The sequence below is a fragment of the Triticum aestivum genome, chromosome 7B, assembly GCF_018294505.1.
Source record: "Triticum aestivum cultivar Chinese Spring chromosome 7B, IWGSC CS RefSeq v2.1, whole genome shotgun sequence".
NCBI classification, from domain to species: domain Eukaryota; kingdom Viridiplantae; phylum Streptophyta; class Magnoliopsida; order Poales; family Poaceae; genus Triticum; species Triticum aestivum.
The window spans coordinates 304010826-304082914 of NC_057813.1; the positions used below are offsets into that span (position 1 = coordinate 304010826).

Below are 72089 nucleotides of genomic sequence, written 5' to 3' on the forward strand. Positions count from 1 at the left end.
ATTTATCTGATTGGGCGTCTGCTCCGGGCTGTGTTCGGCATGACCTGGTTTGTCCTGCTCCATCGCTGGGTCCCTATGGTCGTTGTTGTCTTCGGAATCAACCGGAGTGTCATCCTGCTTTGGGTTGTTATCGCTATTTTTACTGTGACTGGACCTGTGGCGGCGCTTACGCCGTTGTTTTTGCTTTGGCCCGGGGGGTTTATCCTCCGTTGTGTCCTTTTTTTCACCATTGTCTCCTTTGGGGGTGTCCACCATGTAGACGTCGTATGATGAAGTGGCTGTCCAGCGCCCCGTGGGCGGTGGTTCCAGATCGTCCCCTACATCGACGTCCATACCGTCGATGTTATTGGGGTCGGAGTCAAGCATGTCTGTTAGGTCATCGACAGTGGCTATAAAGTGGGTGGTGGGTGGGTTGCAATTTTCTTCGTCTTCCCTATCCCACACGGGCCGGACATAGTTCGGCCAGGAGTCTTCTGACAGAGAGAGAGAGACCTTAATGAATTTAGCACGTATCCGAAGGGTGAGTGCTGAAAGATATATGCGGCGTCGAATTCCATAATCGGAGCCCAGCTAGATTCAATGGGCTCAGATGCGCGCGGTCCGGAATACACGACCGGAGGCGAGTCCGGGGGTCCGGAGATACAGATCCCTTTAGGAGAGGAGTCTGTGTTCGACTCTAAAGCTGATGAGTGTGCGGTCTTCGGGGCGGGGTCCATCCACCCGTCCTCAGAAGGCACGGCCTGCTCTGGAGCAAAGTCCGGAGCTGTGGCAGGTGCGATGTCCCGAATACTGTCCGACTGCAGATCTAGGTCATGCTCGTCGTGATTGTTCAGCGCTCCTGACACGGGTCCGAATCCGTCGAAGATCAAGTCTCCGCGGATGTCGGCAGTGTAGTTTAGGTTTCCAAACCTGACCTGATGGCCGGGGGCGTAGCTATCGATCTGCTCCAGATGGCCAAGCGAGTTGGCCCGCAGTGCGAAGCCGCCGAACATGAAGATCTGTCCGGGGAGAAAAGTCTCACCCGGGGCAGCATGGTTGAAGGTTGGAGAAGCCATCTAGCCTTGCAGTGACGACACGTAGGAACTCTCAATGAAAGCACCAATGTCGGTGTCAAAACCGGCGGATCTCGGGTAGGGGGTCCCGAACTGTGCGTCTAAGACTAATGGTAACAGGAGGTTGGGGACATGATGTTTACCCAGGTTCGGGCCCTCTCGATGGAGGTAAAACTCTACTTCCTGCTTGATTGATCTTGATGATATGAGTATTACAAGAGTTGATCTACCACGAGATCAGATAGGCTAAACCCTAGAAGCTAGCCTATGGTATGATTGTTGTTGTCCTATAGACTAAACCCTCTGGTCTATATAGACACCGGAGAGGGCTAGGGTTACACAGAGTCGGTTTACAGAGGAGGAGATCTACATCCGAATCGCCAAGCTTGCCTTTCACGCCAAGGAGAGTCTCATCCGGACACGGGACAAAGTCTTCTGTCTTATATCTTAATAGTCCAACAGTCCGGCCAAAGTATATAGTCCGGCTGTCCGGATACCCCCTTATCCAGGACTCCCTTAGTGGGCGTTGGAGAGTTCCCACACGCCCGTAGCACGCAGTTTGGCAGCCGCACTGTGTGGGCGAACTAGTTTCTGCCCACACAGCCAACACCTAGTCCACGTGCGTGTGGGCGAACTAATTTCGCCCACACGACACCCGTACGTTGTTGGATGGCAAATGCAGTACGCGTACGTGGCAACTAGGTAAACACACATGGCAACTATGATTTGTTGCAAGACGGCAACTGCAGTTGTGTGTACGTGGTAAACAGATAAACACACATGGCAACTGTGATTAACCATACATGACAATTATGGTTGGACCACACGTGACAACTAGGTAAACACACATGGCAACTACTGTTTGACCATATGTGACAAATAGTTAATCACACACGACAACTATGGTTTGATTACACGTGGCAAACCATAAATTAGACACGGCAACTATAGTTAACCAAAACAGATAGAGTTGCCATGCTTTTACAACTACATTTGCCATCCCCGGATAACTACATCTACCATCCCGGATGGCAACTAAATCGTCATCCCGCGGGAGTACCTAACGTAGCTGCGCCAGGATGTGTGAGCATTTTTTGCTTCATGCCACACGCGAGGGAGTGGAGATGAGTAGTACTTTGTTGGACGCGTGGCACGAAGTAGCTTTGCCCACACGTGTGGACAATTCTAATGTTCACCCACACACAACCCGTGTGGCTGCCTCCTGCTTACTCCATACACGATGTGTGGGCGGATTGCTAGTAGGGAAACGTTGTATACCGGCGGACCGACCGAAGCTTCGGCCGGTTGCGCATAGACCGCTCGATCTATTGGCCATCGAAGCCCCTGGTTTAGCCACACCATCGCACACGAGGATTAAACGCGTGGATATTGGGGGCCCAGGCACTGCCCGCGACCCACAACCCGCTACATCTCTTCCTTATCTATTCGTTTAGCTGCGTCTTCATCCCCGCTTGTCGCCCTTGGTCTGCTGGATGCACCACTATCCATGGCCGCCCGTAGCCATGGGGGCGCTCGTCTCGTTGTCCGCCGCCCGCAACCATGGGGCGCTCGTCTCCTTTGTCCGTCACCTACAGCCATGGACGCGCTCGTCTCCTTGTCCGCGACAGCTGATTGCACGCCCTCTCCATGGCCACCGCAGCTAGGTTTGTTGTCGCCATGGACAAGCTGCAATCGGCCACGGCAGCGGTGAGTCTGTGCTGGAACCAGGTTTTTTGTTTGCTGGATCCACTCATTTGTTTTGCTACAAGCCCTTTCTTTTTTGCTTCCATCCCCATTCGATTTTTGTTGAACTTCTTTGTTTTTTGCTGGAACCGTGCCCTGGTTTGCTGGAATTAGCTGATGGATGTGCTACATCCCGTGCCCACAGATGCTACAACCAAACATTTTTTTTGCTGGAACCAATCACTGAAGTTCGTTGTTGATTTTTGTTTGCTGGAAGCAGCATTTGGTTTTGCTACCACCGACGACTTCATTTGCTACTACTGGCGACACATGTTTTTTCCTAAACCATTCATGAAGATGATGTAACTCTGATGACGGGCGACAATGTTCTTTTTTGCTGGAAACGACACAATATTTTGCTTCCTCCGGCGACATTTTTGACTACCACCACATGTTGATGTGATCACCATCGTCTTTTTTTTGCTATAATCGTGTCGTTTTTGTTTTTGCTGCAAGCGGCAACCACAAAAGCTACAACCGGTGAGCATTTTTGCTATGATGGCGAAGGAGTGTCGGCACCAGCAAGCTTTTTTTTTAGTGTTGAAACTGGATTTTTTTTTTGCTACGACGACCGCCTTTTTTGCCGCAACCGGCAACCCGAGGGAAGTACAATTTTTTGCGAGCTCGTTGTTGGAAGTGCTGTGACCGTCGACCGTGGTCGCCGGAGCTGCGCCGTCATCATGGGGAGTTGTAACCACGGGGGGAGGGGGTGGGGACACGTTTGCTGCATTCGTGAAGCCGATGAGAAATACAGGAAACGAGGCGGCGACCGGTGGCGATGGCGGCGACCGGCGACGAGGGTGGTGCTTTAAGATCGGGCCGCGTGCTAATCCCTGGCGGCGTGATGGTGGTTGCTTTCTCAGAGAAGAAGAAAAACAGGAAAGGAGGAAGGAGATCGCACGGCTAAGAAACGCTAGAACGTACGCTGCTGGTGCGACCGGCCCAAATTTAGGCCGGTGCGCTGGCGCGTATTACTGCCCATATGCCACATGTGTGGCAGTTAGCCGCCTAAAAAAAAAAAGCTTTTACAGGGACGATATTTGCGCAGTTGGGTTGCAGGCGCTCTAACGTCGACTACGCCTTCGGCTCATCCCCGCGCCTCTATACCTCTCTTACTCCTCCTGACCTGTCCACCGTAGCCGCCGCCAGCCATCGGAAAGAGCCGTGAGGCTCACTAACGCCCATGAAGGGCTCCCACTCGCAGTCCCAGGCGGCAAGCCGTCGGCGGCGCTGTGGGTGGCTGCTCCCGCTTCTCGTTGGTGCTGCTTTTGTCGGCGAGATCGCGTTCCTCGGTCGCCTCGACATGTCGAAGAACGTTGCGGCGGTCGAGAGCTGGACCACCTCCTTCTACCGCCTCTCTTCGACCTGGGGCGCGGACGCACCTCCGGGTAGCGGGGACGACGGCGACGACTGCGAGGAGCGGCTCGAGAGGGAGGACGCCGTGCCCTACGACCGCGATTTTGAAAGGGATCCCGTACTTGTCGGCGGTGCTGCTAAGGCATGTTCCTTCCTTGCAATTTGGTATCGACGTTGACGGACTTGCCGGATCTGCTGCTTAATTCGTTCAACGCTTCATTGGGGGTAACATTAGCAGGTGTATAAGTTCCAGTGATCTCTCCCGAAAAAAATCTAGATAATCTTGCTAGACAATCGTCATATGAACTTTTGGGAGGTTAGAGTTCCTAGATCGGCATTTTAATCAACCAAATAGGAGTTATATGCGACAACAAAGTATTGCAATTGAATTATTATTCGCAAGTACTAGTTTCTTATGGTATATTTTTTATGACATATAACTTGTATTCCATTGGTCAAATTGCTGATCTAGAAATATGTGTGGATCTTAATAACCAGAAGGGAGGGACTAGATATTTTGACAGAAGCTTGTAGAGCTCCTGAGGGTGGAACATAGACCTAGTGCCATACTTGGTGAAACACAATGCCAGTTTGGACTTGCTATTTGAACTGTAAGTTCGTAATTGTAAATTTAATGCAGTGTCTTGTAATAGTTGGAACTTCGAAAACTATCAGAAGAAGCTCTTTGGAGCATGGTTAATAGTATAGCCAATAACCGACTATTTGAAGTTGCCACGTCACCTAGAGTCAACCTAATAGCCCACTCATATAGTAGTTAGTCATACTTTTTTTACTGAACGTGCAAGAGAATTGCGCGTCATTTCATTAAGGATGGAAGAAAGGTTTTGTAACAGCCGTCCTGCACGAGTGCAGGCAAGCACAACAAGAGAAAAACAAAAGTTCGTCCTGCACGAGTTAGTCATACTTGTATATTGTGTTATTACTATGTGGCCCACCTTCCTCTCTCGGACCAGTCCGAAGCCACAGCGGAACGACAAGGCCTACAAATATTGGGAGGCAGCTACGCACAACTCGGCTTGGATGGATCGGGTGACTTTGGCCAAGGCATGGCACTGGCTCAGGATAGGCACTGTTGAATTAGTAGTTGGTTGCTAACATTTGCCATCAGAGCTGTTCGACCCCCCTTCCCCCCAATTTTCCACAAAATCCCCACCAAATTTCTTCTTCCACCACCACTATGACTTTGATGCGAGCCATGATTGAAGAGCGCCCGAGGATGAAGGCGCTACATGCCTTCCTCGTGGCAAACCCGTGTGATTCCGACCAGAAGTGAGATGAGTATGTCGCCCTCGCCCCTGCCCTCGCCGGCTTCCTCGACCCCAAGCGGGACTCCACAAAGGTGTCGTCGGCCTCATCAACAATGCTCTCACAGTGAGCGTTTGACACAACATCGTCATCACCAACCCAACCCATACCTCTGCTTTGGACGTCTTGCTCGCTTCCTCCGTGTCGGCTTCGTCAACATCGAACTCGACTGCGGCTACACCTGCAAGGAGCGATGTTGAGGAGGCTCTCGTGGATCTTGTCCCGCAACTGGTGGGTTCTGCACCATAACGCACACCACTTGTTCGACCTCGGGTTTGATCCCCATCAACATCGCCATCCAAGTTGCCGAGCTGCATTGCCGATCCGCCTCTGCTCGTGGTGATCGTGCCTCGAACGATCCGGTGCGTGTGGAATCGTCGCCTCCCGTGAACCGGTCATTCCTCGCCCCTGGCCATGACATCGGCAAGGCTTTGCCCAAGTCTATATCAGGCTAGATTGTCCGTTATTTGACCTTGGGTTTGATCCCCATCAACCATCCAAGTCGCCGAGCCGCATCGCCGAGCCGCCTGATGTCGAGCCGCCTCTGCTCGTGGCGATCTTGCCTCGAACGATCTGGTGCGTGTGGAATCGTCGTCTCCCGTGAACCGGTCATTCCTCGCCCCTGGCCATGACATCGGCAAGGCTTTGCCCAAGTCTATATCAGGCTAGATCGGCTGTTGCAGCGGGATGCGTGGATCGCCCGGTTCAATGTCGAGTTCAATAGGAGCTCTACTGATTTGTTGGCAGCCATAACGGAGACGGACTCGCCGGCCTTGCTCGAGCTCGTGTCCACTTCGGAGCATCCTTGCAACACAGGCGCATGTGCCACTGTGGTGGAAATAGATGACCTCAACCTTGCAGCGTATATCTTTGACGATGGGTCAAAACCTCGTCACTCTCTCATTGGTGCTCACATTCACTCCTGCATTGGACATCATTGATATGGCCATGACCGAGCAACAGGACAACTCTGAGGAGAAGGGTAAATCTGTTCAGAAGATGGACATCTCCTCAGTGCAGCATGCCATCGCAGTTCATGAGTTCCTTCCATTTCATGCCCACCAGTTTTTTCCCTGTGAATTGCCCTAAACTACTGCTGCATTCATTGATCCGCCCTTTACTGCAATGGGATGACAAGCCTGTGTGGCGAATTTGCCTATTGCCGCTCCATTGGATAGGAAGCTCAGTGACCATACTGCCATGGGCTGCAACTTTCTGTACAATCTTTCTATTCTGCGCTGGTTCATCTGAAGGTGTTCTCGTAATTGTTTCTGAACAATTCCAACTGGCAATTGCCTGGGTAATCCAGTTAGAATGTTTGGAGTCGTGGGACTTCCATTCTTCAACAACCCTGCAACCGACTGTTTTTCATGGCTATTGCAACAAATGTAGTGCCTATTCAAGCTTCGGAATGGTGGTAACAGACAACTGTACTTTGCTATATAACTGTGGGCTGCTCCAGTGGGAGATTGCTTGGTTTTTCAGGATGGGCACTTTCCAACTTGAACTCTTGTTATGCATTCTCGGGCAGGAAATTACTGAGAAGGGTTGTTTGCATATGACATGGAATTCTGGTGGTTTGGCATCTGCTATTCTTGGAATTCTGTTTACTTCCTAATGTCTCAATTGGCACACCAAGTCCAAGGGCATGTTCTGTAGCAAAAAGCAGAGATACTACCACTGCCTCCACAAATGAGAGGAACTTGTCTCAAGAAACTGATGGAAGATCTAGACCCTCCAATGGTTATATTGCCTCACTCCGGGTCTCACAAGCAGCTGCATACCATGGTGGATCTGCTACAGAGGGACCTGAAGTCACCCCTGTTATGATTTCTCCATCACAACCAGAAGACCATGCTTGTGAGAAAAACCGGAACATCTTCCTTTACAACAAGACAGGAACAAGACAGCCTGCTTGACCAACTTAAAGCTCGAACCACCAATGGACCATCTTTAGGGAACAAAAAAGTTTACATGTCACCTTTTTCTGATAATGTTAAACACCTGATCTGCTGAACTGTCAAATAGCTAGCTATGCACAGAGTCAGATTCTGATAGCTCACAAATAATGGAGATAAGGCCTGCTACCCGCACCTTTAGTCACAAGAAAGCACCAGAACCTCCAAGCAGCAGAATAAGAGCCATAGCATTCAAATCATGGTCTGCTCAGTTCACATGGTCTTCTATATCACTCAGTGCTGCAGCAAACTCTGTGTTGGTACAGTATCTGCACTGTAAGGGACCTCAAGTCACCAGCACGGCTAATTACGTGGCCTCAAATATTGGGTGGTTTGTGGTCCAATTGTATGTCCAAATCTACCTTCCCCACGGTCTGGAATGATGGTAAATTTTCCTTCAGGACCTGATGATGGGCAGGAAAGTTATATGCTTCAGATTATGGAATTCTGTTCCGAAGGAGTGATCCCGTGGAATTATGCGATACCCCAGAGCTACTGCTTCACTAATGATCATAATCGATGGGATCCTGAATTAATGCAATGGAAGATTCCATGGTTACATCCACTACTGGAGGGTTGGTCTCAATTTTGTCCTGCTGGAAAAACTTCCTTCCATGGGTACGATTATTCAGATCGTCCGTGGGAGATTGCATGGCAAACTGCGACATTGGCAATACTTTATTTCTTACGGGGTATGCACCCACACCTTACCTTGGAGTGCTTCACTGTGACCTGCTACTTAGTGATTGGGATCAAATGCTCGGATGTTCGTTCTATCTATGTGCTGCACTTGCCCTCGAACCCTGGTGGTCTTACTCGACATCGGTTTGGGATCAAGCCAAAATTCATGGAATTTGCTCGGTGGGTGCAAGGAGGGCAGATGTTTGTGGCGCTGACGTTCTGCTGTGACCACTCCTTCGACGGTTTGACCACGCGCTCTCCTTCGACCAAGTCCGTGCCAACCAAGACTGCCACCTCAATGCATTTTTCGACCTAGTCCCCATCGACCACAACGACTAAATTGACCTCGTACAAGGAATTACAAATACCATGAGATTTTGGCTTGAAGGCAAGCCGGATTTTATGGAGGGGTAATTGTGAGCCACCTGGGCCTTGCCGGCTTTGAACAATTACCCGGCCCAGCCCAAAGCCACGAAGGAAGGACACCGTTTACAAATATTGGGATGCAGCTACACAGAACCTGGCTTGGACGGATTAGGCGGCTTCGGCCGAGGCATGGTGTTGGCTTAGGATAGGCACTGTTCATCTTCTTTCTCTGATCTCCACCTTCCTCTCAAATCCTCCTCTGTAATTCCAGAGTTGCAACCAAATTCATGTCAATCAAGTGAATTAGTAGTTTGGTTGCTAACATACAGGATAATGGGGGGAAAATACAGCTTGTGGAATTCTGAGTGGGTCATGTCATGTCCGTATCACTAGTTCTCTACATGCACGTAATATTTAGGCTGACCTCCGATCCATCTCACGTAACTGGTCGTTCACTTTATGCACATGATTCTTGATTGGTTATGAAGCAACTAATACTTTGGTAGGCCCATTAATTAGCCTGACCCAGTTCACTTGCATGCCTAATTTATAGTTGTACTGCAAAATTTGGAAATTGTGTAACACGACTTGGTAATTGTCATTGGCATCATTGATCATAGTATTGAAGAAGCTCCTGGGAATCAGGATTGTTTACATGTTGCTAATAGATTCGAACGCACATGGTGCCATGCTGATGCAATCATATAAACAGGCGGGGGTAGTGCACTAGTGTGTTAATCAAGGAACACTTTCTTAGCACAAAGTGCTACTCTCTCCGTTCCTAAATATTTGTCTTTTTAGAGATTTCAAATGGACTACCACATACGGACGTATATAGACATATTTTAGAGTGTAGATTCGCTCATTTTGCTCCGAATGTAGTCACTTGTTAAAATCTCTAGAAAGACAAATATTTAGGAACGGAGGGAGTAGTATATTAAATGTTCCCCTTTAGAATGCTTTGGGCGTACTTTGTTCATTACAATGCTTTGGGCGTTTTATTGTTTGTACCATTGTCCACGTGACCATATTTGATGCATCATATCTATGGCATTAATGTTCCTCTCCCTTTTTTCTTTTGCTTTATTTTCTGTTTCCACCTATATGCTCATGCATTTCCCCCCTCTCAGGATTGGAATAGATGTTCTGTAGGATGTGAATTCGGGTTTCCAGCTAGTAAGACACCTGATGCTACTTTCGGAATCGCTCCAGATCCTTCCGTAGAGAGTATCCTCAGATCAATGGAATCGTCTCAATATTATTCCGAGAACAATATTAATGCGGCTCGAGGGTGGGTAAGATGTTTCCAGTTACTTTGTTTGCCTGTTTGAAATGACATGTCAAAAATTATGTACTGTGCTCTCTGCTCAGAGTAAATAATAGTGTTGATGAACCAGAAACTCATGATTGTCATATGCTTCCATATATACAACATAATCCGTCACTCCTTCCCTGGCTCCTAGCTCCTTATGATATCTATATTAAGTGCATTATTTGCTGCGCTAATTTGTTTGTAGGTTCCATCATTGTTTAAACTTTCAAAATAGCATAAGAAAGTATGGTGGTAACTATTTGGCTATTGGATCAGTTATCACTTCAAAGGAAATCTAAAAATGAACACTGCTTTTGTCTTATATTATACTCACTCATTACCATATTATTTCATGTATGTCCAGCTGTTGAACCATCCATTGTCTGTGGTCCTTGTAGGCTTTGTTCATTCTGATAATTATAATTCTAATATATTGGGTGATTCTAATCCTTTCTGTCACAGAAGAGGGTACCAAATTGTGATGACAACCAGCCTTTCCTCAGATGTGCCGGTTGGCTACTTTTCATGGGCTGAATATGATATCATGGCACCTGTGCCTCCAAAGACTGAAGAAGCCCTAGCTGCAGCCTTTATTTCCAACTGCGGTGCACGCAACTTCCGTTTGCAAGCCCTTGAGATGCTTGAAAGCTTAGATGTAAAAATTGATTCTTATGGTAGCTGTCATCGTAATCGTGATGGCAAAGGTACACTTTTCTCTCGGTACTTTGCTAGACATATACTTATATTATTAAATATTATAGCTTATAAGCAAATGCTAGATATGCTCTGTTATGCTTAGAAGACTATCTAGTGACCAGCTTCTGGAAATTTGGTATGATGGTATTAGTTGCAATGCAAGTGATAACAATACTGGATACTGAATATAGCAGTTGTGGTGCTGTCAGTGTGAATTTTTAATTGAGATGAATTACTTATCGAATCTTACTTTCTATGGCATGACGAAGACAGATAGGACAAACACAGTCACAGAGAGGAGAGTTTTGCAACGCGTAATCTCTGCGTCTTTTCTGTTTTCCCTTTGTTCGGAGATAACCAGCTTACCGGACTTGTACCAAGGTAGAGGATGACTCCATTTGTACTCTTCCTGTCATCTACGTCACCCCAAAGCTGCTGTCACTACAACCGAGCAGTTTCTTCACTTCTCCCATAGAAACAGCCCAGCTTTAGTGTTCCCTTCACGCATGATGAGGACCGAACCTCGTGGCAAGATCTGATATGTTGTTGCGGCCCGACCTTTAACAACACACCACCTTCAGTAGCAGCAACCTCTCACCTGCGCACGCGATGTACACGAAGTAGAGGGTTTGAACCTTGCGCTCCAGCACGAGAGAACCAATCTCGACGAAGGAACTCACACGCAAAACAATTTCCTCGCAGAGAAATCGCAACACGGAGGTTTTCTCAAGCTTCCTCCAAAACTTAGGGATTTTAGACAGCTTCCCCCAAAACTCGATACGGGTATTTACCCTAAAAACACATCGTGTTTATTCATAAAATATATCCTCCGTTTGCACCCCTTTGTCAATGACTGCCGCAGATGCCTGCAACCCTTTGTCAATGATCGGTGTATTCATCATGACCTGTGTACTATGAATGTTTGCGCTAGGGTATTGCCGCATCATCCTCCCTTTCTTGAAAAGAAAACGTCCACGTTTTCAAGTTGTCCTTCAAAGCTTTTTCCTTGCGTACTGTCAGCACCATATCTGGGCAAATCAATTTCTCTTCCATTGGCTTTGTGTCCTTTGCTTCCCATCGTGAACAAAAGTATTTGTATTCATCCTTCTGGCATGTATTGCATTGCGGTCGTACTGCCATGGTCGTCCAAGCAATAAATCACAAACTTCCAGTGGCAAAACGTCGCACTCCACCTCATCAATATATTGTCCAACTGAAAATGACACACGCACCTTATGTGTAATTTTGAGCTGTCCACAACTGTTCAACCGCTCCAAATGATGTGGTTCGTCGTATCGCCACGTGGACAAACCAAGCTTTGCAACCAACGACCTGCTAATGCCATTTGTGCAGCTACCTCCATCGATAATCAATTTGCAGGAAATTCCCTTGATATCGCACTGAGTCTGAAACAAACTCCGGCGCTGTCCTTTGTCCACCTTATTATTACCATACTGTACCCTCTTGATTTGTATGTTCAGCTCAGTGAGTCGTATTGCCTCTCCCTCCTTTATTTTAATGGCCGCATGTGCTTCCTGAACCTTGCCCATAGCAGGTACTATTTTCTTTATTCTCATCTATTAATCACCATTGCCCCTGACTTCTTGAGCTCCTCATGTGAAGAAATATTTTTAACTACAACAAGATCACTCTCAGCCCCTTCCTTTTCTGGTAATATCTCAGCTTTGTTTTTCTTTGCATCAATTGTAGCATGTGCATGGTCTCGCCTCTTGCGATCTACCAAATATTTTTCGGAAGTGTAGGTATTCAAAAGAAACCCACTGCCCCTTATGAAGAAACTGAATTTTCCTCCAAGAAAAACTGCAAGATTTGTTGCTCCCTAGCTCCCTCTTTTTTGTCCATGGTTGACCCAAAATCATAGAACATACGTACATATGGTGAAGAAAAACATCACAAACAACCAAGTCGGTAAATCCACATAATTTGAAGCGCACCTCCACTTGATATTTGATAGTTAGGAATTGGCCCTGCCACGAGAGCTTATATGGACCCCTCAAAAACAAAAAGAGAGCTTATATGGTTCAGGATGTTCTATCACTGATAACTTCAACCATCCACCATGGTTTGACTCGCCAAATTTATTTTTGAAGAACGATCCATCATTGTAGCACAAGTAATTCTTCCCACTTGCACCCTTCTGTAGATCTGAAACCAAGAAAGCGCAGTTGCCGGATCCTTCTCACTTCGTGACATCTCACCTTCAAAGTAATACTCCGTCCTCATTGCAATTTTAGAATCTGTACCAACAAATTATTGGGGAAATTTGCACAGTAATAAACCCAGTATTCTGATACCAGTTGATGAGATTTTTAAACAGCTTCCCCTCAAAACTCGATACGGGTATTTTACCCTAAAAACACATCGTCTTTATTCATAAAGTATATCCTCCGTTTGCACCCCTTTGTCAACGACTGCCGCAGATGCCTGCAACCCCTTGTCAATGATCGGTGTATTCATCATGACCTGTGTACTATGCATGTTTGCGCTAGGGTATGCCGCATCAATGCAGGATATGCTTCACGGCCGCCAAGTGATCTGTTGCAGGTTTGTCCATGTATCTGCTAACCTCTGAAGTTTCCGACAGCAAACATACTGGGTCAGATTGCTCAATATTCAGAATATAGAGCCTCTTGGGTGATCTCCTGACTTCTGCAAGGACCTTGCACTCCGTACCCAACATAATCATCAGCCCTTGATCAAACAGCGTACTTGCAACCAAACTCATCCAACTGCCCGAGACTGTTTATATTGCTCTTCAGCTAAAGTTCACAGTTGGTGTTCACCATTGTGTGCAAGAAAGAGAGCTGGACCACATCCCTCGATGCCCACAACTAATCCATCTCGAATCAAACTGAACTTTTAATCTTTCAGTCCAGCTTGACGTACTTCTCCACACAGCTTGTCATGTGGTTGCTTGCTCCAGTATCAAGATACCAGGACTTGTTTCGTGACTCTGTCATTTTGGGTGTGACTTTTTCTTTGTGCAGTATCACCTGGTCACCTGTGACTTCAGTGTTCTCAACCAGCTCACACACCTCGGTCATGAGCAGCGCAACATCTTCATCAGTTTGGGTGTTGACTTTTTCTTTGTGCAGCATCACCTTGTCACCTGTTGCTTCAGTGTTCTTAACCAGCTCACACACCTCGGTCATGAGCAGCGCAACATCTTCATCGGTTTGCTTTTGTGTCAGGTTTGCACGCTCCTGCTTTGGCTATGCACAGTCGGAGGCAAAATGTCCATGCTCCCATCTCTTGGTAGTATTCTTCCACCGACTTTATGCCTTGCTTGAGGAGTTTCAATGAGCTCTCATGATATCCTTCATTTGGTTCCAAGTCGTGATGGGTGGATCATCTTTCTCTCTTCGTCGCTCGATCGCTTGCTCCCACCAAATGTGGACATAGTCTTGAAACTCGAGGGAAGCCATGGTGATTTTCTTCTCCTCTTCATAATTGTGTAGCCGGAATATCTTGCCGACCTTCATTGCCCATGAGAGGTATTTTTCGGGATCGGTGCTTCCGGAGAACTTTGGCATGGTGAATTTGAGCTTGTCGTAGCGTTGTTCTTCATCATAGTGGCGATGATGTCGCTCATGTCTTGGAGGTGGGTCTTCAACCTCTTGTTCCTTATGATTGGCTTGACGTTGAGGGTGAGGGATTCTTGCACGGTTCCTCCTTTCTTGGCGCTCCTCAAGACGAGCGGCTTCATCTTGTTGCTCTTGACAGAGCTCTTCTTGTTCACGTACTCGGTTGCGCTCATTGACGGCGCGAGTGGCTTCTTGGAGAGCACGTTGTGCTTCAAACGCTTGTTCTTCACGGTGTTGTTGTTCTTGCCGTAGTGCGTCGCCGTCTTGGTCGCCTTGGCGTCGGCGTTGTCGAGCTTGCCCTTGGTCCATGGCATCTTGTTCTTGGCGACGATGTCGTCCGCGCTCTCGAAGACGGTCTTGCAACCCCTTGCCATGGAATGGAATTTATGAAGCTTGATGATTGTCTCGATGATGAGAACGATGTTGTGGAGGACTTGCGTCGGAAGAGGTGTCCGAAGAGTGGTGACTCGAGTGGCGCCGTCTTGATGAAGAAGATGTGGAAGAAGTGTGGTTGGCCATCAAGGCACGAAATTCTTCCATTTGAGTGGATAGCTTGGCGTCAAGGTAGTCCTGGGTCCTTGCTTTTGAGTGGCGTAAGTCGGTGGCGAGTTGCTCGATGCGTTCGCCCAAAGCTTCACTTTCTTGATGTAGTGCTCATTGAACGCCGAAGAGATGACCTTTGGTGACATAGTCATTCGTGTCATCTTGCTCCTCGAATAGTGGGTTCGATGTACTTGGCCTATCCATCATGGTCAAGTAGAGGTGAGTAGGAAATGAGGGAACAATACCAAAGTTACCTTTTCCGAAGATTGAGGATGTATTGAGTATAACTCAATGTAGTGCTATAATAGTAGAATTGGTACCGGGTTTGTTTCTCACACCTACAAAAGTAAAGGCTTGTTGAGGAGCTTCGTTAGGATGAGTGGCACAAAATTCAAGCAAGTGTTAGTCAAGATATTGATAATGTTGAAGAGATTCACAAATTGCAAGTAAAACAAATAGATTAAAACCGAGGATGTCACTTGGAACACACACACGAAAGATAAGTGGGATCCGCGCAATCAAGGAATGAGCACAAAATGCGATATCACCAAAAATGCTCGTGTTGCACGGATGCTGGAGATGATAACTCGATTGCTCAATGGCCTAGATACGATGTGCACCAACCTATTAGAGTAACGTGCCGTCTTCAATCCCAAATATGCTATGTGTATATGATCCAATATGATGTAATTATGCAAAATGGCTCAAATGTTGTTGCTTACAAGCTCTTTGTTTCTCTTCTTTTGCTTAAAAGCCTTTTCCTTTTTTTTGTATATACTATGCCAAAATGTTTGATGCTCGAGCCAATATATGAGACAAGTATATAAGATATGCACCGGAGACACTTACGGCACAATGATGATAGCAAGATGATTGCACGCTAGAAGTAGCTATGCGGCGTAAGCGTATCACTACGGTGCACAAAAGAGCGTGACCATGCAATTCTCAACTCGCTAGTCTCGATAGGAAAGGAACACAAAATGGCTCGGGGCTATCAATGCAATAGCAAGGAATGTACAAAGATGTCGTCGAGGTTACCGTCTTTGCTTACGGTTGGTATGAAGGTGAAGAGGTTGTTGTCGATGTCGAGTCCGTGGCGATGATGAATGGTGGTGATGTTGATGTCGAACCGTCCCTAATTAGCCAAAACACCTTAGGAAACGAAAATCGCACGGGCACGGGGTTCAGGATAAGTGTGCACGGGGTCCCATGGGCACCCATGGGCACGGGGTTGTGAGGGGGCCGTGCGCACGGGGTATTCTGCCATCGCAAGAACGCACCCAAATCCGTGGTAAAAGAAAAATTTCGGAGAAAATTCGACGGTGGAAGGGGTTGAGGATGGAGGGGAGGGTCTGATCCACTTGCCAAACCACAAATTCATGGACCAAATCAACAAAATCTCACAAGATCTAACAAATTGCAAAATTTTTGGTAGGGCTATGTTTGTGGGGATTTAAGAATTGGGACAAAAATCAACAAAATTAGGCTAGAAAAGTGGGGGTAGGTACTCCAAGATGTGAATCAACCTTGCTTTGATCCAAGATGATGTAGGGTGGAACCCTAGTTCATGATCTTTTCACATTTGGAGGGGAAAAGGGGGAAGAATCAAGAGGAACACAAGAGAAATCACTCGAACAAAACCCAAATCACACATCCACTAGAATAGCATACATGAGATCCACAAGTATAACATGAACAATCAAGGGAGCACAAAGGTAAGGTTCTTCTCAATCCAAGAGGAGGTCTTGATATCCATTTGGGGATCTTCTCCTAAGAGGTCTTGATCTCCAAGAGTAGTGGTAGATGAGCAAAGCTCTCTCTAGATCATATCATATACTTTGCTATCCCTAACAAATGGCCTAGGTACGAAATATATAGGTGGCTGGAGGTGAGGGACGAGTGGGGGGGGGGGGGCAGCTCGCTGGAGAGTCCGTGCGCATGGGCTAAGTGGACCCCGTGGGCATGGTACACGCCCGTGCGCACGGGGTGCCCAGCTGCTACACTGGAGGGCCCGTGCGCACGGGTCTTGGAGGTATCCAAAAACTCTCTGGATAGGCCGTGCGCACGGGGTCGCCTGGGTGCGCCTTTTTCTTGCTGTTGACCTCCATCTTCCGTGCAGTCCTCTCGTCCTTATTCTTGGACTTGACGGGGCTCCTTAGCTCCATGGTGGGGGTCGTTCTCGTATCGAATGATACACAATGTTCCACGGTGAGGTAGCAACCAAGTCCCATCCATATTCATGTCGAGCTCGAAGAGGAGTGAGTTCACCTCGCTTTCGATGGCACGTGCATGTGCTCGTCATTGGTCCACTTGGTGCTTGACGAGTCGGTGTGGTGTCCATGGGGATGACCAAAGAATGCTCCGCATCACAAGACGACCTATCCCGAAGCAAACTAGAAGCAAGGGTTAGGCAAAGAAGGCCCAAATGTTATAAATGTGGTGAAGGGAGGCACATCGAACAATTGGCCACTGAGGAAATTTGTTTAACACAACTATTGGCCAAATGTTATAAATGTGGTGAAGGGAGGCACATCGAACAATTGGCCACCGAGGAAATTTGTTTAACACAACTATCCATGATGGTGAAGACAATAAGGAAGAATACAAATCTGAAGAGAGGGACAAGAAGGTGAAGAGGTGGTATGTGTGATTCAACGTCTGCTATGTTCCATACCACAACCTGATAACACACAACGAAAGAAAATGTTTGATAGCAAATGCACGGTAAATGGCAAGGTATGCAAATTAAGGTATGCAAATTAGTGATTGATAGTTGCAATTGTGAGAATCTTATCTCCTAGAATTTGGTGAACCATTTAAAGCTTGAAACTCATGATCATGTCAATCCCTACACTATTGGGTGGATCAAGAAAGGAGTGAATATGAGGATCACCAAACAATACAACCTGCCATTTTCTTCGGGCAAGTATCGCTCAAATGTGTTATCTGATGTGGTTGATATGGGTGCCAGCCATGTTCTTTTTGGAAGACCTTGGCAATTTGATGTGGATACGTTAAGGGGAGGAACATTTTTACTCTTTCATTTGGAACAAGAGAAAGATAATTATTTTACCAAACAATACTCATAGTAAGACCTCCAAGGAGGAAAGGAAAAGTATGTTAAATATCTCCTACACCTCTAATGAGTTTATGGAAGACTTGAAGGAGGCAGATTTGTGTGCTGCACTTATTGTGAAAGGAGAGGAGCAACCGGTTGTCGAAATTCCAACAACGGTACATTGCTTATTAGCAGAATTTCAGAACATACTTGGAGAGCCACAAGGCCTACCACTGATGAGAGGAATTCAACATAGAATTGACTTAATTATGGAAGCAAGTCTTCCCGATCCTCCACACTAATGAGCCCAAAAGAGCATGATATATTGAAGGAGAAAGTTGAGGAATTGCCATAGGAGGCACATTCGAGAAAGTATTAGCCGGTGTGCTGTACTAGCCCTGCTCACAGCAAAGAAAAATGGCTCACAGCAAAGAAAAATGGATCTTGGCGCATGTGTGTGGATAGTAGAGCCATCAACAAGATCATCGTAAGGTACATATTCCCTATTCCCCGCCTGGATGATATGTTGAATCAACTTAGTGGGGCTAGAGTGCTCTTGCTAGAGTGTTCACAAAGCTAGATTTAAGGAGCTGATATCATCAAATTCATATGAGACCTGGGGATGAATGGAAAGCAACCTTCAAGACAAAGGGTTGTTTGAATGGATGACCATGCCATTTGGACATTCAGAATGCACCAAGCACCTTTATGTACTTGATGAATCAGGTCCTTTGGCCCTTCTTATCCCCCTTTGTTGTGGTTTATTTTGATCGTGTTGACGATGTTGGCGAACCAGTTTGGAACGATGCTGAACAATCGCTGCACCATGGCCTTGTCCGCCGGAGTCATGCCAATGGAACAGATCTTTCTCACTAGCATGGTAAGCTTTCTGGCGAACTTCGGGATCGTCTCCCCATCCGCCATGTCGTGGTGATCAAACTGCCTCTTGAGCTGGGGTGCACACGCCTTTTCACTCCTCGCCAATGAGCACACAGCGGATCGGCTTCCATGCCTCCTCCACGGTGCCGTAGTTACAACCTACATCATCAACGTGATCTGGGACAGATTGAGATGCGGCAGCTAGCACCAGGACGCTGACGTCTGCATTGCTTGCACCGGTCTTCCTGGCCGGTGGTGGCGTGTACTTTTCGCCGCTGCCTTTTCCACCACACTTTTTAGGAGATGTATCCCCCATCGTTGCCCCCAAACACCTATGATCATCGCCACCACACGCCCAAAAGTCCTAACATTAAGGCTATGGTACCAATTGATGGTTTTTGTGGGTGATCTGCTCTCTCTCCCTTTTTCTGTCTCTCTTTCTCTCTTAAGATGAACTGCACGTGAACCAAGCTGGACGAAGACAGAGTGGATGAACAAAGTCACAGGGATAACAGGTCTTTGAGATGTGTAAACTCTGCGTCTTCTATTTTTTACCCTCGCCACGATCCTACAATTGTGCACGCCACCCCATGAGCTGGGATCATGCCGAGTCAAGAGCTTAACTAAATGAGCTAAAGACTAGGCCTGGCCACAGCTGGAACGCAGCAAGCTTCTGGCCCATGCAGACTACTTGCAGGCTAAAGAACGTGCGGGTACGCTTATATAGCTACTATGAAGATAGCGAGACATGAAAGATGCAGATACATCGAGATTAACATTAACACTGTATTCTTGATCAACATCGTGTTCCCTTTTTGGGATTTAGAATGTACTTTAGTCTTCAATAGTGAGCTACTGGTAACTTCACATTTGACTTGTACATTTGGTTTTTCAACATACATATGTGCTCGTAATTGTGTTTATGAGGTGTTGGCAATCCCATCCTCCCAGGCTCAAACCTGGGACAACTAACCTCTCTCTAAAATCAAATTGCATGTGTGCCTGCCTGGAGCTTACAAAATGGTTTTCTTAGTAAGTATTGTTAGAAAATAGGGAAAATCTATGTTGAAACCGTGAGAATGCATGTCTTCCCATGCTGCTCCTTTTCCAATGGGTTTTACCTATATATGGAGAGAGCACATGCATGAATGCAGCAATTGTACACATCATACTGACATCATCACATTAATTGCTTTTTTTGAAATGATTTATCTCACAAACAGTTAATCTGATTAGCGATCCGTCTTAACCAGCGGGTTTGCCTCGACGAGGGCTTTGAAACAAGATCGCTTGTTGACATGTTTTGATGATTTTTTCGTCGCCATAAGTCGCCAGATTATTACCATAGTTGCCATCTTAATGGTGAACAGTTGCCATGATGATTGTATATAATTATCAGATAATAGTAGCGTATGCTCAAGAACACTGCAATGTTATGCATAGCTAGGCAGTGTATTCAAGAGCAAGAATTACAAGTGCATGAGTCAGAGCCGAGGTTGAGACTCATAGACTAATCGTTAGTAGTCTAGGCTAATGCTGGACTACTCAACATGGTACTGTAGTACCCAGCTTACAGTACTCAACTACTAATACCTAGTATGTAGTATATACTATATAGTACAGTACATTATACAATAAAACATGAATGCATGGAAGTGGATGCAGAGCCTGAGGCTGTGCCAATTGTAATAGCTATTCATGAGGAAGTGGATGAAGTACTCAACTGCTCACTTGTCCCTCCCAATTTCCCCTAAAAAACCTTATCCCTCCCAAATTGAGTTGATCGACTCAAACACCCAGACTAGTCTGGACTAGTCGCTCCACCACTCGACTCAACAAGCTAGTCTACACAAAGAAGCTAGTCGACAGTCAGACTGAGACTACTAGACTAGTCACACGACTAGTCAAGACTAGTCGTGAGACTCATAATCCATGTTCAAGTGTTAACAATAACTAAGAAGAGACATAAACCAACACAAGTACCACGAAGCAAGTCTTGTAGTGGTGTATATCGACGTCCAGAAATCTGAGAACTAAGTTAATTTAATCTGGCAATGAAGTGGGAAACAACATGGCGTGTACTTGATACTGATCTGGCAAGTATCGACAAAAAAAATGTCGTCGAAACATGCCGACATGGGATCTCGTCTCGAAGATCTCATCACGAGGAAACTAATTGTGAAAGCGGATTGTAGATCGGTTCAAGAGATAAAACTATTTAATAATGCGCAATCAAAAGAATCTTTGCTGATGTCATGCTTACTAGATTGTGATGTGCGCCTTGCTGCGCTATTTTTCTGGCGCGTTGTTGTTTTTAAATTTTATTTTTGTATTATTATGGTTGCTTGGTTCACTTTAAGTGTGTTGGGCCATTTCTGGGATTATTGCCCTTGATTCTGCGATTTGTGCATGGTGCTCGTCCTGAAGGATCTGCGGTTAGTCGGTTTGATATTGAGTTTTGTGACACGTTTAAGCTTGGTTGTCAAGGTTCAGTGGTTGCGAGAGTCGCCGACACGTACATAAAAGTTTCTTGTGGTGGAACCAGCCCATCAGGGTTCAAGTCAGACTTGGCACTGGTGCTCGCATTTTCCTGGATTTATTTCAGTTTTTCCAGTGATGTTCGTTCAGTGGGGGGAGACGTTCACGTCGACTATGACGCACCTGTGATGACTTCGTCAATCTCAAGATGTTGTGCCGGCTCAGTATCTCGGAGGTGCTCATAGAGGTAGGGTGTGCGTGCGTGCGTTCATAGGGGTAAGTGCATGTCCTGTGTATGTGAGCATCTGCAAATGTACTGTGTTAAAAAAGAAGTGGTCAGCTAACAGCCCACACGACCGCCACAAATACATGCAATACAAAAGCAACGCCCCATCCACTTTGCACATGGACCCCACCATGAGGCTCCAGCCCGGTTCACCAGAACGCTTCCCTTCAAGCGAGCTTACAGTTTTAGGTGATGCCTTGTTGCATGCATGCAAGAAAGAGATGGGAGGGTGCAGGCGCACGGGTGGGCAAAAATGCGGCGCCGCTCTCTGGTGCAGTCCGAGAAAATATGTTGCTACTAGATGTTTGTGATAGCTGTGATGTCAGCACTGCTAAAACTCACACGTGGATCGTCTATTCAGTCCTTTTCTGCCTTGGTATCTTCTCAAATTTTGTGTTTATCTTGAAAAAGAGGCTGTTGCAAGAATTTAGTGATGTGAGTGGCGGTGACATCGAGCACATTGTCTGATTTCCGAAGGTCAAAGCTTAATGGCCATGGTTCCCTTTTCTTGTTCAAATTGAGTAATTGACAACGGCTTTGACTATATTATAGACATCAGTTGTTTATAGGTTCAACTAATTGCAACAATGAGGATTGTTAGGTCCAACTTCGTTAATTAAGGTTCTAATTTGTATCATTATGTAGTTATTTACTCCCGCATATTGCAAACATGAGCAATTTTTGACATTGCTAATTATACCATATTACAATGCCTCGATGAAACGTCAATTTGTATATTTCTTGATGAGTCTAGTAATACCAATTTCATGTGGCCAGTCTAGATATGTTGTTCTTCACTGATGTTGTCAAATCTAAAATTGCTTGCATCGGCATGATTCTAGGGTGACTTATGTTTGTCATTGTTGGGCCTACATGCTTTTACTACCCATGAAAACAACGGCACATGATGCTTTTGTCTTGGATGCATAATTTTTTATGTTATATTACACTTGAGTTGAAATAATTGTAATGTCTACTTCGTTTGCTGCTTGGATGCAGTGGACAAAGTGGAGACTCTAAAGCGCTACAAATTCAGCTTGGCTTTTGAGAATTCTAATGAGGAAGATTATGTTACAGAAAAGTTTTTTCAGTCACTGGTAACAGGTAATACTGTATGCTATAACCACTCACCCAAATCCCAGTGCACTCCTACGACCCACACAATTTGCATCGATTAACTCTCATTGAGCATAGCAGGCTGAGTATATGTAACTAGGTTGTGCCTCATGACTTCAATTGGTTGAGTAATGAATTCTATGAACTGCATGTGCTAGTTTATTCGAAAATATTTTGTTCACATGGAAAAAGTCTACGATCTCACCAATTGAAATGTATTGTAAAAATGCCAAACTAGACATACTGTGAAACAAAAGGAGTTGCATTCTCAAGTGACTAGAAGAATCACCATTTTTCTAATATTCTCCATGTTTACTCATTGACACATTCTTGTTTTGTTGCTATATTCCAGAAGTCGATTTACATTTTAAGTTTATGAAGTTTAACTGTAGATGGAATGGAAGTGATTTTCCAATATTCAATTTGCACTTCATTACAGGGGCCATTCCAGTTGTCGTTGGCGCACCGAATATTCAAGAGTTTTCTCCAGGAGAAGGTGCAATATTACATATTAAGGAGCTTGATGATGTCATTTCAGTTGCTAAGACAATGAAACATATTGCATCAAATCCTGATGCTTTTAATCAATCTTTGAGGTAGATATCCTTCTTTCCCAGTTGACCACATCCCTTAAGTAACATGTGTATCATGCACCAATCATTTTGTTGGAACAGCCTATGTTCTCTAGCTAAATTTGGAACAGCCATGATCCATATTTGCAAGATCAAGTACTTAATTAGCATGAGAGCAATGGAAAATATGGGAGGCTTGTTTTTCTTTTCTTAAGCTATATTCCAGTTTGCTGGGGAGTAGGCTGTGTTGCATTATGAACTTCAGTATGATGATGCTTTTGCCTATTTATTTTTGTTGCATCAGGATCAGGCATCAATCGGCAATCATCATATTTGGTTAATATGTGACTTGTTCAGGAACCAAATTGCTGCATACTTAAATCAAGGAATGAATTTCCCCATCTAGATAGGCTTTAGTGTGGCTCTGGCACTTTGTATTAAAGATAAGGATGCAGTCCTAGACTGAACATGACCAACCACCTAGAGCCTACAAGCTTGAAGCACGCTGCAGTTGCTTGAATTAGGCTTTATATTATAACCAACGGGAACTTCACTCTAACTTACTAATACTTTTGAAATAATCTGTTGCTCTGAATGAAGGTAATACTAGCTTGTTGAGTCGAGTGTACTGCTATCAGTGTCTACTGGGAATAGATGTGATCTCTTTCACGTCCCAGTCTCTCGGATCTCTTTATTTATTTCTACCATGATGTGATCTCTTTCACGTCCTAGTCTCTCGGATCTCTTTATTTATTTCTACCATGATGTGATCTCTTTCACGTCCTAGTCTCTCGGATCTCTTTATTTATTTGTACCATGATGTGTTAGGTTAGATCGAGTATCATCGAGTAAACTTTAGAAGATGCATGAAAAATCATGTTTTTATTGACAATCTTACGTTACAATTTTGTCTGAGATCTTCTAGCAGCCATAGCGTCATCATGTTTCTGTACTCAAATCATACCATTTGTTTTGCATCTGTAGGTGGAAGTATGATGGTCCATCTGATTCTTTCAAGGCACTTATTGACATGGCAGCGGTTCATTCATCCTGTCGCCTTTGCATACATATCGCTACGAAGATTCATGAAAAAGAAGAAAAAACACCAAAGTTTATGAATCGCTCATGTAGTTGTTCCAGCAAAAGAGGAACAGTATACCACTTATTTGTCAGAGAGAGAGGGCGGTTTAAGACAGAGAGCATTTATCTAAGGTATGGAAATACGGTTGTGCTTACCATGTATTAGTGACTGGTATTTGCGGTTAATATCATTAAGAACCAAGAGAAAAACAGCAACTTATCATCTTGTGTCAGACCCAGAGGAGTCTGAAGAACAACATTCAGAGAAACAGGGGAGAATTCCACTCGAACTAGCACGATTCACAGGCTTAATTCAGAGAGTTTAGTACAATCCAGGAGGAACCTAAAGCCAGCCAGGAACACTGGCGGCGGAAGGGGGAAACCCTAACAATTTTCATACCCTAGATCGAGCTGGAGCCCTGGCTTTATAGCCTTACAAGTTGGGAAAAAGTAAGAAAGTAAAATGACAGTAGTGGAGCGCTGGAGTCCTTGTCGGAAAGTGAACAGCGACCCGGGCGATGGTGACAGCCGTCCGATGCCGTATGGACGCGATCCGGAGCTTCTCGACCAGCGAAGCGGTATGGGGGAAGATCGAGCGTTGGATAGGCGATGGACGGCCACCGTTGCTTCGCGCCAACGGCTGGGAGTTTAAACTTGACTGAATACGCTGCAGTTCATCAGTTGGGTCCTGACAACTCCCCTCCATCCACTTCAGACCTGTCCTCAGGGCTGAAAAGCTGGAAAAACCTTTTGTATGAATGTTGCGTCCTCCCACGTAGCATCTTTCTCGTCCATGTTACACCATTTGATGAGCCAACGCACCACTGGTATTTGTATGTCACCTTGAGTCCGAGGGACAAGCTTTCTTTCAAGCAGCTTCTCCGGTTCCAGGAGAATAGTACCATCAGCGTTGATGAGTGGTAGGTTGGGGTTAGGGATTGCTTGTGGCCCTAGGTGCTTCTTCAGTTGACTGACGTGGAATGTGGGGTGCAGTTTGCAGTCCTCAGGTAAGAGCAATTTGTAAGCAACAGGACCAACTTTCTCTGTTACTCGGAAGGGACCGTAATACTTGGAGTGGAGTTTCAGATATCTATGAACGCTTAAGGTAGTGTGCCTAAAGGGCTGAAGTTTGAGATATACCATATCACCCACCTCCAAGGTTCTTTCAGATCTCTTTTTGTCAGCATAGTGCTTCATTCTTGTTTGAGCTTTCAACAGTTTTGCCTTGATCTGTGCTGCTGTTTGTTCAGTAGTGAGGACAGATGAAAAATCTTGAACTTGTTCAGCTGGGTAAAGGGCTGCTTCAGAGATCATGTTGGGGGGTCTGTTATACAGTGCCTGGAAAGGTGTCATTTTCAGAGAGGTGTGGTAGCTGGTGTTGTACCACCATTCCGCTAGGGAGAGCCAGTTCATCCATTTCTTAGGTTGTAAGAAAACCATGCATCTCAAGTAATTTTCCAAGCATTGATTGACCCTTTCTGTTTGGCCATCTGATTGAGGGTGATACGAAGTGCTCATGTGCAGCTTGATGCCCAGTTTCTTGAAGAGTGCCTGCCAGAGATGGCTAGTGAAGATTGTGTCCCTGTCAGTGACAATAACAGAAGGCAATCCGTGTAACTTAAATATATTATCAGTGAAAGCTTGAACCACAGTATGGACAGTGATGGGATGCTGCAGTGGAATAAAATGTCCATATTTTGTGAATCTATCCACAACCACTAAAATCATGTTTTTGCTTTGGGAAGTGGGAAGGCCCTCAACAAAATCCATGCTGATGTGACACCATGCAAAATCTGGAACAGGCAGAGGCTGTAGCAGTCCAGGGTATTTGGAATGTTCAGGTTTGTTGATTTGGCACGTTGGGCATTGTTTGATGTAGTCTACAATGAACTGTTTCATGCCAGGCCAGTGGAAGAGAAGTTTAACTCTCTGGTAAGTGGCTCTGTGGCCAGAGTGGCCTCCCAGCTCAGAGTTGTGCAAGGCAGATACTAACTAATTTCTGAGGTTAGTATTATTGCCAATAACAATTCTGTTTTTGTATCTTAGGATTCCTTGTTGCAAGGCATAGTTAGGAACAACATTAGCAGCAGTTGCTAATTGAGATATCAAAGTCCTTGCATTTTTGGTCTTGGGAATAGCTGGAAATGACCTCAGATATCCAGGCCGGCTTTGCTTGAGTGGCCACCAGTGAGTATAACTTGTACTTCACCCTAGAAAGAGCATCAGCAACTTTGTTGTTCTTGCCCTGTTTATATTCAATCTTAAAGTTGTAGCCCAGAAGTTTTACTAGTAACTTGTGTTGAATGCCCTCTGTTAGCTTTTGTTCTTGTATGTATTTCAAGCTCTGCTGATCAGTTCTGATGATCAACGAAGAAGCTGCAAAATAGTGCTTCCAATGCTTTAATGCTTCAATGATGGCCATAGCTTCTTTGTCATATGTAGACAGGGCGGCAGCTTTAGGGCCAATGGCCTTGCTGAAGTAAGAGATGGGCTTGCCCTCTTGCATTAGCACTGCACCAACACCATAAGCACAAGCATCTGTTTTCAAGATAAAAGGCTGAGAGAAATCAGGTAGGGCCAGGACAGGAGCTTGAGTCATCTTGTTTTTCAATATGTTGAAAGCTTCTTGTTGCTTAGTTTCCCACTTGAAATTGTCCTTTTTCAAGGATTGGAATAGGGGTCTGCAGATGAGGCCATAATTTTGGATGAATCTCCTGTAGTAACCAGTGAGACCAAAAAAACTTCTCAATTGAGTTACATTTTCAGGAGTGGGCCACTGGGCTATTGCTTCTATCTTGGTAGGGTCAGTTGCAACTCCATCCCCTCTGATAACATGGCCCAAGTACTCCACTTGAGGTTGAGCAAAGGTACACTTGCTCATTTTAGCATATAGTTGGTGGGACTGCAAGACCTCAAGGACTAGATGGAGATGTACCAAGTGCTCCTTCATGTTTCTGCTGTATATGAGGATATCATCGAAGAAAACCAACACAAATTTTCTCAAGTAAGGTGCTAAAATTGTGTTCATTAGCTGCTGAAAGGTTGCTGGAGCATTAGTAAGTCCAAAGGGCATTACTAAATACTCATAGTGGCCACAATGAGTACCGAAAGCAGTTTTTTCAATATCTTCTTCCTGCATTCTGATTTGGTGATAGCCACTTCTTAAATCCAGTTTAGTGAAAACTGTTGCCCCTTTCAATTCATCCAGGAGATCTTCTATAACAGGGATAGGATATTTGTTCTTAACAGTTTGCTGGTTGATCTTTCTGAAATCATTGACCAATCTCCAAGTCATGTCCTTCTTTTTAACAAGGAGTGCAGGGGAGGAGTAAGGGCTAGAGCTGTCCCTAATTACTTTGTTTTTGATCATATCCTTGATGATGGTTTCCATAGCATCTTTCTGGTGGTGTGGGAGTCTGTAAGGTCTCTGGTTTATAATCTTGGCTTCAGGAGTAAAAGGTATAGCATGATCCACAGTTCTCTTGGGAGGGAGATCAGATGGAGTGCTGAAAACTGGTGTGTATTTGTTCAAAAGTTGCTGGACAGGAGGAGGAACTAAGGAGTCCACAGGTTCTTGTACAGCAATTCTGTTCAGAATTAAGACAACTCCACAAACAGGTTCCTCAGAGAGTTCCTCCACAGTTTCCAATTCTTGCACAGCTACAGATGGTAAGCTTTCATCTTTGAATATTTTCTTTTCACCAGTTTTCAAAGTGATCTTCACATGCATTTCATCAAAGTCCAATTCCACTGGGCTGAAAGAAGCCATCCAATCTGCCCCCAGGATAACATCATAACCCTGAAGCTGTAGTACTCTGAGATCAGTGGAGAACTGTGTTCCTTGCAGAGAGAATGGGCATTGTAGTGCAATGAATTCAGACCAAAGAGTATCTCCATTAGCCACAACCACCTTTCTTTTTCTGGTAGGAGTGAGAGCACATCTAGCTAGGTGAGCAATCTTAGAAGTAATGAATGTAGCAGTACTGCCACTATCAATGAGTGCAGTAGCTGGAGTGTCCCCTATCATGACTGTCACTGTAAAACTGAGCTTCTTTGTGGATTTTATACCCATAAGAGCATGCATAGATATTTGGAGGGGGGTATCATCACTCTCTACAGGGGGAGGGACATCAACTTCATCTTGAGCTTCAGTATAGTAAACCAACTCAGCATCCTCAGGGCAAGCAGTTTGAAGTGCTTGTATCTGTGCTTGATTTGCCAATTTGCACACCTTTTTGTGGCCTGGAAAGCAAGGCTCTTTGCATTTGTAACAGATGCCCTTCAGTCTAGCTTGTTGTATTACTATAGCTGTGTTGGTGGGTCCTGATTTTCCTGGGTCAAACTGCACCTGCCTTCTCACTTGTTGGAAAACAGAGGTAGGAACAGTAGTTCTTTTCTGTGGTTGTGCTTGTTCCATTCTTCTGGCAAGCCAAATTGCCTTTTGTAAGTCAGCAGGTTCATGGCATTGTACATGGTGCTGTATATTGTCATTCAGTCCAGAGATAAAGCTGGCTTTGTAGTAATCTTGGGGTAGAGCTGGATTGTCTCTTCTCATTAAGTTCATGGCCTGCTCAAACTTGAGGATGTAATCGTTGACAGAACCTGTTTGGGTAAGTGCATGGAAAGATCTAACATTGTCACAAGCAGATGTTTCAGCAAACCTGTCACCCAGGAGCCTGCAGAATCTATACCAAGGCAGGGTGTTAGGTACAATGCCAGTACCTCTCCACCATTCAATTGCTGGGCCTTTAAGGTATGTTACTGCAATCTCTGTTTTCTGTTCTAGTGGGGTTCTAGCAGCTTCAGAATACAGCTCAATGGTTTGTATCCAGGAGTCTGTATTGCTACCATCAAATTCAGGAATGTTGTACTTGGCTGGTTTTACAATTGCTAGTTGTCTCCTGTTGTCTTGCCCCTGATCTCTCTGCCCAACTGCACCCCTAGCTTCCTGTTGTAGGATTTGTTCAGCTTGCTCCAGGTCCAGCTGAACCAACTGTTGAGGATTTTGCATTTGGTTAACAACAGTGTGAACTCTGTTTTCAGGAACTGGGTTTTTACTGGCAGCAAAGTGAGGATGCCTGTAAGGGGCTCGGTTGTTGCCATCCAAGTTAAGCTCTTTTCCAGTGTTTTTATCCACTAATGTGGCAGATCCAACTGTAGGAGGAGTTTGGAGGACCGTGGCTGGTGCGTGAGTTGGACCTTGGGGTGTTTGCTGTTGGCCACTACCTTGTGCAACATCTTGGGGGTTGGGAGGAGTTTCCCTGGGTTTGGGAAAACCTGCGATGAAGTTGTTCAAAGAGCCCTGTAGTTCGCCCAAGGTTTTCTGCAAGGTTTGAAAATTTGTGGCAACATGATCTCTGAAATCTTCAAAGTCTTGTCTGTCAGTTTCTCTGTTTCGCTGCAGGGTTTTGACATCCAGTTGCAATGATTGGAACTCCAAGTTCTCCGTGGAAGAGGAGTTTTCAGGGCCTGTCATGCTAGCCCGAAGACTGCAGGGAGGGTTCTTACAACTAGCAGGGAGCTAGTAACCTCACTGCGCACGATCAGCCGGCGAAGGGAGAAATTTTACCACAGCTGGAGCTGCAACCCGACCTTGGCCTTCGATCCTACCGCCGCCTGCACCGCCGCCAACGCCGCGCCGCCGGGAGTACACCGGATCTGGGAGGGAGGGAGGGATTTTACCGCAGAAACAGTGTGTTGCTGCAACCTTTTCCCGCGCCCAAACCTGTACCGAATTTCACACCGCCACCAGTCGCCGCCAGGGGACCACCGCCGCCCAACAACACCGGTGAGAAATGGAGGATTTTATGGCGCCTCCAACTCCACTTCGGCACCGGATCTCGCGCCGCCAAGGAGAAGAACCAAGCTCTGATTACCACTTGTCAGACCCAGAGGAGTCTGAAGAACAACATTCAGAGAAACAGGGGAGAATTCCACTCGAACTAGCACGATTCACAGGCTTAATTCAGAGGGTTTAGTACAATCCAGGAGGAACCTAAAGCCAGCCAGGAACACTGGCGGCGGAAGGGGGAAACCCTAACAATTTTCATACCCTAGATCGAGCTGGAGCCCTGGCTTTATAGCCTTACAAGTTGGGAAAAAGTAAGAAAGTAAAATGACAGTAGTGGAGCGCTGGAGTCCTTGTCGGAAAGTGAACAGCGACCCGGGCGATGATGACAGCCGTCCGATGCCGTATGGACGCGATCCGGAGCTTCTCGACCAGCGAAGCGGTATGGGGGAAGATCGAGCGTTGGATAGGCGATGGACGGCCACTGTTGCTTCGCGCCAACGGCTGGGAGTTTAAACTTGACTGAATACGCTGCAGTTCATCAGTTGGGTCCTGACATCTTGTATTCCGTAGTCTCAGCGTCTGCTATGTTGTTGCCTAAGTTCTTATAAGTACTAGTTTCCTTGCATTATGAAATTATTAAGTTTTTTTACTGCATCTTTTTGCTTGTTTCTGTTCTGCGTTCTTACAGATGTTCCCTGTGTATACCATGCAGATCAGATCAGTTAACTTTAGGAGCTTTGGAGTCTGCCGTGCATGGTAAATTTAGATCCCTCAAACATGTTCCTGTATGGAAGGATGAAAGGCCATCAGGTATTCGAGGCGGGGATGAGTTGAAGGTGTACAAAATTTACCCAATAGGTCTTACAGAAAGACAAGCGTTATATAAATTTCAATTCAATGATGATGCTGAAGTTGCTAGATACATTAAGGGCCATCCATGTGCAAAGCTTGAGGTGATTTTTGTATAACTACAATATTGCCATCTTCGCTACCTTTTGCAACTGCAAACTACTCCCTCCGTTCCTAAATAGATGACTCACCTTTGTACTAACTTTATACTTCAGTACAAAGTTAGTACAAAGTTGGGTCATCTATTTTGGAACGGAGGGAGTAGTTTGTGTGCATTGAGTTTCTGCTGTACTGTAATAGATTCCCGTTTATGTAACGTCAACCTTGATACAAGTCACAACTTTGTAGGCTTTGTGATACTGGGATGTAAATTTCTATTGACAGGCAAGTACATCTTTTGCGGGAAACAATTAACATGGATTGCGTAATACAAATAGAGACATTGTGCTTTGTAATGACAGTGTCGGACTTGCCTCCCACAAGCCTATGTCGGGCCTTGCTTGGCTCGCCATTGGGGACTTCAACCATATCTACCTTGCGTGTGACAAAAACAAGAGAAATGTAAATTGGAGTAGAATCAACCGATTCTGCGCAACCCTGCAATCGTGTGAACTCAAGGAAGGACAACCCAACTTTGTGCAAACCAGACTCCTTTTTCTGTAACGCCGAGTGGGACACGACCTTCAACACACATGTGTTGGTATCTTTGCCCGCTTTCAACGAAGTGGTCCAAAAGGCGTGGGACGAGCGCGTGAGCCACACAGAGCCGTTTCTCATTTTGCATAGTAAACTCAAAAAAACATTTTGCATAGTAAACTCAAAAAAACATCGTTCCGTCTGTCCGAATGGAGCAAGAAGCTATTCTCCAATGACAGCATACAACTTCATGCAACACTTCTCATCATCCCCGGTTAGATACTACACAAGAGCAAAGATCTTTATCCTTGGAGGAGCGTGACCTACGCTCTAGGCTCAAGCGCAGGGTGATTAGCTTGGCTGTGCTTGAGCGGGTGAGAAAAAGTCAATGTGCTAGGATTACCAACTTGAGGGACGGGGATGCCAACACCAAGTTCTTTCATCGGCGTATTAATGCCCGCAGACGAAAAAATCACATTCACCGGATTAAGCATGCTAACGGCTGGGTGACCGAGCATGAAGAAAAAGAGAAGATCGTACATGACCACTTCTCCGAGGTTACAGGGAGGAGAGGTACGAGCAACAAAGATTTCAACTGGGAGGAGCTTGGCACCGAGCCTCATGATTTGCAAGACCTTGATGATAGCATCACCGAAGACGAGGTCTGGGTTGCTATTAAAGAGATGCCTAGTGATAAGGCGCCTGGACCGGATGGCTTCACGGGGATGTTTTTCAAGAAATGTTGGGGAATCATCAAGCATACAGTCATGAAGGTTGCGCAGCGTTTCGACTCATTGCACACCTCCAATTTGCAGTGGGTCAACTCCGCCAATGTTATCCTCCTACCGAAGAAGGATGTTGCAGAAGGCATTCCTGACTACTACAGACCCATTAGCCTAATTCATGCCATCGCCAAAATCATTGCCAAAGTTCTCTCTCTCAGGCTTGCTCCCCACATGGATGAACTTGTCTCCAACGCTCAAAGCGCCTTCATCAAGGGGAGAAGCATCCATGACAATTTCATGTACGTTCGGAATTTCGCCCGGCGCCTACACAAGAGGAGAACCTCTGCCCTCCTTCTCAAGCTTGACATAAAGAAGGCCTTTGATTCGGTCAAGTGAGGATACTTTCTTGAGCTCCTGCAACGGCTAGGGTTCCGCCTAAATTTCGGGCATGGATTGCGGCACTTCTTTCCTCATCTTCATCGAGAATCATGCTAAACGGGTTGGCCGGCCCTCCGATCAAGCATGGGAGCGGGTTCAGGCAGGGGGGCCCCCTTTCCCCCCTCCTGTTTGTCCTTGCGATTGACCTTTGCATAAGATTTTTGGACATCGCCACGCAGAAAGGGCTCCTCCATAAGCTTCGTGGCCGGGGAGCTGTGATGAGGATTGATCAGGGCATATGATGCATGCATTGTCTCAGGAATATCCATCTTTAAATTATGCAGGGTACATGTATCTCATGAATATGTTTTATATAGGATATGCTCCTTCCGTCCCAAAATTCTTGTCTTAGATTTGTCTAGATACGAGACAAGAATTTTGAGACGAAGGGAATAGAATTTTAGTTATCCCTCAAATACGTTTAATAGCAGCCCGCCACATATATAGAAGTTATATAATTAATCTCTCTTTCCTTGCTTATTTCTCGCTCCCTTATTTCGTTTGAAATCCTCTAAGCCAATCAATCTTATTGATTTAATGGTCGTGCAGGTACTTAGCAGTCACTATTTCCTTTTTTTTCGAATACGCATAGCATGCGTATCTTGCATTATAGAGAGAAAAGGGTACAAGAACCCTCCACCGAGGGTGTTACAACACACCCACGCCACCGTACATCATTCTAGCCCTACGTCTCGTCCGGCCCACATGTGGATCCGCCCAAAGAAGTGCTCCATGTCTATCCTAATGAGGCCCGCCGTCTTTCAGGCTCTACCCTCCGTAGGGCACCTACCAACTAGCCTATTGAGCGAAGGGGAATCTCCGTCGAACATGATCCTGTTGCGGTGCTTCCATAGCTCCCAAAGAGCAAGTATGATGATGGCCCACACGTCCTTATCTGGCGTGCCATCTATGTTCTTGTTAAGCAACCACTCCGGTAACGTGTCGTCTGGTCCTGGAGTCCATGCTGGCTTGCCCAATGTCGTGCATATCTGAAACCAAAAAGCCCTGGAGAAAGCACAGTGCAATATGATATGGTTAATCGTTTCCCCCTCCTGGTCGCAAAGCGGGCAAGCGTCCTCATGCGGCAGCTCCCTCCTAGCCAAGCGGTCAGAGGTCCAACAGCGGTTGCGAACAACGAGCCACAAGAAGAAGCGACACTTCGCTGCCCATGAACTTGGCAGCATACGCTGAGCAGGCAGAATATCTTCCATTGCGCTCCCATGCCCAGGTGATCACATCTAGCACTCCCTCCTGGAGTTGCACCGCGTCGACCCTTGCCCACAGTTCCACGAATTCCCCAAGCGTCGGCCCGTCCATGTCGGGGCCAACCTCATGTGCCCATGATCCGCTTGTTATCGCCTCGTTGACGTGTAGCAGATTGCCAATGCGCTTGGGGATTCGGGAATGAATGTTGGGGGCAATCTCCTCAATGTTGTAGCCATCGAGCCAATCCATCGAGCCATCGGCCCTCCCAAAACAAAGCACTACTGCCACCGCCGATTGTCGTGTGCATCGCCGCATTGCATAGCTGCCTGGCCGCTTTCGGAATTGGTAGCGTGAACTCGCTCCACGGCCTCGAGTCATCGGTCCTAGCCAGCCATGGCCACCTGGCCTGCATGGCCGTGTTCATCCACCTGATATCTGGCACTCCAAGGCCCCCAGCCCACCTAGGGGCGCAGACCGCGGGCCATGCCACCGCACAATTGCCTCCTTTCGCCTCCGCTTTACCACACCATAGGAAGCCGTGTAAGATCTTGTTGATAGCTTTGATCGTCTTGGCGGGAAGCTCGAAAGCCAGCATCGCATGGATTGGCATTGCTGGCAGAACTGACTTGAGGAGGAGAAGCTGGCTGCTCTTCGGAAGCGCTGATGCTCGCCATGCGGGTAGGCTTGCCGCGATGTGATCAACTAATCCTTGAAGCTGCGCCGCTGATTGCTGGCGGATTGTCAACGGGAGGCCTAGATATTTGATCGGGAACCGTCCAAGGGAGCAACGAAGGATGTTAGTGACCATGGCCATCTGGTCCTGTGTGCATCTGATCGGGAGTGTCGCGCTCTTCGTCAGGTTGACGCGAACGCCCGAAGCGACAACAAATATGTCTAGGATTAGTGAGCACGCCCGCAAGTCCATCTGGTGGGGTTTAAGAAAGATCATGAGGTGGTCTGCAAAGATGGAGACTCTAGTCCACAGGCCTGTCGGTGCCAAAGGTGCGAGCAAGTGCAGCTCCGATGCTCGCTGAAAGAGGCGATGTAGTGGCTCCATGACTAGGAGGAAAAGCATGGGCGATATCAGGTTGCCTTGCCTTAGACCACACTTGTTGTATGTAGGCCTACCCGACACCCCATTCACCATGATCCGCGTGGATGAAGTAGCGAGGAGTCCACAGATCCATCCTATCCATCTTCGGCCCAAGCCCATAGCATGCAAAACCTCCAACAAGAAGGGCCATTTAACGGAATCGAAGGCCTTCGAGATGTCAAGCTTTAGGAGCACCGTGGGGGGCCCACAGAGCATGGAGTCGTCGGGCAGTTCCTTGCACTAGCATGTAATTGTCATGCAAATACCCCCCCCCCTTGACAAAGGCACTTTGGTGCTTGCCAAAGATCGTCGACGAGTCTGGTTGCTAGTATTTTGTCAAAAATCTTGATGGCTCCATGAACCATGTTGTCCGGCCTGAAACCCCGTAGCTCCTCCGCTCCATCTATCTTCGGCAGCAGAGAAACTAGGGCTTTGTTGATGGCAGGCATGCCTCGAGTATATCCATGGTAAAACGCATCTAATGCCCTCATCAAGTCAAGCTTGATGATGCTCTAGCAGTTTGCGAAGAACCTGTTGGTGAAGCCGTCCGGGCACAGCGCTTTGTCCGGCGGCAATGACTTGACCACCTTCTCCACCTCCTCCCTGGTGAACGGCAACTCCAGGTGTGATAGATCTCTCCTCGGGAGTCCCATATCATCAAGCCGCAGGGTCGCGCCTCGAGCTTCTACCGAACCCAACAAGCTCTCGTAGTAGGTATCCACCTTGTCGGCCATTTGCTCGTGGCCCATGATCAGCTGCCCATCCTTCTTCAGGGATGTGATCATGTTCTTTCGCTGCCTTTGCCTCGCATGCCTATAGAAAAATTCCATGCTGGCGTCTCCCTCTCTCAAGTGCAAAATCCTGGATCACTGCCGGGCAATGCCCCTCTCCAACGAGCAGAGACCAAGGAGTTTTCTCTTGAGGGTTTCCCTCAGCTGGAACTCCGCCACCGATAGCGCCTTGTGATCAGATGCACTGTCCAGCTTGTAAATGAGCTCCATTGCCATAGCGATCTGCAGCTTTACGTTCCCGATCCATTGATCACTCCATCCCTGCAGCTTCCTTGCCGTGACTCTGAGCTTGTTGTCAAAAACAACAAACGGGTTGCCAATAGAGGGCACCGAGTGCCAAGCCGTGGCCACCGTATCCATGAACCCATCCGCACGCAGCCAAAAGGCCTCAAACTTGAATCTACATCCCACATAAAGGTCAGCATGGAGATCAATAAGCATAGGGCAGTGGTCCGAGACCGAGGTACCAAGCGCTTTGAGAAAGCATGCTGGGTGCAGGTCATCCCACTCGTTAGTGTTGAACACATGATCAATCTTCTCTTTCGTGGCATCTTCTCGCTCATTAGACCAGGCATATCTCCTTCCACTTAGGTAAAGCTCCTTGAGTCCCAACCGGTTCAAAGTGGTCCTAAAGCGGCCCAACATCCTCCTATTGATCATATCGTTGCTCCTGTCACTTGCGTTTGCCGGGAGGTTAAAATCACCCACAATGGCCCAAGGTCCAACATGCAGGTCTCGAATCTCCACTAGTTCCTCGAGGAACTCCTCCTTCTCGTGGTCCAGTTGGGGGCCATACACGCAAGTAAGACACCACTCAGATGTGTGACCCGGCTTTACAAGGGCCGTCAATGTGTTCTGCGTTGAATGTGGGTTAAAAAGCGAGACCATGAGCGCGTCCCATGCAATTACAATGCCTCCACGTGTGCCATTAGCCGGAAGGTAGTTGAAGTTTTCAAGTCTATTTCCAAGGCAATGCTGGATAATGTCAACTGTTACAAGTTCCAGCTTCATTTCCTGGAGGCATACAATGGTCGGATTGGCCTCCAAGACCACCTGACGAATAGCATTCCGCTGTGCCGAGGAATTAAGACCGCGCACGTTTCATACTAAGACCTTGAGGGGTTGTGCAGCTATAGAATAGGCCTACACAAAACCACCTCCCCGCTAGCGGTGCCTACGTGGTCGTCGCCACCACGGTTGGCATCTCCTACATCGGAAGCACGGAAGGCTCCCAACCAAAGAGAGCGAGGATGGCCGCAATGTGTGTATCCGAGAGTGGGTTGGAGAAGAGTTCGACGTATGCTTGGAGTGCGGCGTCTCCGATGGTTTCCCCCTCGTGGGCAAGGCAGAGCTTGCGAATGATGACTTGTTGCTGTCTGTTGGCCACGGAGCACGCCCTACACCTTTGGCGATACGAGCACTTCGGCATGGTGTTGTGTTGGTGAGTTGCTGCCGCCTACGTGGACGACCATGCGTTGTGGCCGCCGCGGGTTCTGGTGGCCTGGAGATTAGCAGGGTAATCGCCCTTGCCACTTGCACGCAAAAATCCTGCAGCTTACGATCATCCGGGTGCCCCAAGTCATCCTCGGTGGCTTGTGTACCCCTGATGCGCGTGGGCGTGCCCACCTCTTGCCGAGAAAGAGAAACCATGGAGGTTTCACGCCCTGGGCCATCCATCTGAGTTAGCACGTCCGGCATTGCATAGCTGCCTGGCCGCTTTCGGAATTGGTAGCGTGAACTCGCTCCACGGCCTCGAGTCATCGGTCCTAGCCAGCCATGGCCACCTGGCCTGCATGGCCGTGTTCATCCACCTGATATCTGGCACTCCAAGGCCCCCAGCCCACCTAGGGGCGCAGACCACGGGCCATGCCACCGCACAATTGCCTCCTTTCGCCTCCGCTTTACCACACCATAGGAAGCCGTGTAAGATCTTGTTGATAGCTTTGATCGTCTTGGTGGGAAGCTCGAAAGCCAGCATCGCATGGATTGGCATTGCTGGCAGAACTGAGTTGAGGAGGAGAAGCTGGCTGCTCTTCGGAAGCGCTGATGCTCGCCATGCGGGTAGGCTTGCCGCGATGTGATCAACTAATCCTTGAAGCTGCGCCGCTGATTGCTGGCGGATGGTCAATGGGAGGCCTAGATATTTGATCGGGAACCGTCCAAGGGAGCAACGAAGGATGTTAGTGACCATGGCCATCTGGTCCTGTGTGCATCTGATCGGGAGTGTCGCGCTCTTCGTCAGGTTGACGCGAACGCCCGAAGCGACAGCAAATATGTCTAGGATCAGTGAGCACGCCCGCAAGTCCATCTGGTGGGGTTTAAGAAAGATCATGAGGTGGTCTGCAAAGATGGAGACTCTAGTCCACAGGCCTGTTGGTGCCAAAGGTGCGAGCAAGTGCAGCTCCGATGCTCGCTGAAAGAGGCGATGTAGTGGCTCCATGACTAGGAGGAAAAGCATGGGCGATATCAGGTTGCCTTGCCTTAGACCACACTTGTTGTATATAGGCCTACCCGACACCCCATTCACCATGATCCGCGTGGATGAAGTAGCGAGGAGTCCACAGATCCATCCTATCCATCTTCGGCCAAAGCCCATAGCATGCAAAACCTCCAACAAGAAGGGCCATTTGACGGAATCGAAGGCCTTCGAGATGTCAAGCTTTAGGAGCACCATGGGGGGCCCACGGAGCATGGAGTCGTCGGGCAGTTCCTTGCACTAGCATGTAATTGTCATGCAAATACCCCCCCCCCCTTGACAAAGGCACTTTGGTGCTTGCCAAAGATCGTCGACGAGTCTGGTTGCTAGTATTTTGTCAAAAATCTTGATGGCTCCATGAACCATGTTGTCCGGCCTGAAACCCCGTAGCTCCTCCGGTCCATCTATCTTTGGCAGCAGAGAAACTAGGGCTTTGTTGATGGCAGGCATGCCTCGAGTATATCCATGGTAAAACGCATCTAATGCCCTCATCAAGTCAAGCTTGATGATGCTCTAGCAGTTTGCGAAGAACCTGTTGGTGAAGCCGTCCGGGCACAACGCTTTGTCCGGCGGCAATGACTTGACCACCTTCTCCACCTCCTCCCTGGTGAACGGCAGCTCCAGGTGTGATAGATCTCTCCTCGGGAGTCCCATATCATCAAGCCGCAGGGTCGCGCCTCGAGCTTCTACCGAACCCAACAAGCTCTCGTAGTAGGTATCCACCTTGTCGGCCATTTGCTCGTGGCCCATGATCAGCTGCCCATCCTTCTTCAGGGATGTGATCATGTTCTTTCGCTGCCTTTGCCTCGCATGCCTATAGAAAAATTCCGTGCTGGCGTCTCCCTCTCTCAAGTGCAAAATCCTGGATCACTGCCGGGCAATGCCCCTCTCCAACGAGCAGAGACCAAGGAGTTTTCTCTTGAGGGTTTCCCTCAGCTGGAACTCTGCCACCGATAGCGCCTTGTGATCAGATGCATTGTCCAGCTTGTAAATGAGCTCCATTGCCATAGCGATCTGCAGCTTTACGTTCCCGATCCATTGATCACTCCATCCCTGCAGCTTCCTTGCCGTGACTCTGAGCTTGTTGTCAAAAACAACAAACGGGTTGCCAATAGAGGGCACCGAGTGCCAAGCCGTGGCCACCGTATCCATGAACCCATCTGCACACGGCCAAAAGGCCTCAAACTTGAATCTACATCCCACATAAAGGTCAGCATGGAGATCAATAAGCATAGGGCAGTGGTCCGAGACCGAGGTACCAAGCGCTTTGAGAAAGCATGCTGGGTGCAGGTCATCCCACTCGTTAGTGTTGAACACATGATCAATCTTCTCTTTCGTGGCATCTTCTCGCTCATTAGACCAGGCATATCTCCTTCCACTTAGGTAAAGCTCCTTGAGTTCCAACCGGTTCAAAGTGGTCCTAAAGCGGCCCAACATCCTCCTATTGATCATATCGTTGCTCCTGTCACTTGCGTTTGCCGGGAGGTTAAAATCCCCCACAATGGCCCAGGGTCCAACATGCAGGTCTCGAATCTCCACTAGTTCCTCGAGGAACTCCTCCTTCTCGTGGTCGAGCTGGGGGCCATACACGCAAGTAAGACACCACTCAGATGTGTCACCCGGCTTTACAAGGGCCGTCAATGTGTTCTGCATTGAATGTGGGTTAAAAAGCGAGACCATGAGCGCGTCCCATGCAATTACAATGCCTCCACGTGTGCCATTAGCCGGAAGGTAGTTGAAGTTTTCAAGTCTATTTCCAAGGCAATGCTGGATAATGTCAACTGTTACAAGTTCCAGCTTCGTTTCCTGGAGGCATACAATGGTCGGATTGGCCTCCAAGACCACCTGACGAATAGCATTCCGCTGTGCCGAGGAATTAAGACCGCGCACGTTTCATACTAAGACCTTGAGGGGTTGTGCAGCTATAGAATAGGCCTACACAAAACCACCTCCCCGCTAGCGGTGCCTATGTGGTCGTCGCCACCACGGTTGGCATCTCCTGCATCGGAAGCACGGAAGGCTCCCAACCAAAGAGAGCGAGGATGGCCGCAATGTGTGTATCCGAGAGTGGGTTGGAGAAGAGTTTGACGTATGCTTGGAGTGCGGCGTCTCTGATGGTTTCCCCCCTCGTGGGCAAGGCAGAGCTTGTGAATGATGACTTGTTGCTGTCTGTTGGCCACGGAGCACGCCCTACACCTTTGGCGATACGAGCACTTCGGCATGGTGTTGTGTTGGTGAGTTGCTGCCGCCTACGTGGACGACCCCGCGTTGTGGCCGCCGCGGGTTCTGGTGGCCTGGAGATTAGCGGGGTAATCGCCCTTGCCACTTGCACGCAAAAATCCTGCAGCTTACGATCATTCGGGTGCCCCAAGTCGTCCTCGGTGGCTTGTGTACCCCTGATGCGCGTGGGCGTGCCCACCTCTTGCCGAGAAAGAGAAACCATGGAGGTTTCACGCCCTGGGCCATCCATCTGAGTTAGCACGTCCGAAAATGAGTGTTGGTGTTGGTCCAACACGCCCTGCATGGCCGAATCGCCGAGCGCGGAAATTTGCATGCGATCCCCTTCCTGCCAATCTGAACTATCCACGTGGCCATCCTGGACCGGCTGCATGGGAGACGCCCCGTCCTCCACTGTGAGGCTATCATTGGATTCCCGATCCCCAGGGGCGGCGAGATAGGATTCCTTGTCGCATGCGCGTACAACCAGGAGGCGCTCATAGACTGGCTCCACTTGGAATCCCACCGAGCCAACGAGAACTCGCCCATTTGTCGGGGCCACGGCGTTGGTGGGCGCGCCTGCTAGCCACGAGGATTGCTCGTCCTCCCGTGCGTGCCAGCGTGCCAGGGTGACGGACCCCGGTGACCCCACATGCACACAAGACTCCAAGCCTGTCGCAACCGCATCCTGGACCGAGGCGCAAGAGGAGGCCACCTGGTTGGCTCCAGAACCCTCCACCAGGCTGGCCACCGATCCTAGTGCTACGTCTTGAGCTTGCGTTGGTTTTCCTTCAAGAGGAAAGGGTGATGCAGTAATAGTAGCGTAAGTATTTCCCTCAGTTTTTGAGAACCAAGGTATCAATCCAGTAGGAGGCTCCTCAAAAGTCCCACGCACCTACACAAACAAACAAAGAACTCGTAACCAACGCAATAAAGGGGTTGTCAATCCCTTTACGGCCACTTGCAAAAGTGGGATCTAATAGAGATTGTATGATAAGATAAATATATTTTTGGTATTTTATAAGATAGATGCAAAAAATAAAGATGCAAATAAAAATAGATTGGAAGCAAATATAATAAAAGATAGACCGGGGGGCCATAGGTTTCACTAGAGGCTTCTCTCAAGATAGCATAAGTATTACGGTGGGTGAACAAATTACTGTCGAGTAATTGATAGAAAATCGAGTAATTATGAGATTATCTAGGCATGATCATGTATATAGGCATGACGTCTGTGACAAGTAGACCGACTCCTGCCTGCATCTACTACTATTACTCCACACAACGACTGACTCCTACCTGCATCTAGAGTATTAAGTTCATAAGAACAGAGTAACGCCTTAAGCAAGATGACATGATGTAGAGGGATAAACTCATGCAATATGATATAAACCCCATATTTTTATCCTCGATGGCAACAATACAATACGTGCCTTGCAACCCTTTTTGTCACTAGGTAAGGACACCGCAAGATTGAACCCAAAGCTAAGCACTTCTCCCATGGCAAGAAAGATCAATCTAGTAGGCCCAACCAAACTGATAATTCGAAGAGACTTGCAAAGATAACTCAATCATACATAAAAGAATTCAGAGGAGATTCAAATATTTCTCATAGATAAACTTGATCATAAACCCACAATTCATCGGATCTCGACAAACACACCGCAAAAAAAGTTTACATCGAATAGATCTCCACAAGAGAGGGGGAGAACATTGTATTGAGATCCAAAAAGAGAGAAGAAGCCATCTAGCTAATAACTATGGACCCGAAGGTCTGTGGTAAACTACTCACAACTCATCGGAGGGGCTATGGTGTTGATGTAGAAGCCCTCCGTGATCGATTCCCCCTCCGACGGAGCGCCGGCGAAGGCTCCAAGATGGGATCTCGCGGATACAGAAGGTTACGGTGGTGGAAATTGTGTTTCGTTGGCTCCCTGGATGTTTTCGGGGTACATAGGCTTATATAGGAGGAAGAAGTACGTCGGTGGCCGCCCGAGGGGCCCACGAGACAGGGGGCGCGCCCTGTAGGGGGGGCACCCTACCCTCTCGTGTCCGCCTCGGCTGCTTCTTGACTTGCACTCCAAGTCCTCTGGATCACGTTCGTTCCAAAAATCACGCTCCCGAAGGTTTCATTCCGTTTGGACTCCGTTTGATATTCCTTTTCTTCGAAATACTGAAATAGGCAAAAAAACAGCAATACGGGCTGGGCCTCCGGTTAGTAGGTTAGTCCCAAAAATGATATAAATGTGTAAAATAAAGCCCATAAACATCCAAAAGGGGTAATATAATAGCATGAAACAATCAAAAATTATAGATACGTTGGAGACGTATCACCCAGCACCGCTGGGGCCACCATGGTCAGGGTCAAAAGCTGGTCTCCTGTTGTTGGAATGACCGGGCCTCCCGCATGGCGTGACGCATCTCCACTCTTGCTGACGATCTGCTGATCCCCTTTATTTTTGAAAAAACTCCACGCCTTCGACCAGCGGCGAGTCCGCCAGAGCATCACCCACCGGCGGCAACGATCCACCCGCAACTGCGGCAATCCTCAGGCCTCCAGAAGCGCCGCCATGAGCCTGAGGCCCGCACCCCAGATCATCCATGTCCGCATCAGGGGGCGGACTCGATGGGCTCGCCGGAGGCGGAAGCTCTAGGTCATCCTCCTCATCAACCACCGGCTCGGCAAGCTTGACGATGCGTACGTTGTACCAGAGCGTCGACTACCGTGCGGACCGCGGCCAGATGGAGCGCTGCCCACTACGCGGCTCCTTGATGTACAACCGCTGTCGACCTGGAATGCGGTCTGGCTGGTCCGTGCGCAGCCACACCTGGAAGCTGGACATGTCATGCCGGCGAGCCGTGCTGTCCCCCACTCCTATGACCAAGCCAAGGCCGCGTAGCACGGAGTTGGCCATCCGCCTAGTCCACGCGTGCGCAGGCACGCCCACGAGTGCCAACGACACAAGGAACGGCAGCGTCACTGTCGTGGCCTGCGCCTCCTGCAGCCAGGGCCGGAGAGACAAGGAGAAGCCCGCCGTGCTCGACGGAGACAAGCCACTCTGGCGCACCATCCTGTCCCACAGGTCCACCTCCCGACAGAGAACCAAGAAATCCTCTGGATAGAAGGCCCGGATCGACATGTCCGCCGGGCCAGCCCAAAACTCGGCGTGCAGCGCCGCCGCGACGACATCCAGACTGAGAGTGGGCCTCGTGCCGGTGATGGTGACCACGACCGCCAACGCCAGCTCAGCCTCCAGGTGCCAGAGATCCTCCGCCTCCTCCATGAAGCAGCACTCCACCTCATCAACATCAACGGCCTGCTGGCGCCCCTCCGCCATGACAGTCCCCGCGCCCACCGGCTCGAAGGGAACCGAGAAGCTGGGGCCAACAATGGACTTCGCAGAACCAGAGTGGACCACCTCGGACCAGGGCCGCCCAACCCTGTGAGCCCCAGGCGGCGGCGGGCCGGCCGGGGGAGGGGGAAGCACGGAAGGCGCAGCCGGCGGGTTGGCAGACGACGGCGTAGGAGCCTACGGCCGCAGGACTCTGAGGGCGCCCGACGGCGGCGGGCCGAGAGGGGGAGGGGGAAGGTTCACGGCCACGGGAGAGGGAACGAGAGACGACTGCGGAGGCGGGACCACGCGGGTAGGGGGCGCTGGAAGCCTGCGCCCAGGCCCATCCACTGGCGACGAGCTCCGCGACAGTGGGCAATCTCGGGCGATGTGGCTAGTGTCGTTGCAGCAGACACAAAGGGTCTCGTCCGGGCACTCCTGCGAGATGTGCCTGTCGTCCCCGCAGTTGTAGCAACAACCATGGAGGGCGACAGGAATGCGGGTCCGCGATGGCTGCAAGGTTGGCAGGGTTGGAAAGAGCCGCCGACGCGTTGCAGGAGGGCGATGAGGCGAGATGGGGTTGCGGGGGCGACTGCTGGTCTTGGTGGTCCACGCCGGGCCAACTTGCCCCGGCACCAGCGGACGTGGGCCCCCGGCGGCCTCCCCTGGAGGATGGGGCCGAACGTAGTGCCGAGCACCTCAGGGACGACGAGGGCGGAGCGCAGGGCCGGGCGAGGCGGAGACGACGACCCCGACGAGGAAGACGAGCCCGAGAGGGAAACCCTAGACGCCATGGAGAGGGAGGGTGAGCGCCGGCACCGGAGTGGTGGACGGTGCTAGGGGGTGGCCGCCGGGGCCGGAGTCGCCGCCAGCGCAGAGGAAGGGAGAGGCACTAGGGAGAGGCGCTAGGGTGCTAGGGTGCTAGGGCACTATTTCCTTTCCTAGCCTCTTTTTCCTTTCATATTTCTAATCCCTCATACGGCTTCCTGATACCAAAGAAACTTAAAGATAAATTGGGTAGATTATATGGAAAGGGGCAATGCAGGACTTTTTTTGAGAATTGCAAACTCTTTATTGATCAATGTGAATGTTTAAAGGGATACAAGATGGGTCATAAGGAGAGATAAGCTACATGTGGCGACCCTGATCAAGCATAGCAGAGTATTTGGCAAGTAAATGAGCTTCACAATTCAAAGCTCTACCTTGAAAAGTAACTAAGAAACGACCTAAGTTACTAGCCCGGTTAATAAACTCCTTTACAATGGCTCCATAAATGCCTCCTTTTCCCTCTGTGATTGAACATATAAACCTTCTTAGCCAACCCGCTATTCTGGGGCCATCGCACGCGCCCCCCGATCTCGTTGGCCCGTTCTGCCTCGCTGTAAAGATATATGTCCTTTTCAACTGGCTGTAAAACATCCAGCCGTCCGTTTTTCATTACGTCGTGGCTTTGCGGTTTGGAGGATGACACATGGGCCAGCCATTTGCGTGGGACCAGTGGTGCAGTGTGCGTTGCGTGCGTGAGAAAAGGGGTCGACTACTAGGTCACACCACCTCACGACCAGATGAAACCTAGCCTAGCCTCCAATCCGCAACTGCCTTTCTCCCTCCCTCATCCTCCCTTTTCCCTCGCTCGCCATCCGCCGCCACACAGATCCACCGCGTGCTCCCGTCCTCGAGCCCGAGGCCGCTTCCCCTTCGCGCCACCGTCGTGGCTTAGGCCAAGGCAACGACCGGGTCTTGGTGGAGGCAGAAGCACGTGGAGAGCCCGGCGGCTGCAGGTAGAAGCAGGGGTTGTGCAGTGGTGGATGCGGTCGGCGTCGGTGATTGAGGAAGGCTCGCCGGTCAGAGCGGCCGGAGAAGATGGAAAGAATAGCACGACCCTGCACAATACGCACCCCCGGCCACCGCCTGCTCGTCCTTCATGTGGTGTCATCGCAGCTTTTGAAAAAGGTGAGCCCTCCTTCTCTCCCTTTTCTCCTCCCCCAGCTCACATCTCCCCCTCCCTACTACTCCTGGTACAATCTCTCCCACCCTGCCTCAGTATGAGGCTTGCTAAAAAAAGTATGGTGGATCGATCTTGTTCTCTTTGTCTTTTTTTTTGAGTTTTTAACGTTGATGCTTTGAATTGTTACTTTGGCCAGCAGGAGTAGGAGGAGCCACAGATGAGGAGGAAGGAGACCAGCAAGGGGACGAGATATTCTTGTTCAATTTGGTTCTCATGGTGGCATCTTTAGGTTCCATCTTTGATGCTTGGATTTGTTGTCTAGCCAGCAGGAGTAGGAGACAGTGAGTATCAGGAAGGAGACAAGCAGGGGGAAGAGAGACTCTTGGGTGTGGGTGTATTGTTATTTATTGAGTCAATTGAGAAATCCTTTGCTTCTTCTAATATTAATAAATACAAATTGGTGCCTTCAGTTATTCTACTACCACTATTAAGCTTGTACGTGCAACGCACGACAATACAATATAAAAAAATCTCATCCATCTAGCTAGACTTATGAACCAACAAGAAAAACATCTTACCTAAATTTTCAGACGCAACATTTAACCAAATAGTTCCAAAGAAAATATTTTGATAAGATATCCGAACCTCTATAGTTGCAAATTCAATGCACAGACAAACATTTTATGTTGTAATAAGTGCTTGGTCATCCAAAATTCTAATACGCTTTAGATCCTTATTAATCATCTCAAGCATCAGATAAAGTTATATTCATGTGAAGCAAATTGATTATATAAGAATGTTTTCTTTCGTCGCACAAAAATGTAATATTCCATTCACGAAATCCTTAAATATGCGCGTGCGAGCGCGCGCACACACACACACAAAAATCAAGTATATCGATATTACATCACAAAAACAAGTATTTTTGTATTACATCTTAAAGAAAGTACACTCATATTCCATCGCAAACAAGCATATTATTTTTGAAAAGTTGACATGAGCAATGTCGTATCTATTGGTAGTCGTAGATAGTTTTACAATCGGATCCATACAGCCAAGCTCCCAAGACACTACCTCATTCTCACTAACTATCTGATCATTCCCTAAAAAAACTAATTCTGATCTTGAATGTGGCGTCACTGATTCCCCTGTAACTTCTGAGGTCTCACGCATGTATAATAACCAATGAAAACTGGACGCGGAGTAACTGCACACGAGCTCAAATGCTCTCGTTATCCACAGCGTTGGCTGGCGCCTATAGATCTGTGCGATTATTTTATACTACCGCTGTTGGTCGTCCAGAAATCGAGTACTGTTCCGAAATACGTACACGGCAGCGGTGTACATTGGGCCATGTTTAACGCTCCGGATGAGGGAAGTTTGCCGCTGGGGAGGTGTTCCATGGATCAGAATCAGAGCCGCCGTCTGATCCGTGCATCGTGAAGTTCGCTTTACCGTCCGGCCGGCCCTGAGTCAAATTGAATGCAGGGTCCAGCGTGTTCTTTTGCAAGGCGAGTGGCGGTTTGAAGGCGACGAGTGGGAGATAGAGATTCGGAGCGGCGGCGGCGATCCAACATGAAGTTTTTTGTGCAGCCGATAGGCAGGTAAGCGGATCCTTTCTTCGCCGCACGAGCTTGTCTAGCGCATCTGAGTTAGTTTCTTGACTACGATTTGCTTTTCCCCATTATTTAGATCTGCTCTCCTTGAGTGGGTAGGAGAGAGTCTGGTGCCTCCCCCATGTAGTTGTGAATGGCGGTGTGGCGGCAGAGCAATCGCTGTCGGAGCAGCAGATGGCGGCCGAGAGCGGCGAAGCACAAATCTTGGCGGCGGCAGAGGCTGCAGCGGGCAGAAGGGAAAGCTCCCCTCGAAAGTCCGAGCTCTCGATGGGGAAGAGGAATCCCCTGGTGCCCGGATGGAATAAGAGGTCAGTGGTACAGCTTTCTTATCTTATCAGAGATGCAAAGATGACAGTAGATAAAGATTGACGTCAGTAGAGAAATGAGGCAGCTATAGCTTTCTGGATTCATAGTATTTAGTAGACTGCATTTACTTGAACCACCCATGATATGAGACATACAGAGATTTTAGTTAAGGAAAAATGCTAGCAGTAACGAAATCAGGCTGCTATAGTGTCGTGGGTTCAGATAAGTAACTAAACTTGATTCACATAATTAACATTCAGTAAAAAAATGTTATGTCATCGGAGATGCAAAGTTCTTAGTAAAGCATAATTGACAGCAGTGAGTAAATAAGGCAACTATAACAATATTGTTTAAGAGTAGTTTGTACACTGTATTTAGTTGAAGTTCCTTCATGTGCGAGATGCAAAGATTTTAGAACAGAAAAAATGACTGCAGTAAAAAAAAGAAACAGGCAGCTCTATTTGTCTGGGTTGGGAGGAGTAAGTTCACTGTATTCAGATACTTGAGAGTAAAATAATGAAAAGCAATTGAGTGATGACTGATGAAAAAAAAACTAGTACATAAAAATGACAAAACTAAAGAAATCAGGGATCTATAGGTTTTTGGGTTCAGAGTAGTTAGCAAACTGAATTAAACTGAAACCCCTTGATATCAGCGATGCAAAGACTACAGTAAAGAAAAATGGACTGCAGTAAAGAAATCAGGCAGCTATAACTCTGTGTGTTCAGATGAGTTTGTACCATGCATTCAGATAATTCATGCTTACTGCCTGGTGTTTGCAGGCTAAGGATTGGTGCTGCTGCACCAAGCATGACACCGTGTCCGAATCGAATCAGTGCGTTCGAGAAGGCTGTAAGATGTTTTGCAGAGAAGCCAGCTTCAAATGTTCTTGGCACTACATTTGACTCCTTGGGCAAGGCTTGTGACTTCTACAATCTGTATTCATGGGAAAAAGGTTTTGGCATTCGCTATGGGAAGAGACGGCTAAATGTGGAGTGGGTAAAATGCATGCAGGAAATAGTTTGTGGCTGCTCGGTGAGTACATTTTGTTGCTGTGAGATATTTTTTGTCAGTAAATCACATACAGTGGAGTACAAGTTTCATCTTAGAAGCTGATCGAAAGTTTGTACATAACCTGATGCAGGGTAAAGCTGCGGTAGACTTCTACAGGCAGAAGACAATGGAAGGTATATTGCAGAGCATAGAGAGAATCATAACTACTCACTCTCGCCTAATTTTGGTGATAAAATCCATTGGCCATCACATAAGCATATTTGACGTGTACCGCAGAGATCTCGTAAAGCAACTTAGGCAGAACAATGTGAATCTGGGCAAGGTTTATAGTATCATAGTCATAGGTGGCTTTTTTGGTTCAATGGAGAAGAGTGAAGTGCATCATAGGTCCTCGAACTATTTTAGAGGTGTCACGTAGGTCCTCGAACTATGAAAATCGTCATCCATGTCCTCAAAGTGCAATATGTGTGTTATCCTGGTCCTCGAACTATTTCAAAGGTGTCATATAGGTCCTTGAACTATTTCGAAGGTGTCACATATATACACACTTATTACAGTTCAAGGATTTTTGAGGACCTAGATGACACTTTTCATAGTTTGAGGACCTACATGACACCTTCGAAATAGTTTGAGGACCTAGAATGCACTTTACTCAATGGAGAATGTTCCCTTCACCAAGAGGTCTTTGTGAAATCTGTGTGGGCAGATCAACAGGGACCAGGCGGATGATGATGTGAGGAAGACAATGGAAGTTTTTGCAGACATTGGAGCCAAGGATCCGCATTTTACATACCGGGTTCAGGCTGACACTGAGGGCAGGTATGTTAGAGTGTATGCATTTGGTGAATGACGTATATCTAATTTCGAAGCTATCACATATGAAGCATGGGCCTGAAATCAAGAAAAATTGTTTCGTGCAGGTGCTCGATTTCATTAGGGCTAAAGAAATACCAGCTAAGCATATAGTGAAGAGATGGACGAGGGATGATCGCGACGTTCTGCCACCTCATTTGATACAATACCAAAAGGACAGCATGCAGAACAACCCTTTTTCGTACAGACACTTCACGATGTACTTGCACGCCATGGATCTAGTCAGGCCGGCGACACTAGCGTTGAAGCCTACAATCGGTTGCTGTAGTTGTTCAAGTCCAACTTGATAGTGATGTTACCCTATGTAGAAGTTAGGGATGGTCTTGGCCAGACTGGCGGACAGTGGTGCCGTAAATCAGAGCCCCATGGAGATGGTTGCAGTGGAACAAAACATTATCGTCGATGGAGGTACTGCTGATTTAGCGGACAATGATTCTGTGTCCAGGACAAGCAACATGTTGGAAGGACTACTGGCTCCAGCAAAACAGAAAGATATTGGGCGGCCAACGACAAGTATGGAGAAGGCTCCATATGAAGTCTAAGCAAGAGGACTAGGTTTTGCACGATTTGCAGAAAGCAAGGGCATAAGCGAACTACATGCCCCGGCCCTGGTGATGTCCCCAAGCAACCTTGGTAGCCTGCGAAATGCAAGAACTGTGGCGTGAGGGGCACATCGACAAAATAATTGTAATAAAGCAATGGAATTAAGGCTGGCAAATGGAATGTAGAAGCTGATGTGGCTCATGATGTCTTTTCAGTTATCTTATTTGCCATTGAGGCATATGAATGTAGGCATCATGTTTTACCTTCGGTGTGATCAGACCGTGGTTACTTTGCAGACAGTGCATGAGTAATATAATACGTAGTATGTCAGGTTGTGTCACTGATTTTGTTTCAAAATGTTGGCTTATCCCCAGGTTTTGATGAATTTGTGTGCATGCTTTTGAAGGTAAAACCTTGGCCTTTTGGTGCAGCGGGAGTGGCTGAATTGTCTGATTCGCTATCTGAAAACTTGTACACTCCTGAATATCGAAAGAGATGCAGATGTGTTCTCGTTCGCTATCTGTTTTCTGGATCGTAATCTAAGTTCCGGCCGTCAATGCTTCACAGCAGGTAAACTATTGTGCGTCCGCATCCGAAAGTTTACGTGCGAATCTTTTTGGATGCATTAGTAGTTCAATTAAGTATCCGACCGACCCCTGATTATCTGAAGCATTTGTGCGTCCGCAACAGAGCACCTTCTCGAACGTTGCTGGGTTGGTCTCTGATGAAGATCAGAAGATGAATCATATGAAGAGCAGCCGCGCTTGCAAGCTTGCATGGAGGCGGAACATGGTGGTGAAGAAAGGACTGGCGACTATGATCCATTTGGAGCCACGGGGACTGAAGAGCTGAATGCCCTTGTTGGTGAAGAGGGCGAGCAGTCTGAAGCACCACGCTGTGACTACGAGAAAGAAATGGAGACAGAGGGGAACAAATCTTCGGAGGAAGGGACGATGGGTTGGCCACAATAAATGCCTCAGTTGGATGGAGCCCGTTAGATGACTCACGTCTGAGCCGTTGGACATGTAATGCGGTCGCTTCTGATCCGCCTCGTGGGCGGTGACAGCGTTCGCATTAAAAGCGGTAGTTGAGGGGACCACGAGCTCTGAAAAAACAGCATATACTACTTCATATACGAGGAGATATACCAAAGCTGGTGCAAATCTAAGCGCGAGCTGACGGCTAAGATATAGAGCTCATCTGAGCTTGAGCTCAGAATAGTACTTTCGGTGAAAACTCTCCTACTCCGCATGACATGTCAATTGTGTTCTCGCAAGAATGGCACCAGTCTGCAAACAAATGACTCCAAATATACTAAATATGCAGAATTTTCCTAATAAAACAATACTTCAGCCAAGTACAAAGGGAAGAAACAGTCCCTTTTTAACAAAAGATTGGCAGCTAAATTATTACGAAGAACAATGGAACTTCACATGTTTGTTCAGACTACAGACTCCATATGAGTGTTGTGTAGTGTGGGTCCATTGAAAATTCAGTAGTAAATTAACATTCTAAAAGGAATCATCTAATGAAAAAAGCAACATAATTAACTATTTAACTGTCCCACTTGTGTATGTCGTGACAAAGAATACCTATTTGCATGAATCTGGGATTCTTTAGAATTTCAAATCTAGTTATGACATGGTATGAGCAGCATATGGAGTTCTTAGAGATTGCATTTTCAGTAGAAATACTTATGAACAGACATAATAAATCCTCGTTTTGTACAAACCAACCAAAAATATTTCTCCAACTCCGCATTGGCTATCAATGGTGCTCCATTTAGTAACCTTGCCCAAGATAATTGAATAGTAATACTTCCAAGTAGCTTACAAGCGAAACATTGGATACCAATAATGAATCGTATATGGATTCAGATACTCTAAAACAATATATGGAAGTAATTACACATGCTCCTTCAAGCTATCTTTTCTAGATATTGTTTAGCAAATTATTATTCAAAGCATTACAAAGAGTTCTATGATTATAAAACACAGGATATCCGACATTCATACAAGCTGACCATATACTTTAAGCATGTTCAAGGTAAATCTGTCTAGATATGAGTTACATTCATGAATTTAAATTAAATCTACTATTTATGCTTATGCACAACACATCAGAAGGATGACAACCACACCTTGATCATGGAAACTTAAGAGCTTCATGGCTTACACAGAGACATGACATTGCTTGTAGGGTCATTGTTCACGCACATCTGTGACGACCTAATTAAGAGATAAAGCCCTCCACCACCGGTGTGCCTCCGTGAGGCCATCGCCAAGTGATGATGTTGTTGTTATTGGAATGTGATCGTTATGGTGGAAGGTCTACGGGGAGGAGGGGGCGGTGATGCCACACCTAGATGGATACTCCCTCAGTTCCTAAATATAAGACGTTTTGGCAGCTGAATTGAGCTGCCAAAACGTCCTATATTTAGGAATCGGGGTAGTATTTGACAAAAAAATTAACATGCTACAACATATCAGAACATAACCACAGAAAAGAGGAACTTAGAAAAAAAATTATAAAAGGCAAATTGAAATCAAAGGCCCATCAAAAAATGTAAGAAAGCGGACGACACCGAGTGACTGAAGATTGTAAAAAGCGGGCGACACCGAGGCAAATTGAAATCAAAGGCTCATCAACAATCATAATTACCGGCCTCCTGTGACGCCTCGTCACCCGATCAAGACAACGCTTTCTTCACCTTCGCCTTCAACTTCTCTGGCCTCAACTATTACTCGATCTGAGCAAGGGAACCCACCAGCCTGCGATATGATAGCATCCACAGGTCGATCTAAGCAAAGATATATCATATATGAGGCATCCAAGTTGTCTACACTGGTTTCTTAAGATATTCCTAGAACCTATTAAAATCTGCATGGTCTTTTTGCAAGTTAATTTTGTAGGGATGGCATAAACAGTTTTAGCATAAAGGATGAGAAACATGGGACATACCTTATTTCTTACTAAAATATCCATAGAAATAGTAATGGCCAAATTTACATCCGAGAGACATGTCCATTGCTAAAACTAAAACATGTGGTACTTTGAAACAGATGTAGCAAGTACAACTACAACTAAGACGAAATTTGCACACACCTGTGTGTGTATGCACGGTACTATTCATAACTGATTTGCAAACCAAAAATTGATAAATCGCTACCAGAAAGCACTATCCGAAACTATTACAGCAATATACTGCAGGATGTACAATCCACGTATAAGATACATTAAACTGAGACTGGAGAAAATTTTGTAGTGGAAATGGCACTACACTATTCAGTTGACTCAAAAGAAAATCATAATGAGGATGTGTGCACCTAGAACATTGCTCATCAACCAATTGAGCAGACTCTATATGGCTTTTAGTCGAAACCCCACCTTTTTTCTTCAGAAAATACATACCCAAAGAAGAGAAGAATTCAACAGGTTTGTCATATGAAAGCAATCATCTATTCATCCATAAATGTTTTCTTGGAACGGCCCGCCATCACGGCTGCATTTGCCAATACATGTCAGAGGTGCATGCTAATTGATAGTCAATCAAAGCAATTTCAGAGCAGAGCTCGAACTTACAGTAAGCAGAGGTCGATGATTATAGGCTGAGTTCAAAAGTTGTATTGTTCTCATAAAAAATAATACTGTAACAGGAGGAAGAATGTCCAAAGAAACTGTTAAAAATGATTCTGAGCCTGAATAGTACATGAACATATGCCCAAAATGTAATTCACCTCTTTGCAATGGTTACAGAAGAAATAAAGCTCAGTAGTTTTTCTTCTTGAACTCTAGTTCCTATGGATCAAGCAAGTAAATGAACGCCACTCAACAAAGCATATGCGCTCGTGTTCATTCTCACTGAAAAGTAAAAAAGGAGAAGTGAGATAGTACTTAGTGTGGCAGCAGGTTTCCAGAAAAGAGCAATCTCCTAGATTTGTATCAGTATGTGGAGCAATAATAAGGCGAAAGTGAACCTGCTCCAAATGAAAGAAAAAGTTGGACCTAATTATCATTAATAGCTAAAAAAATATCTACTGAAACCAGTACTGTTTCAAGCAGAGTATGAAGAAAATTTATAAAGACCTTAAATAGAAAAACTAAAATACATCTAGATACATCCATTTCAATGACAAGTATTTCCGGACGGAGGGAGTATTATATTTGCATCTCTGAACTGAATAAACATTTAACAACTATATTATTTTTCAGTTCAAAGACATGTGTTGAATAATGTCCATCAGTAGTCAGAACAGGTCACTGAGAACACCTCAATTTTGCACCATCGAGAAGAGCGCGGAGATCTTCTTGTCCAGGAAGCTCGTCCTCGTGCATCATCACTTCCTCACTGGACAGAACAAATTAATCCAGCAAGTTAGTGATCCTAAAAGATTAACACCACAATCTTTGAGGCAATAACACAAGCACCTGGTGCAGCGGAGAGTGGTGTGCGTGCGCGTGGGTCGCCTGCTCGTGGAGGTGTCGAAAAGCCAACGGGGAGCGCGCCGGTGCTGCGTGGTGACAGCGGGGAGGTCCGGCAAGGGGAGCAGGGAGGGAGGCGATGAGGCCCGGCGATGTCGGCATCTGGGAGGCTGTTGGCGATGTTGATTGGGAAGGGACGCGACGTGCGGGCAGCAATGGGGTGCCGGACGACTGTTGGAGGTGGATGGCGAGGCTCTGGCCGCCGTCCTTCGAGGACCCTTGGTCGGCCAGCGACGGATCTGGCGACCTGGTCTCCCACATCCATGGAGGCCACCAAGCAGAGGAGGACGACATCGATGTGCCACTCCCTAGATCTCCCGGCGCCCTCAGGAGTAGGGGCGGCGACCGGAGCAGCCGTCGGCATGGGAGTAGCGGCGGCCGGCGCGGGAGGCAGGCCGACAAGGGAGGGGAGGCAGGCGGCCAGCGCGGGAGGCAGGAGCGGCGAGGGAGGCGTGCGGCCGGCGCGGGAGGCGGGGGCGGCGAGGGAGGTGTGCGGCCGGCGTAGGAGGAAGGAGGAGCAGAGAGGTCCTCGGGCGTGGGCGTAGTGCGCATCGTTTTTTTTTCGAAAGGGTGTGTGGGTTAATGATCGTGGCTTAAGCGTGGCTTGTTGCGTTAAACACGGATATATTTTAGACCCTTGGATCTACTCCCTCCGTCCCATAATATAACTAGTGTCAAAAACGTTTTTATATTTTGAGATGGAGGGAGTAGTAAATAGACGGTCCGTGTTATTTGGATCGGTTCTCTCTATTTCTTTTATCTACTACTAGGTGATTGCCCGTCCGTTATTACGGGTGTAAAAATATTTTGGTTGTTACACACTAATTGTGCAAGCGTGTCCCTTCAGAATCCGCAAGCATAAATCATGCTTCGATTTTTTAGGAAAACATTGTAGACTTTCCCCCCTCAAAAGTCCATCTTCTTCCTCCATCCACTACCTGTCTTCACAGCACAAATATGCCACTGTTAAAAGCGCATCAGGCACCCCCATAAAAGAACACAAAATACAACCTACGCATGAGCAATGATGCAAACATATGTAAATTTATGATCTGCAAGAAAATCACTCTGAAAAAAACTTGAATGAAATACTGTAGCAACCCTAAGGTGTTGAACTATAGAATGCAAGTTACAACTGCTCGTACACCTACTTTTTTAACATTACTTATATGGATTACAAAAGAAATATTGTTGTAAAAAATGGTCTACTGGGAACTGCTACTAAACTTCAGACATCTTTACTACACCATGAATCTTGCACACAAGAAACTGCAGGACATAGAACAAGCACACCATTTTGTAATTCTTTAGTCGGAGAGGTGCATGCATGATTAGCCAACATATATAAAGTCTGCAGGCCATCGAATGTAATGTATTGTGCTCAATGGTGAAGAATCTTGTAGCAAAGTGTTTCCTACTTGTACTAAATGATCTATCAAATTCAATGTTGGTGGGTCCGCTCGACTAAGGTGTGCCATGTTGATGAGGGCATGAATACCTTGGATATGACCAAAAATATTGCATATATGCATATTTGTCAGGTGATTTCTAGTATAAACTATTTAATAATCTATTTATGTTATCCAAAACAAAAATACTTCACACACTTTTGTGTTTTGTCTAATTGCAGGTGTATGGGACATTTGTACAATCCACATATGAAGATAAGGAAGAAAGAGATGTTTATTTGCTGTTCAAAAAGTTCTCTCACATCACTTTTGGCCCAAGAGAAGATAGAGTCCAAGTTTCTCACGTTCTGGTTTCAGATTCGGACTGCACAGACATACCTGACTCAAAACGCCCACAACTTTTTCATACGGACTCCGAATTGGGTGATTCTTTTTTTGTTGGAAACTAGATTTCGTGCACTTTCCAACCCAATTGGAATCACCATCAAATTCGTCCGGAGAGTTGAGTTATGGACGAAACAATCTGATGCTGCAGCAGAATCCGAGTCAAACTACAAGTTCAAAGGTGTTACATCACCTCCACTTGGGCCCATTGGCCTTGTACGACTTAGGGTTAGTTTTAGGCTGCCTTGGGACGTCCTCCCACCTCCTTGGCCGCCACCCCTTGCTCCTATATAAGTAGATTCATCTAGTAGCTTTTCCCTTGGGATTTGTTTAGTTAAAAGTTAGCCATTGCAACTTCGTGTACTTCGTTTGTGTCCAACGACCAGACCAAGACCGCTTACGGATCCCCACCTTTATCAATACTTCATATATACTCGCAATATTCAGATTGCTTTTATCATATTCTTGCTTGTTCTTCGATTGCTTGCAGGAATAGACCTTCGTGGTCAGGTTGATTGTGCTCCGGCGTGGTCAATAACCTCTCAGAGTTGGTTTAGCGATTGCTAAGGCGCAACATCATGCACGTTTGTAGTCGGATCGTCAAAGTCGTCTTCACCAAATCGATACTTATCATCTCATCGAAAGATCGGGACACCCCGCCTCTATCAAGTGGTATCAGTTTTCAGGTTGCTCGGTGAGATTTTACAGTTTTTCATAGTTTAGATCGCATCTGTCATTCATACCTACAGTCCATGAAAAAGCCACAAAAAAGTTAGATCTGTTCATCCTTTATCCAAGCCAGTCTGAGTCTTTGCAATTTTCTATTCATTGTTTGCATAGTTGAATTATCAGTTGCATTGTCGTGTCAGTTGCTGGTCTTAGTGTCTAGTTCCTTTAGAGTTTCAAGTTCTGTTCACATTAGTCACGCCGCCGCTGCATCATTATCCCTTCCACTGTCCACCATCTCATCCATTAATTTCCACCACGTGCTATGCACTGTTCATTGTCATAATCATAGCTGAGGTCATTCACATCTTCGCCTGATCCAATCTGCATCTTATCTAGTTTGTCTTGGAAAGAGGGAGAAAAAAAAGATAGAGAAAAAAAAGAGAGAAAAAAGGAAAAAAAGAAAAAGAAAAAGAGAGAGAAGAAAAAGAAAAAAAAGCCTGAGAAAAAAAGAAAGAAGAAAAAAAAATCGGATCTATCTAGAATCAATCTCGTACCTGAATTCGGATTGGAATCTGTTTTGCGCACTGTTCAGTAAAACAGGTGTATCTTCCTCATACGAAGTCCGTTTTGGCTCCGTGAGTACTCAAATTTAAGCTAGAGACGAGACGCATCTAAATAGTTGCAGAAGCTAGTTCAATATTTGACACCTCAAAATCGGCTTCTAAATAGGTCTTTTTGTCCTCTGAAGTTCGTGAACACAGCTTGTTCCAATTTTTCACGCCAGTTTTAGAATTCTTTGACTCCTCATATCAACTCAGAATTGAGTGATTCTTTTTGCATTGGAAAGCTTGAGTTAGTAGCATTTTTTGAAATAATTTATAAGAAAATTGGCTCAAACTTTTCAAGAGGAAAGTTGGAGAGAGAGTTGTTGTATGTCCTGCTTGGCAGTTGTTTTTCATCATTATCTTCACTGCCGTTGTGATCTTCACTTATATCTTGCTGTCAAGAGATACTTAGTATCCTTCATTGATGCTAGTTGTGCTACGCCGTGACCTTATTAGTGTTCTAGGCTCGCGTCTCTAGTTCGGTCTAGCCTAGGACCAGCGCAGTATCGTCGTTGAGCGTTTATTCAACATTGCATCTCTGAATTGATTGTTGCTAATCTTGTGCTACCATATATAGCCAACCCAGCTCCACATATTTCTACACCGTGTATACTTACGTTCCTCTGGCAATCGCTTTACACAATTTTCGGAGTTATTTGACATCGCTGGTTGCCTGTCACCACCTGCCGCATGGTAAGAACTTGTAAGATATTGATATTTGCTTTACTGTGAGCACTTTACAACCACATCCTAGTAGTTCATAGGAACATTATTTTCGAATTTTGTTTCTTGTTTCTACTAATCATGACAGGTTCTGGAGATAGAAGTTCTTGGACGACGGACACATCTTCACCATCACGAGAGTTGGGACAACACACACAAGCACATGGTCAGGTTATCTCTTTACCATCATTTGAGGGTAGATTTAATCCTGCTATTTATCTTGCTTGGGAGTTTGAAGTAGAACAAGTTTTTAGTAACTATGACTTTTCTGAACTTGAGCGAGTACGAGCTGCCACTAGAGCATTTACTGGCTTTGCTTCTGTTTGGTGGAGTGTGCATTGTAAGAAAAATATTCATAATCAACCCACAACTTGGAAAGTTTTGAAAGCTGTAATGAGAAAACAATTTTTTCCTCCTTACTATCGTCGTGAATTGCTTCGCAAATTGAAACAATTAAAACAAGGCAGTAACACCGTTCATGCTTACTACCAAGAGTTCAAATCTTATATGCATCATTGTGACATAGAAGAATCTGAGGATGATACAATGAATAGATTTTTTGGTGGTTTGAACCATGATATCCGTGCAAGATTTCACTATATTCCTCGTTGCATCACTGGCATGTATGTTCGCGCTTGTACCTTTGAGAGACAGATACATGAGAATGCATTGGGTGACTACAACAACTACTATTCCAGTTCATGCTCACCACCACCGGTTGGTTCCTCCACCGTTGCACCTACTAGAGCAGCCCCACCTCAGATTGTGAGAGCGATATCATCTCAAGTGTATGGTGCATTGTCAACGCCCGTACCTACATCAGCTACGTCTTTGCGACAAGGTAACAGTAAAAGTATTGATGATATAACTTCACATGAGAATGATGCATCCCTAGTTAACTTGAATGCATCATGTGTTGAGTTACCTGGTGATTTGAGCACATCACCTATTTTAGAGAATCTTGATACTGTCATGACTGTGTCATGTGATCAAACAACTGAAATACCAACAATTTTGAGTGCACCCATTGAATTAACTGTTGATGCAAAAGAACCAATGTTTAATCATTTTGATATGACCTCTAATCTTGATGATGATTCTGTGTCGAATGACTCATTGCATGTTTGCTTATTTAAGCATGTTGTAGCATGTAAATTTGATGCAAGTAAGGTTTATTCACCAATGTTGGGATGGTTTAATGATGAACATTGTCAATCTTTTGAAATGAATAAGAGCTTCACTTATATGTGCAAACTGAGTTGCAATATTTTCATGCCTTCTACTTCTTGTGCTAATTTTTTGGCTTTAGATTTTATGAACTATGCAAGTTACTCATCTATTCATGTGTCATATATGCAAAAATCAAGGGAAGTAAAAATGGATGACGTATACATATACAACATGTACACCTTGTCTCTTTTGTTAGCCACATTTCAGATTAAGCAACGCCGAGGACGGCTTTATTTTCAAGAAGGGGAGGATGATGAGGACATGAATACCTTGAATATGACCAAAAATATTTCATATATGCATATTTGTCAGGTGATTTCTAGTGCAAACTATTCAATAATCTATTTATGTTATCCAGAACAAAAATACTTCACACACTTTTGTGTTTTGTCTAATTGCAGGTGTATGGGACATTTGTACAATCCACATATGAAGATAAGGAAGAAAGAGATGTTTATTTGCTGTCCAAAAAGTTCTCTCACGTCACTTTTGGCCCAAGAGAAGATAGAGTCCAAGTCTCTCACGTTCTGGATTCAGATTCGGACTGCACAGACATACGTGACTCAAAACGCACACAAGTTTTTCATACGGACTCCGAATTGGGTGATTTTTTTTTTGTTGGAAACTAGATTTCGTGCACTTTCCAACCCAATTGGAATCACCTTCAAATTCGTCCGGAGCGTTGAGTTGTGGACGAAACAATCTGATGCTGCAGCAGAATCCGAGTCAAACTACAAGTCCAAAGGTGTTACATCACCTCCACTTGGGCCCATTGGTCTTGTACGACCTAGATTTAGTTTTAGGCTGCCTTGGGACGTCCTCCCACCTCCTTGGCCGCCACCCCTTGCTCCTATATAAGTAGATCCATCTAGTAGTTTTCCTTGGGATTTGTTTAGTTAAAAGTTAGCCATTGCAACTTCGTGTGCTTTGTTTGTGTCCAACGACCAAACCAAGACCACTTTTCGGATCCCCACCATTATCAATACTTCATACATATTCGTGATATTCAGATTGCTTTTATCATATTCTTGCTTGTTCTTCGATTGCTTGCAGGAATAGACCTTCGTGGTCAGGTTGATTGTGCTCCGGCGTGGTCAATAACCTCTCGGAGTTGGTTTAGCGATTGCTAAGGCGCAACATCATGCACGTTTGTAGTCGGATCGTCAAAGTCCTCTCCACCAAATCGATAGTTATCATCTCATCGAAAGATCGGGACACCCCGCCTCTATCACATGTCAATTACAAAATATACTTGTTTTATCCATGGCAATTATCAAAGGTAAACTGATTTTTTCGCGGCTAAAAGGTGAACTGATTTTCAAATATAAGTTAATCTAAAGATTATGTCGTGTTCTCAACTTCTCTCTTATGGCTCCTTTCTCTTCCTTCCCTTCAGTCCATTGAGTCCCTTCTTCAAAATCTCAATGAGTAGCAAGAAAAAAATTAGTACATTGCAGAAGCTTATCTTGAGAGAAATTTATACAAGTCAAAATTTAGCAGCTTGAGAAAAACTTGCAACCCATATAAAAGACTACGGTTTCTGCATAAGAACAATGCAAATTATAAATTTTCTTAAAAAACTGACAAAAACACCTTTATTGTATCTCAATGCCCGATGCAAGTCTAAAGGAGTGACAGCAAATAGAAAAGAGGTTGATCACTTCATGAACTGAAAGCTCTTAATTAAGGCAATATATCCTTTCTCAATATCATATTAATTCCAGCACTGATCTCCTAAATTCTCAAGCAAGCATTTTCTCCTAAAGAAAAATTGGTGACGAATTTCATACTACAAGTAAATTAGAGAATAGATGAAAGTCATATGAGAATTACATGGTTTATGCCTGCAGCTGCTCCTTCGATGCCAGCAGCAGCTAAAACATTTACCTTCCTTTGATGTACATATATCAAAGACCCCAGGGCTAAGTTTCCTTGTTGTACAGACCTAAGCAAAAAACACATGTCGGAGCAAAGAGAGATAATAGAGAGAGGACATGAAAACAGAATGCAAAGGACTGTTTGCAGGGGCATGAAAAGGCTAATAATTCTGCTGTGACAGATCTCGAATAGCTTTGCTTGTACATCTGTACAAGCCCTAAATAAAGCAGAATGCTTACAATTTTGAGCATACAACCAAATTACAACAATTCAGTATCACTATCATAATATAGTTGTGGTTGGTTCAATCAGCAATTCAGTATCATTATGTATTATCGAAGGTGGTAGTACATACAAATTTCCTTTGTAAAATTCTGAATATCTGCACTAATTCAGTTGCACTACTCGACAGCCAATGGTTCTGCAAACAGGGTAGTATTTCTTGCATGCAACAGCAGCCGGTTGCCATGAACTCCTGGACTGTTCTAAAAGCCTCTTTGTGCTTCCTCTGCGGAATTCAACAGGGCAACAACAATTTAAATAAAAAGGCACAGAAAAAAAAGGAAAATCATATCCGCTTGCCACGGAAGAAAGTGGACTGCGCTAGGAGACCTCCTGTAGAAGATTAAGGTTTCCGCTAGCCCGCGGAGAAAAACAGAGATGTGATGGGGCTGCCGGTGGATGTCGCGGTCGGACTGATGGGGTTAGGTTTGAGGGAGGTGGCATGGCCTGATGCAGTGCTCACACGCGCGCTGCTTAAGGGCTCGCAGCGCACACTGACTTGGATCCCCGCAGCCATGGCCTGGCCTCTGTCAAGAGGAAGTCACAAAGTTGCTGCTTGTGATGTAGGCGGCCGTGGTTCAATCAGGGGATGACTGGAAGGAGAGCTGCGATCCCGATCTGGCCAGTCTCGGTGGTGCTCGGCAGATCCCGTGCGTCACGTCGGGGGAGAGAGCAGCCACTGATGGACGACTTGGGTGCCCCTTTCCTTGTCGTGGTTGTGGATCCCTTCAGATCGGGGTCTCCGCCATCGATCTAGGAAGGATCACGGGTTGGGGATGGACGGTTGTGCCCCGTGCCGGGAGCTGGTGGTGGTGGTGTTTGGCGGGGGCTGCCACGGCTAAGCGATAGGAATGGCGTAGGGACGAGGTCACGGATGGGAACCCTACCCGGATAGGGAGGAGGCCGATGGTGTCGACGACCATGGGAGGAGTAGCGCCAGGGGAACCAATTAGTGGAGACCGTGGGGTTCAGGAGCGAGAGGGAGAGAGAGAGGGGGGGGGGTGTGTGTGTTGTGGATTCTGTTTGAGGTTTTTTCTTCAGTGGAAAACCAACCTGGGAAGACGCGATCGAGTGGGAGGAGGGATCGACGGAAGGTACGACGTAAGAGGGGAAATCGAACCTTACGTTTCTTTTAGGTAGTAGAGAAGAGATATACCATTATAAAAGGACGAGAAGGCGGAGAACCAAATCATCCCATCGAAACCTGTAATCTGATGGTCTACATCCCTCCAGCGTACTAAACGTGATTTATACTTTAATTACCCACCATGTCATTATCTTAATTAATTACCGACCATGCCATTGGGTTAACCTCCTCACGAACACGTCGCTACCCTCTGCCCTCTCGCCACCACACTGTCGAGGCAGTTTTGGCCACCTCCAGGCGCCCGGTGCGCCCCGTCCACACGCCGCTCAGACTGCCGCCGCCCGCGCCCACGCTCCAGGCGCCCGGAGTCGCCCCGTCCACACGTCGCCCGAACCGCCGCCGCTGCGCCCATGCTCCAGCCGCTCACATGGGCACGAGCGTGGGTCGGCTCCTGCAGTGCTGCCCCACGGATGCAAGAGCGGGCCGCCACCACCGCCAGGGGCCCTCGCCACCAAGCCGGCCCTCCTCCGCACGGGTCGCCGGCTGCCGCATTTCATCCCTGTAGCCGTCGCTTGCTCTTGTGTTCCTGCCGGATTCTTGATGTCGCCGCCACACAAAGCAGCGAGGGTGTCCCTACAGCCGTCGTTCGGTCTTGCGCTCTTGCCTGACGCTTGACGTCGCAGCCACACAAAGCAGCAAGGGTTTAGCGGCGGGGAAGTTGAAGAAGGTGTTGGGGGACGTAGTAGTTTCAAAAAAAAAAATCTACGCACACGCAAGATCATGGTGATGCATAGCAACGAGAGGGGAGAGTGTGTCCACGTACCCTCGTAAACCGAAAGAGGAAGCGTTATGACAATGCGGTTGATGTAGTCGTACGTCTTCACGATCCGACCGATCTTGGTACCGAACGTACAACATGATAGAGGCGGGGTGTCCCGTCTTTCGATGAGATGATGGATATCGCTTTGGTGGAAGTCGACTTTGACGATCCGACTACGAACGTGCGAGGACGTCGCGCCTTAGCAATCGCTAAACCAACTCCGAGAGGTTATCGACCACGCCGGAGCACGATCAACCTGACCACGAGGGTCTGTTTCCTGCGAGCAAACGAAGAACAAGCAAGAAACTGAGATTGCAATCTGGATATTGCGAATATAAGATGAAAGCTTTATTGATCAAGGTGGGGTTCTGTGACGCCTTTGTCTGGTCGTTGAACACAAACGAAGTACGCGAAGTTGCAGCTATGGCGAACTTTTAATCTAAACAAAACCCAAAGTCTAAACGATGCCCTAAGGGCTGTATATATGGAGGAAGAGGGGGGGAATTTCGTGGCCCTTGGTGGAGGGGTCCGAAATCAACCCTATCTCTTGTTTCCCCACACATACGGACTCTAAAAATAGCCTATACTTATGTATTTCGAAATTACATGGGCCTGGCCCAATAATAAGGTGACGCAGCACCTATAATAACCTCGGGACAAAATTTATGAAGTGGCATCTTGTATATTTTGTCCAAGGCTTCATGCGCCCATTATGGTGGCTTCAAAGTCCTGAAATCATCACTTGTAACTCCGTTCTTGTTCCCCTTGCGCATGCCATCATCTCCATGCTTGTTCTTGCTCCAATGTTCATCCTTCTCCAAGCTAGGCCCTTTATTTGTAAGCAAAACAAATGTATCCAATTTAGGCAGCATCATATTCTCATGAACATTAGAATCATTACCAAGAAACGAAAGTACCTGGTAATTTAGTTGGCGTGCGCGAGCTCTAGTAATTGGTCCAGTATGTATAACAGTAGGGCCTGTGGGTGTAACAATTGTATTGATGTCCTCATCATCCTCCCCTTCTTGAAATGAAGTCGTCCTCGACGGAAGTTCATCTTCCTCACCCAAATAAGGCTTCAAATCTGCAATGTTAAAAGTGGGACTAACCCCAAAATCTGCAGGCAGCTCAAGTTTATATGCATTATCATTTATTTTCTCTAACACCTTAAAGGGACCATCAGCCCGTGGCATGAGCTTTGATTTTCGCAAATCAGGAAATCTATCCTTACGCAAATGTAACCAAACAAGATCTCCAGGTGCAAACACAACATGTTTTCTACCCTTATCTCCAGCAAGTTTATATTTGGCATTCATACGCTCAATGTTTTCCTTAGTTAACTCATGCATTTTTAAAATCAATTCAGCATGTTGTTTAGCATCAAAATTAACCTTCTCCGAAGATGGAAGAGGCAACAAATCAATAGGTGCACGAGGTAGGAAACCATACACAACTTCTAGGCTCGCGTCTCTAGTCCGGTCTAGCCTAGGACCAGCACAGTACCGTCGTTGAGCGATTATTGCTAATCTTTTGCTACCATATATAGCCAACCCAGCTCCACATATTTCTACACCGTGTGTACGTACGCTCCCCTGGCAATCGCTTTACTCAATATTCGGAGTTACTTGACACCGCTGGTTGCCGATCACCGCCTGCTGCATGGTAAGAACTTGTAAGACATTGATATTTGCTTTACTGTGAGCGTTTTACCACCACATCCTAGTAGTTATAGGAACATTATTTTTGGGTTTTGTTTCTTGTTCTACTAATCATGACAGGATCCAGAGTCAATTCATGGGCTTTGTCGATCGCGGGAGACGTGCCACCACCTTTGCAAATACCACAACCGTCACGAGAGGTGCACAAACATCCAAATGCACATGATCAGGTTAATGTATCTATACCACCATTTAATGGCCGTTTTAAACCTGCTTTATATATTGAATGAGAGTTCGACATAAAAAATATATTTGCTTCCCATAATTTCGATGAACATAAAAAGGTTAAGGTTGCGGTTGGTTCTTTCACTGGTTATGCTTTGGTTTGGTGGAGTGAATATTGTCGGTTACACCCTGATTATATACCTACTACTTGGGATGATTTGAAACTTGCCATGCGACATACTTTCGTCCCTGCTTATTATACTCGTGACATGATTAAGAAGTTGCAACACTTAAAACAAGGTAGTGAAACTGTAACAAAATATTATGATGATTTACAAACTACCTTGTTGCATTCCTCTTTAGAAGAAAGTGAAAATGATTTTATGGATAGATTTTGGGGAGGATTAAACCGTGATATTCAAGAGATACTAATTCATGAAGAGTGTTATTCTATGGACCATTTGTTTCATCTTGCTTGCAAAGCTGAACAGGAAATAAAACGACGTGTTGGCCACGAGGAGAACAAGCGCACGGTGCACATTCCAAGAGTTGATATGATTGTTCCTTCAACTACTAGGCATACTATGACAACCACATCCGTTGTTGTCAGGACTACATCACCTCCACCATGTGACACATCGCCCCCGAGAGTGGCTACATCATCTGAGTTGATCATAAGAGGTAATGACAAAGGTACTGATCTTCCATCTCTACATGAGAATGATGAATGCCTTGTCAATTTGAATGCACCATCTGATGAGCTACGCACTACTTTGATCACACCACCTATTTTAGAGGACTACGTTGATAATTTGACTTTGCCATGTGATCAAACAACTGAAATACCAACAATTTTGAGTGCACCCATTGAATTAACTATTGATGCAAAAGAACCAATGTTTAATCATTTTGATATGACCTCTAATCTTGATGATGATTCTGTGTTGAATGACTTATTGCATGTTTGCTTATTTAAGCATGTTGTAGCATGTAAATTTGATGCAAGTAAGGTTTATTCACCAATGTTGGGATGGTTTAATGATGAACATTGTCAATCTTTTGAAATGAATAAGAGCTTCACTTATATGTGCAAACTGAGTTGCAATATTTTCATGCCTTCTACTTCTTGTGCTAATTTTTTGGCTTTAGATTTTATGAACTATGCAAGTTACTCATCTATTCATGTGTCATATATGCAAAAATCAAGGGAAGTAAAAATGGATGACATATACATATACAATATGTACACCTTGTCTCTTTTGTTAGCCACATTTCAGATTAAACAACGCCGAGGACGACTTTATTTTCAAGAAGGGGAGGATGATGAGGACATGACTACCTTGAATATGACCAAAAATATTTCATATATGCATATTTGTCAGGTAATTTCTAGTGCAAACTATTCAATAATCTATTTATGTTATCCAGAACAAAAATACTTCACACACTTTTGTGTTTTGTCTAATTGCAGGTGTATGGGACATTTGTACAATTCACATATGAAGATAAGGAAGAAAGAGATGTTTATTTGCTGTCCAAAAAGTTCTCTCACGTCACTTTTGGCCCAAGAGAAGATAGAGTCCAAGTCTCTCACGTTCTGGATTCAGATTCGGACTGCATAGACATACGTGACTCAAAACGCACACAAGTTTTTCATACGGACTCCGAATTGGGTGATTCTTTTTTTGTTGGAAACTAGATTTCGTGCACTTTCCAACCCAATTGGAATCACCTTCAAATTCGTCCGGAGCGTTGAGTTGTGGACGAAACAATCTGATGCTGCAACAGAATCCGAGTCAAACTACAAGTCCAAAGGTGTTACATCACCTCCACTTGGGCCCATTGGTCTTGTACGACCTAGATTTAGTTTTAGGCTGCCTTGAGACGTCCTCCCACCTCCTTGGCCGCCACCCCTTGCTCCTATATAAGTAGATCCATCTAGTAGTTTTCCTTGGGATTTGTTTAGTTAAAAGTTAGCCATTGCAACTTCGTGTGCTTCGTTTGTGTCCAACGACCAGACCAAGACCACTTTTCGGATCCCCACCATTATCAATACTTCATACATATTCGCGATATTCAGATTGCTTTTATCATATTCTTGCTTGTTCTTCGATTGCTTGCAGGAATAGACCTTCGTGGTCAGGTTGATCATGCTCCGGCGTGGTCAATAACCTCTCGGAGTTGGTTTAGCGATTTCTAAGGCACAACGTCGTTGCACGTTTGTAGTCGGATCGTCAAAGTCGTCTCCACCAAATCGATAGTTATCATCTCATCGAAAGATCGGGACACCCCGCCTCTATCAAGTGTTCCAAATGTTCTTCCAAAGATCTGCTATAAATCAATATGTCATCAAAGTAAACTACCACAAATCGTCCAATGAAAGCACGTAAAACTTCATTCATTAATCTCATGAAAGTACTAGGTGCATTAGTTAACCCAAAAGGCATGACTAACCACTCTTATAATCCAAACTTAGTTTTAAATGCTGTTTTCCATTCATCTCCCAATTTCATATGAATTTGATGGTATCCACTATGCAAATCAACTTTGGAGAATATTGTAGAGCCACTCAATTCATCAAGCATATCATCGAGCCTAGGAATAGGATGACGATAACGAATAGTAATATTATTAATGCCTCTACAATCAACACACATACGTGATGTACCATCCTTTTTCGGCACTAGAATAATAGGAACAGCACAAGGACTAAGGGATTCGCGTATATAACCTTTGTCGAGAAGCTCTTGTACTTGACGCATAATCTCCTTCGTCTCCTCTGGATTGATACGGTATGGTGCACGGTTTGGCAGTGAAGCACCGGGAATTAAGTCAATCTGATGCTCAATCCCTCGAATAGGCGGTAATCCCGGTGGCACGTCTTGTGGAAAGACGTCAGCGAACTCCTGCAAAATGTTAGTGACAGCAGGAGGCAAAGAGGAAGGCACGTCCTCGAATGAAAATAATGCCTCTTTGCACACAAAAGCATAGCAAAAAGATTTGCTGAAATCTAGCTCATCAATATCAGATTTGGTGGCAAATAAACATGCACTTTTCAATTTAATTTCAGAAGCAACACTAGATGGTTTATTATTAGGCTTCATTTGTTGCTCAAATTCTTTTGCCACAATCTGATTTTCACTCTTATTCTTCTCCTGTTGTGCTTTATTAGCTCTATTAATATCATCTTTCAAAATGGAATCAGGAGTCATAGGAAGCAAAGTAATATTTTTATCCTTATGAACAAGAGTATAGTGATTGTTTCTACCATGGTGTACAGAATTTTTATCAAATTGCCATGGTCTACCAAGTAATAAGGAACATGCTTGCATAGGTACCACATCACAATCAACATAATCAGCATATGTAGAGATACTAAAATGCACACGAACAGTACGTGTTACCTTAACCTTGCCGCTGTTGTTGAACCATTGGATGTAGTAAGGATGTGGATGTGGTCTTGTGGTGAGAGAAAGCTTCTTGATAGAGGCAAAGGTGTCCCGTCTTTCGATGAGATAGTGGATTTCGCTTTGGTGGAAGTCGACTTTGACGATCCGACTACGAACGTGCGAGGACGTCGCGCCTTAGCAATCGCTAAACCAACTCCGAGAGGTTATTGACCACGCCGGAGCACGATCAACCTGACCACGAGGGTCTGTTTCCTGCGAGCAAACGAAGAACAAGCAAGAAACTGAGATTGCAATCTGGATATTGCGAATATAAGATGAAAGCTTTATTGATCAAGGTGGGGTTCTGTGACGCCTTTGTCTGGTCGTTGAACACAAACGAAGTACGCGAAGTTGCAGCTATGGCGAACTTTAATCTAAACAAAACCCAAAGTCTAAACGATGCCCTAAGGGCTGTATATATGGAGGAAGAGGGGGGAATTTCGTGGCCCTTGGTGGAGGGGTCCGAAATCAACCCTATCTCTTGTTTCCCCACACATACGGACTCTAAAAATAGCCTACACTTATGTATTTCGAAATTACATGGGCCTGGCCCAATAATAAGGTGACGCAGCACCTAAAATAGCCTCGGGACGAAATTTATGAAGTGGCATCTTGTATATTTCGTCCAAGGCTTCATGCACCCATTATGGTGGCTTCAAAGTCCTGAAATCATCACTTGTAACTCCGTTCTTGTTCCCCTTGCGCATGCCATCATCTCCATGCTTGTTCTTGCTCCAATGTTCATCCTTCTCCAAGCTAGGCCCTTCATTTGTAAGCAAAACAAATGTATCCAATTTAGGCAGCATCATATTCTCATGAACATTAGAATCATTACCAAGAAACGAAAGTACCTGGTAATTTAGTTGGCGTGCACGAGCTCTAGTAATTGGTCCAGTATGTATAGCAGCAGGGGCTGTGGGTGTAACAATTGTATTGATGTCCTCATCACTATGCTTAGGGCTGTTTTGAACAATAATAAGAAAATGTGGGAGGAATGCTTGCCTCATATTGAATTTGCTTATAATCGTTCATTGCATTCTACTACTAAGATGTGCCCTTTTGAAGTTGTGTATGGTTTCCTACCTCGTGCACCTATTGATTTGTTGCCTCTTCCATCTTCGGAGAAGGTTAATTTTGATGCTAAACAACGTGCTGAATTGATTTTAAAAATGCATGAGTTAACTAAGGAAAACATTGAGCGCATGAATGCTAAATATAAACTTGCTGGAGATAAGGGTAGAAAACATGTTGTGTTTGCACCTGGAGATCTTGTTTGGTTACATTTGCGTAAGGATAGATTTCCTGATTTGCGCAAATCAAAGTTAATGCCACGTGCTGATGGTCCCTTTAAGGTGTTAGAGAAAATAAATGATAATGCATATAAACTTGAGCTGCCTGCAGATTTTGGGGTCAGTCCCACTTTTAACATTGCAGATTTGAAGCCTTATTTGGGTGAGGAAGATGAACTTCCGTCGAGGACGACTTCATTTCAAGAAGGGGAGGATGATGAGGACATCAATACAATTGTTACACCCACAGCCCCTGCTGCTATACATACTGGACCAATTACTAGAGCTCGTGCACGCCAACTAAATTACCAGGTACTTTCGTTTCTTGGTAATGATTCTAATGTTCATGAGAATATGATGCTGCCTAAATTGGATACATTTGTTTTGCTTACAAATGAAGGGCCTAGCTTGGAGAAGGATGAACATTGGAGCAAGAACAAGCATGGAGATGATGGCATGCGCAAGGGAAACAAGAACGGAGTTACAAGTGATGATTTCAGGACTTTGAAGCCACCATAATGGGTGCATGAAGCCTTGGACGAAATATACAAGACGCCACTTCATAAATTTCGTCCCGAGGCTATTTTAGGTGCTGCGTCACCTTATTATTGGGCCAGGCCCATGTAATTTCGAAATACATAAGTATAGGCTATTTTTAGAGTCCGTATGTGTGGGGAGACAAGAGATAGGGTTGATTTCGGACCCCTCCACCAAGGGCCACGAAATTCCCCCCCTCTTCCTCCATATATACAGCCCTTAGGGCATCGTTTAGACTTTGGGTTTTGTTTAGATTAAAAGTTCGCCGTAGCTGCAACTTCGCGTACTTCGTTTGTGTTCAACGACCAGACAAAGGCGTCACAGAACCCCACCTTGATCAATAAAGCTTTCATCTTATATTCGCAATATCCAGATTGCAATCTTAGTTTCTTGCTTGTTCTTCGTTTGCTCGCAGGAAACAGACCTTCGTGGTCAGGTTGATCGTGCTCCGGCGTGGTCAATAACCTCTCGGAGTTGGTTTAGCGATTGCTAAGGCGCGACGTCCTCGCACGTTCGTAGTCGGATCGTCAAAGTCGACTTCCACCAAAGCGAAATCCACCATCTCATCGAAAGACGGGACACCTTTGCCTCTATCATCTAGCCTAGGAATAGGATGACGATAACGAATAGTAATATTATTAATGCCTCTACAATCAACACACATACGTGATGTACCATCCTTTTTCGGCACTAGAATAATAGGAACAGCACAAGGACTAAGGGATTCGCGTATATAACCTTTGTCGAGAAGCTCTTGTACTTGACGCATAATCTCCTTCGTCTCCTCTGGATTGGTACGGTATGGTGCACGGTTTGGCAGTGAAGCACCGGGAATTAAGTCAATCTGATGCTCAATCCCTCGAATAGGCGGTAATCCCGGTGGCACGTCTTGTGGAAAAACGTCAGCGAACTCCTGCAAAATGTTAGTGACAGCAGGAGGCAAAGAGGAAGGCACGTCCTCGAATGAAAATAATGCCTCTTTGCACACAAAAGCATAGAAAACAGATTTGCTGAAATCTAGCTCATCAATATCAGATTTGGTGGCAAATAAACATGCACTTTTCAATTTAATTTCAGAAGCAACACTAGATGGTTTATTATTAGGCTTCATTTGTTGCTCAAATTCTTTTGCCACAATCTGATTTTCACTCTTATTCTTCTCCTGTTTTGCTTTATTAGCTCTATTAATATCATCTTTCAAAATGGAATCAGGAGTCATAGGAAGCAAAGTAATATTTTTATCCTTATGAACAAGAGTATAGTGATTGTTTCTACCATGGTGTACAGAGTTTTTATCAAATTGCCATGGTCTACCAAGTAATAAGGAACATGCTTGCATAGGTACCACATCACAATCAACATAATCAGCATATGTAGAGATACTAAAATGCACACGAACAG

The 72089-nt window shown here is 46.1% G+C and overlaps 1 protein-coding gene and 1 long non-coding RNA gene across 3 annotated transcripts; both read left to right on the forward strand.

Moving 5' to 3' along the window:
• The first annotated feature begins 3864 nt into the window (after window positions 1–3864).
• LOC123156180 (putative fucosyltransferase-like protein) lies at window positions 3865–31163 on the forward strand. Its single transcript, XM_044574344.1, has 7 exons — window positions 3865–4293; window positions 9613–9773; window positions 10257–10498; window positions 22339–22443; window positions 22895–23051; window positions 24012–24239; window positions 30611–31163. Exons 1-7 carry the CDS (start codon window positions 3979–3981, stop codon window positions 30864–30866), a joined length of 1464 nt encoding a protein of 487 aa, XP_044430279.1. The 5' UTR covers window positions 3865–3978; the 3' UTR covers window positions 30867–31163.
• A 13842-nt stretch (window positions 31164–45005) lies between these two features.
• LOC123156853 (uncharacterized) lies at window positions 45006–51339 on the forward strand. Of its 2 annotated transcripts, XR_006478470.1 has the most exons (8): window positions 45010–45614; window positions 45809–47213; window positions 47302–47533; window positions 48314–48566; window positions 48676–48718; window positions 49252–49364; window positions 49466–50531; window positions 50652–51338. It is a non-coding gene; the product is annotated as an uncharacterized lncRNA (long non-coding RNA). The 2 variants fall into 2 exon arrangements; XR_006478469.1 differs by having other exon boundaries at window positions 45006–45614; window positions 48676–49364; window positions 50652–51339.
• Window positions 51340–72089: the final 20750 nt, after the last annotated feature.

Excerpts from the sequence above, each read along its gene's own strand:
- LOC123156180 (XM_044574344.1), top strand. The coding sequence starts at position 3,979 with ATGAAGGGCTCCCACTCGCAGTCCCAGGCGGCAAGCCGTCGGCGGCGC. Across the intron at positions 22,444-22,894 it reads TTTTCAGTCACTGGTAACAG|GGGCCATTCCAGTTGTCGTT; the intron begins GTAATACTGTAT and ends ACTTCATTACAG. Across the intron at positions 23,052-24,011 it reads GCTTTTAATCAATCTTTGAG|GTGGAAGTATGATGGTCCAT; the intron begins GTAGATATCCTT and ends TTGCATCTGTAG.